The following is a 61,676-nucleotide window of genomic DNA, read 5'->3' as shown; positions in this document are numbered from 1 at the left end:
ATCTTTTAGGACCTACTCTTTCCATGATAAGGTCAATCTTTTAGGACCTACTCTATCCATGCTAAAGTCAATCTTTTAGGACCTACTCTATCCATGATAAGGTCAATCTTTTAGGACCTACTCTATCCATGATAAGGTCAATCTTTTAGGACCTACTCCATATACAGCTAAGGTCAATAACTGTAACTTGAGATAAGTTATCATCTGTGAGTTCCCTGTAGTGAATGAGTGAAGGCTGGTTTACCCCCCCTCCCCCCCCCCCCCCCCTGCCTACGCAACTAACCCCTGATACTGTAGACTGCCGTCTTCCAATATGTCATCATAGATTTATGTTGCACCAACAAATCCAGCTAAATCTTACATCGCTATGTTTGACTAAGCACAGCACACATTTCACATGCTAGTTGTGTTCTTATGTGAAGTATTACATTCAAACTTTATAATCTGTATGGATTAAATTTGTGTTGAAATAAAATTGTCCAGAGATATTGGTGCTTTAAGTAGCCGCTCCATGTAGCAGTAAGCTAGGCAGCACGGATAGGGTCTGGTTACATTCATTAGGGTCTGGTCTCTACTGTCGCTAATTACAATCAGCCAATACAGGTGGCTGGTAGTCGACTCAAACAAGACACAATTAATTACTCATAACATGTCTTCATTCTTAACTTGATTCTAACATTCAATCATTTAGCACCCCTCCCCCCCCCCCCCACACACACAAGCTGGACCCCCCCCCCCCCCTCCCCACAAGCTGGACCCCCACCGTGGCACGAGGCTGTGTTTACCAGCAGAGCCGGGGCTTGGCGTCTGCTCACTGTGGCCAGCCATTCGCTGAGGGGCGGGTGTGGAAGACGGAGCAAGGCCTGGCTCCTCCCCCACGGGCGCTATGGGAATGTATGAAATACCAATCAGTGTCGACCGTGGCTCGTGTCGTCTGCTGTCAGTTGGAGTTAATTTGCGGGCAGTCGTTCGTGACTTTCTCACACCCATCTTACCACACGGATACGTGCTCCGGCCGGCCCGCTCCAACTTTTTATACACTTTTGGAGCTCTTTAAAAACTTGACGCGTTTGTACACGGCACAAAAAATGTTTGATAAAACGAATGATAGAATCAAAAGGTGAGTACACAATATTCCGGTATTTTAAGACACATTATGATTACAGCCAGTAGCTTATGGTTAGATAAATGTTGGTACATCATGAAGGTGAGTAGCTAACCCAATGGCTTAAGCTTTTAATCTGCTATGTGCAACGGATTAGTGATTAACTTGTTTACAGCATAAGCCTATCTTATCTAGACTTACAAGATTTAGACATGAAAGCTTTCAAAACACATTTGACTGAAGTTTACAGCAATAGATATTATTATCTAATCAAGTTATATGATCTAACTATTTAACGAAAATAACGGGAAAAAAGCAAGTTAAAAAACAATTTAAAAAATCTTAAAGTAGCTGTCGGTAGAATAGTTTGATTTTCTGAACTATAAAAGTTTCAAATAGTTTTCTGGAAAAGGAATTTTCAAATGTCTGTAGCATGGTCTGCCTCCCTCCCCCCCCTTTAATCATCGGTCTCTGGTGACTTTAATAAGAGCTTGTTGCGTTTGGCCATTCTAGGTGTTTTAATTTGACTAAAAAACAAAACAAACACCAAATCTCATTTTCCTTATTATTAGACCAACGTTTATTCTATTTCTGAGACATTTACATAAGTGTAATGTAAGGCATTCAAATTAAATGTAAATCTATTTTTTATGTGGCAATTTTTTTGGTACACCTAAATCTAGGACTATATGTAAAATACAGGATTTAAACATGTTAGGCCTATATCTAGTTAATATAATATGGCAGACATATTTCATGGTGCACTTAAAATAAAGGATACAAAATGGACACAACAAAGAATACCTAGCAAAACGACTAACATTTCACTGAATGTTCCTGTACTATCTTAAAATACCAAATATTATTTGTTCACATGACATGACAGTGACAAGTGTATCATGGACGTGTACTAAAATGTGTTAGCTAGACATGTCTACTAAAATGTGTTAGCTAGACATGTCTACTAAAATGTATCAGCTAGACATGTCTACTAAAATGTGTTAGCTGGACATGTCTACTAAAATGTGTTAGCTAGACATGTCTACTAAAATGTGTTAGCTAGACATGTCTACTAAAATGTGTTAGCTAAACATGTCTACTAAAATGTATCAGCTAGACATGTCTACTAAAATGTGTTAGCTAGACATGTCTACTAAAATGTATCAGCTAGACATGTCTACTAAAATGTGTTAGCTAGACATGTCTACTAAAATGTGTTAGCTAGACATGTCTACTAAAATGTGTTAGCTAGACATGTCTACTAAAATGTGTTAGCTAGACATGTCTACTAAAATGTGTTAGCTAGACATGTCTACTAAAATGTGTTAGCTAAACATGTCTACTAAAATGTATCAGCTAGACATGTCTACTAAAATGTGTTAGCTAGACATGTCTACTAAAATGTGTTAGCTAGACATGTCTACTAAAATGTGTTAGCTAGACATGTCTACTAAAATGTGTTAGCTAGACATGTCTACTAAAATGTGTTAGCTAGACATGTCTACTAAAATGTGTTAGCTAAACATGTCTACTAAAATGTATCAGCTAGACATGTCTACTAAAATGTGTTAGCTAGACATGTCTACTAAAATGTGTTAGCTAGACATGTCTACTAAAATGTGTTAGCTAAACATGTCTACTAAAATGTATCAGCTAAACATGTCTACTAAAATGTATCAGCTAGACATGTCTACTAAAATGTGTTAGCTAGACATGTCTACTAAAATGTGTTAGCTAGACATGTCTACTAAAATGTGTTAGCTAGACATGTCTACTAAAATGTGTTAGCTAGACATGTCTACTAAAATGTGTTAGCTAAACATGTCTACTAAAATGTATCAGCTAGACATGTCTACTAAAATGTGTTAGCTAGACATGTCTACTAAAATGTGTTAGCTAGACATGTCTACTAAAATGTGTTAGCTAGACATGTCTACTAAAATGTGTTAGCTAGACATGTCTACTAAAATGTTTTAGCTAAACATGTCTACTAAAATGTATCAGCTAGACATGTCTACTAAAATGTGTTAGCTAGACATGTCTACTAAAATGTGTTAGCTAGACATGTCTACTAAAATGTGTTAGCTAGACATGTCTACTAAAATGTGTTAGCTAGACATGTCTACTAAAATGTGTTAGCTAGACATGTCTACTAAAATGTGTTAGCTAAACATGTCTACTAAAATGTATCAGCTAGACATGTCTACTAAAATGTGTTAGCTAGACATGTCTACTAAAATGTGTTAGCTAGACATGTCTACTAAAATGTGTTAGCTAGACATGTCTACTAAAATGTGTTAGCTAGACATGTCTACTAAAATGTGTTAGCTAGACATGTCTACTAAAATGTGTTAGCTGGACCATAATCGGGTGATGCTGTCATTGTCTGCTTGTCCAGAACATATTTCTGGTTTAAGTTGCTGACCTGGGGTAGGTTTAAACCAAAATTCTAGTTCTGTTCACATGAGAGCCAGTAATAAACGAATCTTCGTTCATAGTGGGTTGACTCTAACGAGGTTTGTGTGGGTATTTGGTGGGAGACGTGCTTAATTGTTCAATTTTGAACTTGAATGTTCAACTTGAACACTCAATTCTGATATCTATGTTTAAAGTTTTGAAGATGGGTGGTAAATACATTTCTTATAGCCGTTAAAATCATTGGTGGTCAGTTCCATATTGAGAGATGCCTGAAAGAAACACTAATGGCTGCTCCTAGCTTGTAGTGAGTTCTTCTCAAAAGGCTCCAGAGATAGAATTTAATTCGTTGGCGAAAACATCGGTACGAATATGTATAGTTTTATCTTAGAATGTCAAATGTTAATACTTATTTTCAATGACTCAATATCTAAATAATATATTAATATACATTTTCAACTGTTCATTTTTTTTCGCTGATAAAACAGTTTAAACTACGTTTATTGATACAAATTTATGACTGACTGTAATTGATATTTGATTAAAACACGAAAATAAAATATGGTGCATAATTGCCCGATTCGTACAATACGAAATAATTATTTTCAACGCTTTATTTCCACGAACAAAGTCGATTTTTGTACGTTGATTACTAGATAAGTTTGCAACGATTTTTAGTAGTTACTATATCAGTTGAGATTTTCTTCATCAGTGGACATTTTCTTTATCAGTGGACATTCTCTTTGTTAGTTGACATTTTTTGTGAATCAAGTCTACATTCCTCTTGCGAGTTTATACATTCTCTGGAGGCAGGTATCTGTAAGATATTGTGTAGCCTGTTGCAGACCCCTTTTGTTATTCGGAAACTTCCAGTTACGTACAATTAAAACTGTTCTACATGAGATTTAAAAAAAATATTGTTCCTTCGCATTAGTTTCGTTTAGAAATCCATGTTTTTAAGCGAGGTAAAACCTCCTCGTCTTGTCTGCTCAAGAGTTCCCGTCCTTGCCTACAATACTTAGTGCATATATAGTACTTTTAGTAGGCTTTTCTACTTCTTCCAGTGTCTCCTTCCTCTGTTGTTTTTGTATTTGTGTGGATGGCAGGTATTCATTCAACTGTAAATCTCAGATTTGATTTCCTACACTATCGCAAACTTGTTTCCTGCGCGAAGTGAACTGATATTAGTTTGTAGACGTCACACCTGAGGACAAGGACATGAGAGGACAAGAGGACCAGGTCCCCTCGGTACGAACACGCAAGGTACGGGTCACAGGAGGACCCGGGCAGACGTGAACAAGCTGGGACAAATTTTTGGGGACACGTGACCTGCTCACACGGGGGATGGGGAAGTTTTATGAATTATGGGTAGAGGTTCACATCAATTAGATTCACATTATGGGTAGAGGTTCACATCAATTAGATTCACATTATGGGTAGAGGTTCACATCAATTAGATACACACGACGGCTATACATCTTTGTTTAGGTGGTACTGAGTTTATGGCAGTAGGTTTATTTGTTACCTCACTAATTGGCTCAACTTTATTTGTTATCTTTGTTAGATGGACTAAGTTGATAGTTTGAAGTTTAATTGTTACGAAACTAATTTAATTTAGCTTTATTTGTTTGTTTTTTTAGGTGGTAGCATACTAAGTCTGTCGATGACAATAGGATTACTTGGCACGAAAGTAGATCTAATTGTCTTTAGCTTAATTTGGTAGTTGTTCGAGGTGGGACGAAGACACCAAGTTTACGACTGTAGGCTTGTTTGCTACAAAATTAATCGTTTTTATTTCTGTTTGGTAAAAACAATAAGTTAATGTAGTATATCTCTGTGTGAAGGTGGTGTATATATACCGTATGTTCATTACGGAGCATTACAGGTATATATAGAATACAACTTTCTACAACTCCACCCTCACACTCGGGTATGTTTGAAACAAATAGTCTTTGATGTGTAGTTAGAACATAGAGAAATACATGCATTGAATCTAGTTTGTATATATTCGATTTGTACAAAAATATAATCCTGAGTCAAGTTTGTACAAAAATATAATCCTGAGTCAAGTTTGTACAAAAATATAGCAATAAGTCAAGTTTGTACAAAAATATAGTCCTGAGTCAAGTTTGTACAAAAATATAGCAATAAGTCAAGTTTGTACAAAAATATAGTCCTGAGTCAAGTTTGTACAAAAATATAGTCCTGAATTAAGATTGCAGATACCATTACTGTAGCTGTGAAACTTGTTGTGAATGTATGTTAAATACACGTTAAATTAGCGTTCAGATTCTCTCGGTATTTTGTATCCATGATGTTCAAGAATGCGTTCAAGTAGGTTGAGGGGGAACATAGAGAAAAATAAAATGGAGTTCCGTTTATATTCGTAACATGGTGTGTTAAAACTCGGACCTTTAAAAAACAGATATTTGTTACATAGACTTGTCTTACAAGGATCTGTGTAACAATGCCATGTAACATTGACCTTTGTAACAGTGATATTTGTAACAATGTCAGGTGTAACATTGAACTTTGTAACAGTGATATTTATAACAAAGTCAGGTGTAACATTGAACTTTGTAACATAGACCTTAGTAACATTTATATTTGTAACACTGACTTTTTTAACAATTTTAACATTAAAATTTATGTTAAATGTAACATACGAAACACTGATCTTGTAACAACGATAATTTTAATTTGACATTTGTAAAAATAATTTTTTAACACATATGTTAAAAAACAATGATTCCTTATCATTGATTTATGTAGCAACGACAAAAATGACAAAGTAACATTAACACCTATTCTAAGGATTTAGGTAACATGAAGCCCTACAATGTAGAAACATTTGATAATAATTTGTACATAAAATAGCATTTCAGCAACAGCTTAAAACAGCATTTCTGTAACTGCTTGAGACAGCACTTAGCGACAGCTCGATGTCGATAGTGCAAGCAACGACCAGCGCACGCTCACGACAGCAGTTCTGATAACAGTCGAACAGCAGACGACACATGGTCAAGTTCACGACGCCGTGTTATACACTGACGTCACTTCCGAGTAGATCTTGTCACGTGTAAATGCGCAATTTAGTTTTTGATCATGTCATTAAAAACATTGTTGCAACATATTCTCATAGACCTTGCCACTGTGGACCTAAGTGACCTAACTGACCTAAGTGACCTAACTGACCTTCGACACGTAGCTGTCTGCTCTCTCTGAAATTGTTGGTCCGTAGCCCAGAAGTTAGTGTCGTCATTTGCTTAAAACAATACAAGGTCGAACTACCAATCGCGAGTTAATTAATTAGTGTAAATTCTAACATAGTTCATGTTGCACGTTAAATACAATAATAATTTATGTTAATCCAATATTTTTGAAGCTATTCCAAGATAAAACCAATAATTTATGTTAATCCAATATTTTTAAACTAATCCAAGATATAACCTGCCTTGTATTTGTTACAGAACCCCCGTTTATCGACAACCTGGTCAGGCTACAATGGCAAACTTCTGACTTGCTCTGTGACAACGTACCCGGTTCGAATCACGACAAGGACAGGCCAAGCAGAGAGGAACAGTTTCACACAGAGTCGAGATGTTTATATGGTGCTGAGTGTCTCAATGGTGGGGAGCTGCTAAGCTGCTCTGGCTAATGCCAAGTTCCAAGTCGTATCAATCTTTATTTGATAAACCCCTGAACCCGGTGCTCGACGTGACACTGTGACGTCTGTGTTGACTGCATACAAGCAGCAGCTTGTTTAGTCAGACACAGATCCAAGTTTTACTTCAAGACAGGAATATCTGCTGGATAGTTCATCAAATACATATCGTAAGGACATTCCGTTGTAACATATACAGTCCAACATACACGCATTTAACGGACAGGCTACCAAACAAAGATTTAGCCGGACAGTCCGTCATAAAAGCCGACATCTGAGAGTCCGTCACACACATCCACACCGGAAGTCCATCGAGCCATCTGGTGAGGGTCCAAGATGAACGAGCACGCCTACTTCCACTGGGACCTCTTGAGGCAGCCCCTACAGACCCCACAGTTCGGCATGGGGGCCTCGTTCTTCGACGTCAACAGGTCAGCCATTTCCTTCATCTCATCTAATTCTATGCCCTTTGGTTGAACTGATCTCCTTCTATAATTATGTGCCCTTTGGTTTATCAAATTTCCTGCATCATTCTATGCCCTTTGAAGAATGCGTTGTGTGCTTTTTTGCGATGTTAATTATTTAGGACACCCCATCAGAATTTATCGTGATCTTCTTTCAGCGTATGTCTTTTTAAAATGTCCCATTTTATGTTCTCGCTTTACTCGATACTAGAAGCACATTTATTTGTTCGTACACATATGTCGTATTGGTTTCAGGTTGGCCTGGCTCTAACACATATCGCACAGACATCCCCATACTATATACACTGGTGTAAACACCACCCTTCCTTTTACACTGATGTAAACACCACCCTTCCTTTTACACTGATGTAAATACCACCCTTCCATTTACAGTGATGTAAACACCACCCTTCCTTTTACGCTGATTTAAACAACATCGCTGATGTAAATACACCCCAACACTAGAGAACGCCCCACCCCCCGCCTGAAATAACTCAAACCTATTCCATGTTTGCACAGCGGAGGTAGGCCGGCTTAGCGTTAGGATGTAGATGTTCGGGTACACCCCCCACCCCACCCCCTGCCTGTACCTGGCGCCCCTCCCTCCCCCCTCTAAAGGTTACAACGGTTGTCCGTTACTTTGATGTGGGCCCCAGACTGTGTTGACAGTCGCAGGATCAAATCCAGACCAGAAACTCCTGCTCCTTCATCTGAGATTAACCCCAGGACATGGCCGTCTAGACGGCTATAAAGGGGTGTTCACACGGCCTTCTGGACGGTTCTAAAAAAGTGTTCACATCAACCTGTATACCACCCTTCGTCTAATAAATCTTGAACAATGAAATTTTACAAACATTTACCAATTTTCTGATTTAATAATAAAAAAGAAACAGTTTTAGACATTCAAAGATATTTTGAAACCAACAATTTAAAACAAACGCGTTTGATGAGGAAAGAGGAATATGGGGGCACATTTTTTCTTTGGTTTTGTTTCCCCAACATATTTTCTATGTATTGGCAGTTGAGAATCTTATTTTTAATGATCGAATGACTCATTATTTCTAGCACTAGTGTCCGAGTGAGCTAATTAATTTCATGTAATTAATGCACCTAGACGATTTTTATGAGGAAATTATACACTTTGGCGTGATCGATAACAGTATAGACCCGGTTAAATCTCTCGTCTATGTGTGTGTGTGGGCATGTGTGTGTGTGTCAGTGTGTGTGGGTATTTGTGTGTGTGTCAGTGTGTGTGGGGGTATGTGTGGGGTGTTGGTATGTGGATGGTGTGGATTTGTGTGTGGGTTTGTGTGTGTGGGTATTTGTGTGTGTGTCAGTGTGTGTGTGGGTATGTGTGGGGTGTTGGTATGTGGATGGTGTGGATTTGTGTGTGGGTTTGTGTGTGAGTATGTGTGTGGGTGTGGGTGTGGGTGTGCCTGTAGTAGTGGTCATTACACTGGTCATCCGGCGGAATGTAGAAACCCTGAAGGTCAAGGTCAAGCAGGGAAAACAAAAGTCGTCATCAGCTGGATAACAACACGCGTCGTGATTCATGTGGACATGTTAAATTCCGCCATCCGGTGACGTCACTTCCACTATGATGTATGTGATGATCGCCCCACATACTCGGTGATATACGAGCGTATACTCTAGTAGCAATTAACAGACATTATGCTTGACTAGATTAGCCGACTTTAGTTGAGCCATATTTCAGCCGAACCAACTTTAGCTGAGTTCTTTATTACAATTGCCAGCATGAGCTAAATGCTTGACTTATTTATCATTCAGAACTTGCAAAATTATTTCTTGATTTTAAAAAAAGCGCCTTATACAACACCTATAGAAGTTAGTGTCCACGCCTGCTTGAAGATGTTGTCTGAAGACGATAACTACTCAGCCACTACTACAAGTTAGTGACGACGCCTGCCTAAAGATGTTGTCTAAAGATGCTAACTACTCAGTAATCGCCCCTTAAACATGGCCGACAAGTTAGCGCCGTCCTGTTGGCGAGCTCAGCAAACACGCCTCGGTTGGTTTTGACTTTGCTCAAGGATTGTCGTCTGCTACGAGATGTCGCCGCCTGCGTGTTTGAACTCCTCACCTGTGGATCGATCACGAGGAATCGAACCCGATCAATCCAGACCTGATACAGCCAGGCTAGAGAGTTCTTTGTTAAGGTGCGTCTTTTGATCATCAGTTCTACCACAAGATCTCCTCACGGCAAAGTATGGCTTTAGTTTCAGCATAACGAAATATGCTTTTGTTTGAGCATTCAAAATATGGCTTAAATTTTATCTAGCTTCACACAGGTTTACACCATACACACCTTGTCAATATATGGCTTACACATCTAGTAAATGTAGTATCTCCACTGTGTAAGTTATATAACACCATAAACACCTTGTCAATATATGGCTTACACATCTAGTAAATGTAGTATCTCCACTGTGTAAGTTATATAACACCACTAAAGTATAAATGGGAAGGCCCTCAAGTCATGTCAATTTTCGAATCAAATTTTTGATTAACCCATCACCGCTAACTATAAGCTGCTTTACAGTAGGCCGAATGTTCTAGAAAACTCATACATCTAACCCTAACCTGAAAGCTCTATACGAAAACATGAAAAAATCATCCGAGGAGTCTTCAGTGCAATAAGTAGTTCTTAGCTAGATGGACAAAACGCACGTCTTGTTGGCTGTTCTATAAATGTGTCTTGTCCTGTTTTATATGGATGTTTGTTAAGTGATGTGTGACATCTGGAGTAAGCGATGTGTGACATGTGAGGTAAGCGATGTGTGACATGTCAGGTAAGCGATGTGTGACATGTGAGGTATGTGATGTGTGACATCTGAGGTAAGCGATGTGTGACATTTGAGATATGTGATGTGTGACATCTGAGGTAAGCGATGTGTAACATCTAAGCGATGTGTGACATTTGAGGTATGTGATGTGTGACATCTGAGGTAAGCGATGTGGGACATCTGAGGTAAGCGATGTGTAACATCTAAGCGATGTGTGACATGTGAGGTAAGCGATGTGTGACATCTAAGCGATGTGTGACATGTGAGGTAAGCGATGTGTGACATCTGAGGTAAGCGATGTGTGACATGTGAGGTAAGCGATGTGTGACATCTGAGGTAAGCGATGTGTGACATGTGAGGTAAGCGATGTGTGACATCTAAGCGATGTGTGACATCTGAGGTAAGCGATGTGTGACATGTGAGGTAAGCGATGTGTGACATCTAAGCGATGTGTGACATTTGAGGTAAGCGATGTGTGACATTTGAGGTATGTGATGTGTGACATCTGAGGTAAGCGATGTGTGACATGTGAGGTAAGCGATGTGTGACATGTGAGGTAAGCGATGTGTGACATGTGAGGTAAGCGATGTGTGGCATCTAAGCGATGTGTGACATTTGAGGTAAGCGATGTGTGACATTTGAGGTATGTGATGTGTGACATCTGAGGTGAGCGATGTGTAACATCTAAGCGATGTGTGACATTTGAGGTAAGCGATGTGTGACATTTGAGGTAAGCGATGTATGACATTTGAGGTATGTGATGTGTGACTTCTGAGGTGAGCGATGTGTAACATCTAAGCGATGTGTGACATTTGAGGTAAGCGATGTGTGACATTTGAGGTATGTGATGTGTGACATCTGAGGTAAGCGATGTGTGACATCCCATTGCCACAAGTGAAGGGACGTAACTGGGACAGGCCACAAACAGGGAGATAACCCGCGCCATTCATGCGCCGGGGTCGTGACTGTTATCACATCTAGTGGACCAAGTAACGGGTTAGCCGTACCGCGGGACCAGGGTGACGCAGGCAAGTTTTCTGGGGACACCTTTCTATTTGCCGCCAGTCTGTTACATAACCTTCAGGGTCGACCTAATGTTTGGGCAGGGTCGGGCCATACTCCTATACCTCTATTCCTATACCAAGGGTCAGCCTCTACTCCTATACCCAGGGTCAGCCAGGGTCGGACTATATATCCAGTGATAGCCTCTACTCCTATACCCGAGGTCGGCCTATATGGCCGATGAGGGAAAATAATGAGAAAACTCATCATCGAACACATGATTTTATCTTAGGCCAATTTGTCAACTAAAACAAATTAGCAAACACTGCAAACTAATTATAATTAAGATTACGTTAAAAACAGAAGTCACGTATTGTAATCTTTTATTTGGGAAGAAGTCAGATGTTTTCTCAAATATCACAATCGAAAGTGAAATTTTCATCTTGCTTTCTACAAGACATACATCAACATAAGCCATGCAATGGTCATTGCTCCTTTAGCTAGCCCAGAATAAAGGATCGTTTATATGATTAAACACACCCAAACACAAAAAGCATTCGCACACACACACACACACACACACACACTAGTGTTTATATATATATATATATATATATATATATATATATATATGTTTGTGTGTGTAAGTATGTATGCCTGCTGAGAATGGTGTGGCTATGATGACCCCATGTTTTATTGTAATTACACTTTAAACTCGCGGATTAGAACCCCGGCGGTTTTTTATGCACTTGTTATGGCCGCGGTATGATGTCGGCCGGGCACCTGTCGGACTGAAATCTTGGACTCTTTATGGGCCACTACTGTCAACCTGGGCCTGGGAGGGGTGGGTTACGTGACGGGGCCCCCACTGACGTGTCGGCATCATCTGTTTGTCACAGTTATGATGGGTGGGGGGGGGGGGGGGACCCGGCCCCTGGACAAATAAATTCAACTTGACTTGAAAATCTTGCCGGGCTATTTCTGGCAGACATGTTTTACCATAATCTCTCTCTCACACACACATGCACACACACACACACACACACACACACACAAACCCACGCACACACACACGCACGCACACACACACACACACACACACGCACACACACCTTTTGCTTACCACCGCGGGGTGCTGGTTGTTGTTTTAGAGTTACGACCCTTGAGTTGCGTTTGTTGCTAAACTTTGGTCAACACGATGTCAGCCTGTGTCATGTCAGACAGCTTGTCAGTATTCTGCCATGTCACACGCCCAAGACGTGGCATTGCCCGCCATTTCGGCCCCCCCCCACCTCCAAAAAAAAACAACAACCCAACAAGTCTCGCCCCAAATACACTAAAATTAACTCGATCCCTAAAATTAACTCGACCCCTAATTAACCATCGCACCATCGCATTATTCGCAGGTAGAACAAAATGACGCAGAACCACGACATACACTTAGCGACAGCCGCAGGTGAATTGTTTGGTTAAAAACGTGTTGGTTTAGATTAAAGAGCCCCCCCCCCCCATCGCATGCCTGGCGTCTTAGTTTGAAGGAATTCTAGCAAGTCCATCTGTCTCAAGTGTCCAGCATATCTTGTCATATCCCCCCTTCCCACATCCCTTCCCACCCCTTCCCCACCCCCCACCTCCTCACCACCCACGGTCATTTCGCTGCCTCATCATGTACACCCAGAACAATCTAAAAGTATAATTCAGCCGTTTTTAAAACATTTTTGGAACAACAAAATATTTTTAGAGTGCGTTAATTATTAGTGCGGTGGTGTCGTGCATAGTTTTATTTCCACACGTAACGACACAGCCCCATCGACAGCTTGGGTTTCCTTAAGGTAGTCTAAGTCATGTTATCAGTTACCCAATTTGTCATTGATGGCGCCGTACTGGGCTGATGTGTTACCGTTATGAAGCAGGTATACGGCCGGTATATTCAACATGTCGTAATAATGTTGTTAAGTGCCGGCATTGAGGCGGTATAGAGCCGGTATGGTGCCGGTATATAGCCGGTATATAGCCATGTATAGAGCCGGTACAGAGCCGGTACAGAGCCAGTATAGAGCCGGTATAGAGCCGGTGTAGAGCCGGTATAGAGCCGGTATGGTGCCGGTATATAGCCATGTATAGAGCCAAATATAGGGCCGGTATATAGCCATGTATAGAGCCGATATATGGCCGGTATATAGCCATGTATAGAGCCGCTATAGAGCCGACATAGAGCCAGTATACAATGTCTGACAAAGACTGAACAACTCAGTCACAGAGAAATGGCACGTCTCTAGAATTGGTCACGCATGACCGCTGCCGTCGTTGTTTACATTCCGGTGAGAGGGGTAAATATTGCATCACGTGGTATGTCAGTCACGTGGCTCAAGCAGTGAAATTATTCTGGCAGCGTAGCAGATGTCATACTGACAGAATAGTGGACGTCAACCTTAAAATGGTGTTAAAAAACATGGTTGAACAGTAGGTCAGACCAGAAAGTAGGTCAGTCATGAAAGTAGGTTAGTCGAGAAAGTAGAGCAGTATCTTTTGCAGACGGCAGTATCTTTGCACTAAAGCCTACGGGAACTGAGGTGGTCCCACGTCAATGTTGGGGATGATCTAGACACCAACGCCTGTCACCATACCGCTGTACGGAGCATCAACACTTGCTGACATTCATATGGTCGTCAGCATAACCTGGTCTAAACAACAGATCTTACGGGTAGAATAGATACGTAGATCTATCGGCCAGATACTGCCATTTGTAGGGGGACAGATAAATAAATCTATCTGTCAGATAGTGCCATGTGTAGAGAAAGTTCCAGTCCTACTGGTGCCATATCCCACATGTGTGTCACTAGGTCCCCCACCTAGCGAGACCAACAGGGAAGTCACACTTCAGTACGTGCTCGCCAAAAGTGCACGCATGACTGGCTCGACGTGACATTGATATCAACGTTCTAGTGCCAAATCAACCCCCCCTCCACATACACCACCACCCCCCTACTTCCGCTCCGAGCGTCGACCCCACATTGAGACCCGGCCAAGGTGTCCGCTGATAGGTACAGTCGTGTGGTTTAATCACGTCAGACCTTCAGAGCATCGCGACACCTTTTGAAGGCGGACCTCCAAGAGAACTGTTGGTGTAGTGTGTGATGTGAGCCGCGAGATGCAGATATTCCTAAAGTGCTATCGGATAATTTCTTATCGTACACACGGCTCGGCCTTGAGAGCTGAAAAACAAAACCGAGTCGAATGTTTACTTTTGGTCCGAACTTGGCTTACTTAGCACTGTCTAGTGTGTTGCGTCGCTCTGCACTGTGGATTAACGACTTTCTTACTGCAGGATTAAGGAGTTCTAATACGGAAGGATTAACTGACCAGGGCTGAAGGTGGAGAATTTCTGGAAGTTTTGACATTCTGATTTAGGTCAAGGTTTCTGGTAGCTAGAAAAATATAATTGAACTGACCATCTTGTTGGCGGTACAAAAATTGAGTTCACGACTAAGTTGGTCGTTGACAAGATTTGAGCTCACGACTAAGTTGGTCGTTGAAAAGATTTGAGCTCACCAACTCGCGACCTGCTGACAAATGAGAGTGATGATCACCAAGAGGAAAATTCTTTCCATTTTAGAGGCTTTCCAGATCCTTGAGTCGGCCATGACACGCGACTGCAAGCCTGGGTGAGTGTGTGTGTGTGTGTTGGTCAGTGTGTATGTTGGTCTATGTGTGTGTTCTAGACAGTGTGTGTGTTTGTTGGTCAGTGTGTGTGTGTGTTAGTTGGTATGTGTGTGTGTTCTAGTCAGTGTGTGTGTTTGTTGGTCAGTGTGTGTGTGTGTGTGTTAGTTGGTATGTGTGTGTTGGTCTGTGTATGTGAGTGTGTTGGTCTGTGTGGGTGAGTATGTTTGTTCAGTGTGTGTGTGTGTGTTTGTTGGTCAGTGTGTGTATGTGCTGATCAGTGTGTGTGTATGTGCGCTGGTCAGTGTGTATGTGTGTTGGTCTGTGTGGGTGAGTGTATTGGCCTGTGTGGGTGAGTGGGTGGGTTAATTAGTGTCATGCCGTCATGGACATATGATCGATTGAGAATTTGATCAGAGAGTGTTTACATTTATTGACTTTGATCATGCGATCAACTGGTCAGCTAATATGTAGTTACATAGTAAAGGTATAAGCACATTGATGTGTAATCTCACAACTCTATAAATAGCTTCTGGTCATGTGGTCATGTGATCAGCTAGTCACTAGTAAGGCTCAAACTCCCATCATAAACTTCCCCACTTCTCCCTTATACTAAGTTATACAATTATTCTAATCTTTTGTCTCCAGTAAACTAATCCATTGTGTCAGGCTATCGTCATCAGGGGGGGAGGGGGGGGGGTGATGTTTACAAAAGGTAGGGGAATGTTTATCAATGCAGGTGTTAATGAGAGCTAATTTGATGACACGTTTCAAAAGTCCGGTCTTGTGCATCACATTGGCTTAGTGTTAATACATCACATGGCTTAGTGTTAATACATCACGTGGCAATACGTAGGATATGATGTCATTGTGTTGATGTTAAATCCTGACACGTTAGTATCATACACGTTAGTATCATACACATTAGTATCATACACATAAGTATCATACACATTAGTATCATACACGTTAGAATCATACACTTTAGTATCATACACGTTAGTATCATACACGTTAGTATCATACACATAAGTATCATACACATTAGTATCATACACGTTAGTAGCATACACATTAGTATCATACACATAAGTATCATACACATACATATCATACACATAAGTATCATACACATTAGTATCATACACGTTAGAATCATACACGTTAGTATCATACACTTTAGTATCATACACGTTAGTATCATACACGTTAGTATCATACACGTTAGTATCATACACATAAGTATCATACACATAAGTATCATACACGTTAGTATCATACACGTTAGTATCATACACGTTAGTATCATACACATTAGTATCATACACGTTAGTATCATACATGTTAGTATCATACACATTAGTATCATACACATAAGTATCATACACATAAGTATCATACACATAAGTATCATACACATAAGTATCATACACGTTAGTATACACGTTAGAATCATACACGTTAGTATCATACACATTAGTATCATACATGTTAGTATCTTACACTTTTGTTCTTTACACTTTTTTCTTACATAATATCTTAGATGGAGAATACATGTATTCCGTAGCATAGTTTGTCACATACTCCTTTTTCAAAAACCCAAAATCGATTCGTCAGACGAACAAAAAATACTAATCGATTTAATTATTTTATTGTTATGCGTCATTTAATTAAACTGAGTTAAGTATCTGATTACTAAACAAATGACAGAGGAACTGTGGGTCGGCCATTGACCTACTCAGGTTTTAAGGGCTGTTGTTTCCTGAAAGTTGAGACTCACGGACTGCAAATAGGCACCGACTGCCAATAGGCACCGACTGCTATTAGTCGCCGACTGCCGATAGTTATAGACTGCGAATAGTTATAGATTGCCGATAGGCACCGACTGCCGATAGTTATAGACTGCCGATAGTTATAGACTGCCGATAGTTATAGACTGCCGATAGTTATAGACTGCCAATAGTCATAGACTGCCGATAGTTATAGACTGCCGATAATTATAGACTGCCAATAGTTATAGACTGCCGATAGTTATAGACTGCCGATAGTTATAGACTGCCAATAGTTATAGACTGCCGATAGTTATAGACTGCCGATAGTTATAGACTGCCGATAGTGACAGACTGCCAATAGTCACAGACTGACTACTTGACAAGACCATCGGACACTACCCACGATAAAGTGATTTGAGATTTGGAAAAGTTCATTTTTCAAGGAGCTCTTCAGTCCCATCGTCACTGGAGTTTATCTTGTTTTCAAGGTCAGTTCATTTCCCTGGGATCTTAGCTCATGTAATGACGTATTCCCTGCTACAAGGTCATTACATTTCCCTGGGATCTTAGCTCATGTAATGACGTATTCCCTGCCACAAGGACAGTACATTTCCCTGGGATCTTAGCTCATGTAATGACGTATTCCCTGCCAATAGGACAGTACATTTCCCTGGGACCTTAGCTCATGTAATGACGTATTCCCTGCCACAAGGACAGTACGTGACATCGTTAGGTCATGACAGGACGTGTTCGCTACCACAAGGTCACGACGTGCTGCAGTAGGTCAGGGTATGTCTGTTACGTGAGGTCATATGACTTAAGTCACTTGTAATCTTCGGTTGACCTACATATAACCTGGGTATCAGCACACTGGATTGGCGTATGGTAAAGTTATAGTTACCTCTACACACCTACAATCATTCACCAATCATGACATAATGATAGTTTTCTTGACACCGCTACAATCATTCACCAATCTTAACATAGTAATCGTTTTCTTAACAACTCCTACAATCATTCACCAATCTCGACAGTGATAGTCTCCTCGACACCTACAATCATTCACCAATCTTAACATAGTGCTAGTTTTCTTGACACACCTACAATCAATCGCCAATCTCGACATCGTTTTCTTGACACAGTTACCAGCACAATCATTCAACTGTCATGACAGATTGCTTTCCTGGGCCAAACATTTGGTACCACAATTACTCACCAATCTTAATATTGACACATGTACTGGTACAATCATTCACCAATCTTGACACATGTACTGGTACAATAGTTCACGGATAGCCTTAAAGTTTCCGATGGACACGACCTCAGGTGACCCTTAACCCCTGACGTGTAAACGAGGTCAGTACCGGACAAACGAAATAAACACAGTTTAGAATCTGCTTGCTGTTCAATGTGTTTACTCTTAAAATGACAAGCACCAACATAATTCCCTTTCGTGTTAAGTTCGAGATCTTGATGGATGAAATTATTTTCTCTGGGAGATAAAAACAATTACAATATATGAAGAGGAACAATGTATTTATTATTTATAGTTTTTGTTATACTTAGTCCATTGTTCCGCGCCTAATGTGTATCAACGTCTGTTGCCGATCCAGTACCCCAACAAGGGCTAGATGATTAGATCCACACGAGCAGTAGATGAAGCCTGGCACCCGACTATGACATAGGCCGATGACATGAGACATCAAAGCGATGCTCAACTTCTCTAATTTCTCTGACATAGTTGCTGAAAGTGACTGAAATATCGGACTTTAATAAGGAGACAAACTTGATACGTTAAACCAGATGACTGAAATATCAACCGTTAAAATAGATGAATGAAACCAATTGACTGAAATATCAAATGTTAAACCAGATGACTGAAATATCAGCCGTTAAACCAGATGACTGAAATATCAGCCGTTAAACCAGATGACTGAAATATCAGCCGTTAAACCAAATGACTAAAACATCGGACTTTAATAAGGAGACAAACTTGATACGTTAAACCAGATGACTGAAACCTCAGCCGTTAAACCCCCACATCTAGACGAGGTGTCTCAATATAGCGCTTGTCGTGATGATACTGGTTGGAGGGGGTGGGGGCGCATGGTGGAGAAGGGGGGGGGTGTGACCCGCCGGTCCAAGAAGTAGGCTGAAATTACGTAACGCCTCATTAGTGCACATCGCTGACTATCACGTTCGCCGTACGTGTCTCGCTGAGGGCAGGGGTGGGTATGGAGGACGTCTGATAACACGGTCACGTGGTCAGGTTGTCACGTGGTCTGACGGTTTATCAACTTTAGAGGTGTTTGGTGGGCTCGTTGAGGTTACCTTCTTAAAGTGGGGGGGGGGGGGGGGGGGTGGAGGTGGGTGAAGGTTTTTTTTCTCTGTCACGTATTTTTAAAGGTCGTAAGGTCATAACATGTAAACATTACATAAAGCCAACTTGATTGGCTGGTACAATATTTTTTTTACTTCAATGCTAAAAGCTGGTGAGGTCATCTATGTTAATTTAAATTATTTGTTTATTTGATTAATTAAAGATTTAAACTACACTTTCATGCCTTCTTTAAAAAAAGTGATTTAACTTAAGTAATTCATTATGATATCGTAAAAAACGTGCCGTCACATGGTATGGCCACGTACTTGGTCACCTACGTTTGGGGGTTCAGTTACGTAGGGGAATCTATGTGTGGTGGGCTAGCTACGTGTGAGGGCGCCAGCTAGGTGTGGGGGAGCCAGCTAGGTGTGGGGCGCCAGCTAGGTGTGGGGCGCCAGTTAGGTGTGGGGCGCCAGCTAGGTGTGGGGCGCCAGCTAGGTGTGGGGCGCCAGCTAGGTGTGGGGCGCCAGCTAGGTGTGGGGCGCCAGCTAGGTGTGGGGCGCCAGCTAGGTGTGGGGGAGCCAGCTAGGTGTGGGGCGCCAGCTAGGTGTGGGGCGCCAGCTAGGTGTGGGGCGCCAGCTAGGTGTGGGGCGCCAGCTAGGTGTGGGGCGCCAGCTACCTGTTACCACAGGGAGATCTTCCACCAGCCCTTGTCCCTGTATAGTGTGACCCCCCCCCCCCCCCCCCAGTATCATGACCGTGGTAAGTAGCAGACGACAACTTATTTTCTTGACCCAGTTGCCAGATAAAGTTTTCCTTGAGTGCAAAACGGTTATCTACTAAAGTACAGGTCAAAGCTGAGAAAGTTAACACACGGTAGCACATGTGATGAGGGGATGGTACTGATGGTAGCACATGTGATGAGGGGATGGTACTGATGGTAGCACATGTGATGAGGGGATGGTACTGATGGTAGCACATGTGGAGAGGGGATGGTATTGATGGTAGCACATGTGATGAGGGGATGGTACTGATGGTAGCACATGTGGAGAGGGGATGGTACTGATGGTAGCACATGTGGGAGGGGATGGTATTGATGGTAGCACATGTGATGAGGGGATGGTACTGATGGTAGCACATGTGGAGAGGGGATGTTACTGATGGTAGCACATGTGGGGAGGGGTGGTACTGATGGTAGCACATGTGGAGAGGGGTGGTACTGATGGTAGCACATGTGGAGAGGGGTGGTACTGATGGTAGCACATGCGCTGAAGGGTGGTACTGATGGTAGCACATGTGGAGAGGGGTGGTACTGATGGTAGCACATGCGCTGAAGGGTGGTACTGATGGTACCACATGTGGAGAGGGGTGGTACTGATGGTAGCACATGCGCTGAAGGGTGGTACTGATGGTACCACATGTGGAGAGGGGTGGTACTGATGGTAGCACATGTGCTGAGGGATGGTACTGATGGTAGGAGTTGTTTAGGGTAAGTAATGATGGTAGCACGCGTGCTTAGGAGTGTTAATGAGGTAGCAGATTTATTGAAATTAGAAATTTTCTACGGGTATACCTAGCTCTCTTTTGCATTGGTAAATTTATCCCCACTTATCTTGTACATTTGTCGCCAATAATCTAAAACATTTGTCAAAAAAATAAAAAATAAAATGGAACATAGGTCGCAAATGAACGAAACAATCCTCTAAATCTGCCTATCATTACGACAAGATGGCGGAGTCCATTAATGAAACCATTCGCCCTGAGTGACACAGTGGGAAAACCAAGAGTGGCAGAAGGTACACCAATCAGCTACGTCATGAGTTGGTTCCCTTATCTGGCATGAGAAGGAACTGGTGTGGCTCATCTGACCATGCACGAACCGTAATCAGGGACAATATCGTGTCATACAGCGGTTGTCTTCCCTTGTCTTCTCGAGTTTCTTGTCGCCATGAATTGGTTCGTCAATAGTTCCGTTATCAATGAACGGTGCTTTTGTCTTAAGTTAGCGGTGATGGGAGTTTGTTTGGTGCTGAGGTGGCCGTACATGTTACGAGATGATGTGGCCACTTAAGTTATGTGCTGAAGTGGCCCAATGTTGTACGTGCAAATACGGCCACATAAGTTATGTGCTGATGTGGCCACATAAGTTATGTGCTTATGTGGCTCAATGTTTTAGGTGCAAATACGGCCACATAAGTTATGTGCTTATGTGGCCACATAAGTTATGTGCTTATGTGGCCCAATGTTGTACGTGCACATTAGGCCAAATTAGCAACGTGATGATGAAGTCATGTTTGTTGCGCCCCCCTCCCCCTCCCCAACTAAGATATTAGAGAAGTCACATAATACATCTAAACAAATGAATGCTACACACGTTAAATTAGTAAGCGTGCATGATAGTTGTCACATGTGGATGGCACTCAAGGTATATTTATAACCATGTGTTGGTGGGGGTATTGTAGCTTTCTGGGAACACATTTTCAGACTGCCTGAAAAAAAATTCATAGCTCATTGTCATAAGTCTTATCCCAACTTTTTGTGAAAGAGACTTAACCTAACTCATTATCCCCTCAATCTTCCAAAATTACATTGGAAAATTTTTCTCCCCACTCATTCAAAAGAATCTTATCCCTGTTCGTTAAAATTTTGTTCTAGTTTGAAAATCCCTTGGTCTTTCAGTATTTATATCCGTCAAAGATTCTTGGATCAATATTCCCTCTTTAGTCTTACATTCATTACTTGCTCTCAATGAATTACAATATTCCCTCGTCAGTCTTACATTCATTACTTGCTCTCAATAAATTACAATATTCCCTCGTCAGTCTTACATTCATTACTTGCTCTCAATAAATTACAATATTCCCTCGTCAGTCTTACATTCACTACTTGCTCTCAATGAGTTACAATATTCCCTCGTCAGTCTTACATTCATTACTTGCTCTCAATGAATTACAATATTCCCTCGTCAGTCTTACATTCACTACTTGCTCTCAATGAATGACAATATTCCCTCGTCAGTCTTACATTCATTACTTGCTCTCAATGAATGACAATATTCCCTCGTCAGTCTTACATTCATTACTTGCTCTCAATGAATTACAGATACTATCGTTACACAATCCATTTCGACGTGGTAGGTTATGACGTAACAAAGCACCAGATTCAAGAACATTTTCTTATCAATGGAAAATTTTTGGTTTTTAAAAAAACTTGAATGACATGAGATCCCAAACTAGTCACGATTGTCAAAATGTCGGCCAGCTGCTAGAAGAATCTGGAACTTCAGTCAACCGTTGCTTGACTTAACAAAACTCAGGCAGTGACTCGCGTTACTGAATGGCGGACGATTGAATATTCTTGTGGCAAAGCGACCCATGCTACACACTTGTATGCTGGGAGATAGTGCACAAGACACAAGGCAGTACTCGTCTTGGTGCAATTATTATAAACAAACACTTGCTGTACTTATTATAAACAAACACTTGCTGTACTTATTATAAACAAACACTTGCTGTACTTATTATAAACAAACACTTGCTGTACTTATTATAAACAAACACTTGCTGTACTTATTATAAACGAACACTTGCTGTACTTATTATAAACAAACACTTGCTGTACTTATTATAAACAAACACTTGCTGTACTTATTATAAACAAACACTTGCTGTACTTATTATAAACAAACACTTGCTGTACTTATTATAAACGAACACTTGCTGTACTTATTATAAACAAACACTTGCTGTACTTATTATAAACAAACACTTGCTGTACTTATTATAAACAAACACTTGCTGTACTTCTGCTCAAGCCAGAAAACTGTCCACCCTTGTCACGTGACACAGGTTTGTTTAAATGCATAATTAAAGTCCATTTAAATACATAATTAATGTCCAACTGGAATGTGAGTGGGTCGTAGCACACGTATATATGTCGTCTGTCTGTCTACTGTCTGTCTGTCTGTCTGTCTGTCTGTCTGTCTGTCTGTCTGTCTGTCTGTCTGTCTGTCTGTCTGTCTGTCTGTCTGTCTGTCTGTCTGTCTGTCTGTCTGTCTGTCTGTCTGTCTGTCTGTCTGTCTGTCTGTCTGTCTGTCTGTCTGTCTGTCTGTCTGTCTGTCTGTCTGTCTGTCTGTCTGTCTGTCTGTCTGTCTGTCTGTCTGTCTGTCTGTCTGTCTGTCTGTCTGTCTGTCTGTCTGTCTGTCTGTCTGTCTGTCTGTCTGTCTGTCTGTCTGTCTGTCTGTCTGTCTGTCTGTCTGTCTGTCTGTCTGTCTGTCTGTCTGTCTGTCTGTCTGTCTGTCTGTCTGTCTGTCTGTCTGTCTGTCTGTCTGTCTGTCTGTCTGTCTGTCTGTCTGTCTGTCTGTCTGTCTGTCTGTCTGTCTGTCTGTCTGTCTGTCTGTCTGTCTGTCTGTCTGTCTGTCTGTCTGTCTGTCTGTCTGTCTGTCTGTCTGTCTGTCTGTCCTTCTCAAGATCTGGCAGTCAAACCTTACTGCCTCCAAGACCTAGCACACAAGCCATACTGCTGCTACTGCTGATGAGTCCCCCCCCCCCTCCCCCCAACACACACTTAACAACAAGAATTTGCCACCATTTTTCGCCTAGTGTCTGAAAAATGTAATTTATAATATTAAAATTATTATTATGATAATTTTCCTGCTAAATGGGCACAAGGCGGAAAAAGTGCGGCTTAAAACCCAGTTTACATAGCCCGCAAATGATGGCCGGCTTTAACGAACAAATTATTACCCCCCCCCCCCCCTCTCCCCCACTCCCGACACACCTAGATCTACATTCTGCCTCAGGTTTTATTTCAAATGTTCTAGAAACAATTTTTCAGTGACAACTGGTAAATCGTCGGCTCTTTTCCCGCCAACTTACGAATACATTAGCTGGTCGTCTGCTGAGGGGGGGGGGGGGGGGGGGGGGCAGGGGCGATGATGCTGGGGAAATGGCCGGTAAGGGGGAATAATCTTGTTGATGATGAATGGGACGGGTTGGGCTTGTTAGCGTCATACACCTGGCCAGAGAGGGCAACACTGTTGTATGTATGTATGTATGTATGCTGGGGGTGGGGGGGGGGGTGTATGATGACAGACTGACAAGTTCGTACGATTGATACAGTCAGTTTTAGTAGGGTGGGGTAGTTGAGACTGAGAAAATACCACCTAAGGCGTTGTCTTATTTTGGTCAAACTTTTGTCGTATTTTGGTCAAACTTTTGTCGTATTTTGGTCAAACTTTTGTCGTATTTTGGTTAAACTTTTGTCTTATTTTGGTTAAACTTTTGTCGTATTTGCGACAAATTTTTGTCTTCTTTTTGACAAACTTTTGTCTTATTTTTGACAAACTTTTGTCTTATATTAGTCAAACTTTTGCCAGTTTCTGCCGTGGTTTTTTTTTAACATTCCTGCCAAAGTTATTGTGTTTTGGTGAAATAGATGTAGGTTTCCGCCAATCTTTAATTAGTTTTGGCCTAAATTTTGGTTAACTCAGATTGTCGTCAGTCTATGTCACCTTTTCTCTGCCAGCTAAATAAGTTTTGTTTCGGTTTGGTCAGCCGAGCTTAAGGGTATTTTCTTTGTGTTGGCGATAAATTGTAAACTTTAAATTGTTAAAAATGTAACTTTTTTCAGAATAACTTTTTCGCTGTCAGAATAACTTTTTCGCTGTGAGAATAACTTTTTCGCTGTCGGAATAACTTTTTATTCAATTTGAATCAATGAAATTAATGTCACACACATTTTTTTTAACGTTCTTTTGTTCTCCCACTATATGAAAACTCAGAATTGTACACTCCAGCAGAAATGTATCATAGTTACATTCTAGCTATACATAACATTTAAATTATATATATATATATATATATATATATATATATATATATATATATATATATATATATATATATATATAACTATGTGTATATATTTATGTATATAACGTTTTTAGTATCAACTCTAGTTTTAAAAGTTGACCACACAATAGAAAAATATACAATTTACGTTACTGAAAAGAACAGGTTTAACATCTGACTGAAATGACCTGGTTAAACGTCTGCCCCAAAAGACCTGGTTTAACGTCTGACCTAAAAGACCTGGTTTAACAACTGACCAAAAGACCTGGTTTAACAACTGACTAAAAAGACCTGGTGTACCGTCGGGCACTGAGTATCTAGCAAACAGCAGACGGTAAATCTGTCACGGCGGTCGTCAGGGGCGTGGCTTGCTGCCCGTAGATTTACAACTCGAGTTAGAAGCTCGCTCATTTTGACGCGTGGATTAGCGCGGTATGATAAATCTCAGAGCCGTATTTGCATTAATTAGAGAAATGTATCACAGCGACTGGGGGAGGGGAGCCGTAGGCTTAGTTTCACATATTGTTTAATCATGGCCAGGACAGCTAACTACATGGCCAGGACAGCTAACTACATGACCAGGCCAGGACAGCCAACTACATGGCAAGGACAGGACAGCTAACTACATGGCCAGGACAGCTAACTACATGGCCAGGCCAGAACAGCTAACTACATGGCCAGGACAGCTAACTACATGGCCAGGACAACCAACTACATGGCCAGGACAGCTAACTACATGGCCAGGACAGCTAACTACATGGCCAGGACAGCTAACTACATGGCCAGGACAGCTAACTACATGGCCAGGACAGCTTACTACATGGCCAGGACAGCTAACTACATGGCCAGGACAGCTAACTACATGGCCAGTACAGCCAACTACATGGCCAGGACAGGACAGTCAACTACATGGCCAGGACAACCAACTACATGGCCAGGACAGCTAACTACATGGCCAGGACAGCTAACTACATGGCCAGGACAGCTAACTACATGGCCAGGACAGCTAACTACATGGCCAGTACAGCCAACTACATGGCCAGGACAGCCAACTACATGGCCAGGACAGCTAACTACATGGCCAGGACAGCTAACTACATGGCCAGGACAGCTAACTACATGGCCAGGACAGCTAACTACATGGCCAGTACAGCCAACTACATGGCCAGGACAGCCAACTACATGGCCAGGACAGCCAACTAAATGGCCAGGACAGGACAGTCAACTACATGGCCAGGACAACCAACTACATGGCCAGGACAGCTAACTACATAGCCAGGACAGGACAGTCAACTACATGGCCAGGCCAGGACAGTCAACTACATGGCCAGGACAGCTAACTACATGGCCAGGACAGCCAACTACATGGCCAGGACAGGACAGTCAACTACATGGCCAGGCCAGCTAACTACATGGCCAGGACAGCTAACTACATGGCCAGGACAGCTAACTACATGGCCAGGACAGGACAGCCAACTATATGGCAAGGACAGGACAGCTAACTACATGGCCAGGACAGCTAACTACATGGCCAGGACAGCCAACTACATGGCCAGGACAGTCAACTACATGGCCAGGACAGCCAACTACATGGCCAGGACAGGACAGTCAACTACATGGCCAGGACAGCCAACTACATGGCCAGGACAGCCAACTACATGGACAGGACAGCTAACTACATGGCCAGGACAAACACAGGTTCCCCTCCCCAAATTTGGCCAACAAACCAAAAACAGGTTCCCCTCCCCAAATTTGGCCAACAAACCAAACACAGGTTCCCCTCCCCAAATTTGGCCAACAAACCAAACACAGGTTCCCCTCCCCAAATTTGGCCAACAAACCAAACACAGGTTCCCCTCCCCCAAATTTGGCCAACAAACCAAACACAGGTTCACCTCCCCAAATTTGGCCAACAAACCAAACACAGTTTCCCCTCCCCAAATTTGGCCAACAAACCAAACACAGGTTCCCCTCCCCAAATTTGGCCAACAAACCAAACACAGGTTCCCCTCCCCAAATTTGGCCAACAAACCAAACAGTTTTCCCCCTCTGCGGGTTTGGCTTCAATTTTTTTAATTTTTGTGTAATAAACAGGGAGGGGAAATAAACTTTCGAGGGTTAATGAAGCAAGGGCGCTAACTCTAAATCCGTGACTTTGATGTAAATGTAACGTCCCTTTGCCGGATGAGTTAGCCGGAAAGAGGCGGTGATACGGATAAAAATGTTAGCAATTCAATTACAAACGGTCCATCAAGGCAACAAAACGGTCGTTTAACCAAACTGAAAAGGGCGTCTCTCCCTCTAAAGATAGTTATCGTTTGATAACGTACGGTTCTTTAAACTTGAGCAGCTAGTTTAGAGTTATGCCCCCTGGTTTATGGAGTGTTGTGGAACTGTTTAGCATTATGATAGAATTGTTCAAGTATAAAGTTAAAAAAAAATGCTTGAAACAGAAAAGTACTACGATCAATTAACAGGGAGATTTTAACCCTATATTTCGGATCTTAGTTAATCATACAAAATACAGACTTAACGGTATACCATAAAAAAACATTTGGAAAAACCAGAATAATATGACTTAACGGTATATCATACAAAACATTTTAAGTAAGGAAGTGTCCTAACTATATTAACAGCTCTAACGCCGAACTATGGCCATGTAGATTACAATTGACCAATCGGTACGCCATACAAAAACATCAGAGACAACAAAACATGGTCTAGCAGAATGTAGATTACAATTGACCAATCGGTACGCCATACAAAAACATCAGAGACAACAGAACATGGTCTAGCAGAAGCCGAACATGTCTGCTGAGATGAAGCAGTCAGATGGAGTGGCGCTTGAGGTGCCGGCCTCTGGGTCCACCAGAGTTCAGCGGGCTGAGACCACCGGCCCACACGCGGGCTCCGCTGGGAGGAAAATGAAATTAAGTCTAGTTGGCACACTTTGGCTGGCGTAATTACCCTCGCCCTTCACTAACTAGTGGTCCTGGTGAGTTCATTGAATACACTGGCCGGGGGCAAACTCACACACAGATACACACACAGACACACACACTTACACACACTCACTCACACACATACACATAGACACACACTCTGTCAAACAGATACACACAGATAGACACACAGACACACTCTCTCTCACCATACACACACACTCCCACACACTCACTCACACACAAACTCACACAAACTCCCGCAATCACAAATACATAAGTTAACCGTATATCCGGGAACAACCCTTCTGCGGGTGACATTATCAGCTAACCAGATATACGACCGTGGGACGGAGTGGTCTAGCGGTAACCCGCAAGTCTCGAGTTCGAATCCGTCCCTGAGTCCTATAGACCGTGAGGTTTGAAAAGAGAACTTTACTTTATATACGACCATGTAAGTCTGTATTCACCGACAACCACTTATATGGCAACGTAAGGTTATAACGTTTTTTGAACCACCGTCTATAGAATACCTGCTCTAGCATCAGCTCTAGCAGTGGCCCGACAATTAGAAAACCCGAATTTTAATAAAACACATCAACTTCAACTAATTGTATGTAGTTTAAGCTACATAAATATGCCCTGTTTTTATAAATTTGTAGGTGGCCTATAGCTGATGTTTAAAATATACATTTTAATTTTAGTAATTATTTCTAAGAAATTAATTACATAATTTAGGCAACTAGCCAAGCGAACAAATCGGAAACTTTTGTACACTTAACCCCGTTAGAAATAGCTTTGAGCAATGGACAAACACGCTTAGCTTCCGGTGATTAGGACATCACACATCCCTTTTGGCCAATGGGATGTCCGACACATCTTTTAGTCAATGGTCAATGTGGTAATACCTTCTGGTCAATAGGCAATCGGACACCTTGCCTACATGTAGCCTATGTAGTAACCATACCAACTTTAGACCAGTCCCCCATCTTGTGAGTACCATCCCAACTTTAGACCAGTCCCCCATCTTGTGAGTACCATCCCAACTTTAGACCATCCCCTCCCCCCCATCTTGTGAGTACCATCCCAACTATAGGCCAGCCCCCATCTTGTGAGTACCATCCCAACTTTAGACCAGCCCCCCATCTTGTGAGTACCATCCCAACTTTAGACCAGCCCCCCATCTTGTGAGTACCATCCCAACTTTAGACCAGCCCCCCCCCCCCATCTTGTGAGTACCGTCCCAACTTTAGACCAGACCCCCCCCCCATCTTGTGAGTATCATCCCAACTTTAGACCAGTCCCCCATCTTGTGAGTACCATCCCAACTCTAGACCATCCCCTCCCCCCCATCTTGTGAGTACCATCCCAACTTTAGACCAACCCCCCATCTTGTGAGTACCATCCCAACTTTAGACCACCCCCCCCCCATCTTGTGAGTACCATCCCAGAACCAGTCCGACTATTGTGCCTGGAATTGGTTTAACGCTGTCAAACTGGCCTGGCAATGAAATTAGCCAATCACCGAAACGGAGTGGAAATGAATTAAGTCCCTTATTAAAGACATGAATAATGTGTGGGGGACGCGGCTAAGACTGGGCGACCCAGACTTGATTAAAGAAATCTTTACGTTTAGACAAGATGCTCCAAGAACAGCAAGGGAAGTAATCTCTTCAAGTTAGTTTCCCGAGAGTTCTCTCCGCTTGTTATTCTATTTACATAAATAAATTAATTAGCAGTTGTTCGAACTAGTGCTTATTAAGTGTTAAAAATATTTTTGTTTCTGTCAAATTTATTTATACTAGAAAGTGTTAAGTTTATTGTAAATGTTTTATAACTAGTTGTAAAACAATAGTTGGGATTGGAAAAATATCAAGACAACAATTGATAAAATAATTCAATTATGAATTGATACATCTGAAGTCAGTCAATTGAGTTGTGTTGGAACTTTCTAGATTGTTCTTCTCTTGAAACTTTGACGTAGAAAAAAAAGCCATAAAAATCCGAACAAAACCAAAATCAATTTGAAGCACCCCCACTCGCCGTTTGATGGACAAGTTCTCCAAGAAACTTCATCGAGGGCGGAAGTTCCAGGTCGCTGTGTGTCGCGGGAAGCTAGCCCGGCCCTCGCTGGCAAAGCTACCTATGAATAAATTTGCCATTTGGGCGCCCGGCCCGCGCGGAGGCTGGAACATTCTAGAATCTGAGTGATGAAAGTTATATTCAGCGGATTTGTGTTGTAATCAATTTGACGACAATCTCCAATCCCCGGGAAAATGAATGGGGCTGGGGATATCCATGTGTCTTGATGGGAGGGAGGGGGGGGTTGTCGTGGGGGGGGGGGGGGAGGGGTTGGTGGGCTTTACGGAAACAAGGGGTGTAAGTCGGTGTGCCAACAAATAGGTCACGGTTGGACGATGTCATGCTTGGTTAGAGATGTGGTACAGGATCAGATGTCATCTGCTGTATGACAGACATAGCCAGATGTCATCTGTTGTATGACAGACATAGCCATATGTCATCTGCTGTATGACAGACATAGCCAGATGTCATCTGTTGTATGACAGATGTGGTCAGATGTCATTTGTTGTATCACAGACATGGCTAAATGTCATGTGCTGTCCTCGTGTGTTGGATCCAGTAAACTAAGTTTAATATGAATTAAAATCATGTATGAAAACCGTATCACCACTTATACTAAGCACTACTCTCACATTGTGTCACCACTACATATCTCCCACCCACACCGTGTCACCACTTCATGTCTCACCCCTACGTCGTGTCACCACAGCTTGTCTCACCCACCCACCGTGCCACCCACCCAGACTCGAACCATCATCTGCAGTACCCAGATCCACCTTATATAAACCCCCGCTCCCCCTCTGTATAGTGTGTCGTCTCCCATTTCCATGTAACTTCCCCTTGTGACACCTCCACTTCCTCTCCTACCCATGCCCTACAATACACCCTTACATTTACAGCCACTGACCCTAACACACCTCACATCATCACAAAACAAACAGCCCACACCCACTACCCCAAACCCTCTCCCCCACACAGCCCACACCCTCTCCCCACACAATCCACACCCTCTCCCCCACACAACCCACACCCTCTCCCCACACAATCCACACCCTCCCCCCACACAGCCCACACCCTCTCCCCACACAATCCACACCCTCTCCCCCACACAGCCAACACTCTCTCCCCACACAATCCACACCCTCTCCCCCACACAACCCACACCCTCTCCCCACACAATCCACACCCTCTCCCCCACACAACCCACACAACCCATACCCCTTCCCCACACAATCTATCCCATCTCCGTAAGCTTAACCAAATTTTTCTGACATGCAAAAGAAGAGCAAATCAATTTTTCTCATTTAAATCACAGATATGTTAATTGTGTCAGTTCTTCGATTTTAAATCAATTATCTGGTACATCGATCCCGCAATAATCGATCTACCGTGTGAACATATCGATATTTAATTATCATAATCATAAAGCACCACGGCCTTAAGAAGTTGCTAACTCAGTGTATTGTAAAATCTTACAGGAGTGATTCACTTTCGATAGTTCATGAATTGTTGGGTGAAATGACATATAAAAATACCGTATCAAAAAGGATGATGAAACAAATATAGAAACATTTAAAATAAACTTTAAAAAACGCAATAAGATAAAACGGTAGATAATGATTTCTTCCTTTAGTCAAAGAGTGTGTCAGAGTTTTCATGAGGGACCAACGCTTGTAAAGGAGAAATATCGTTTTAAATTCTCTTACTTTAAGTGGGATTAAAAGCTTATTATTATAACGGTTTTTTAGCTGTTTTTTCTCTCTAGTTTTTAGTAATTAAGAATTTAAATATTTAATTAAATTGATGCCTGTCTTTAACAACCTTCCATTGACCATTGCACATCCTAATGAGTGCCTACCTTTAATTATTACAACATCCTAATGAGTGCCTACCTTTAATTATTACAACATCCTAATGAGTGCCTACCTTTAATTATTACAACATCCTAATGAGTGCCTACCTTTAATTATTACAACATCCTAATGAGTGCCTACCTTTAATTATTACAACATCCTAATGAGTGCCTACCTTTAATTATTACAACATCCTAATGAGTGCCTACCTTTAATTATTACAACATCCTAATGAGTGCCTACCTTTAATTATTCCAACATCCTAATGAGTGCCTACCTTTAATTATTCCAACATCCTAATGAGTGCCTACCTTTAATTATTACAACATCCTAATGAGTGCCTACCTTTAATTATTCCAACATCCTAATGAGTGCCTACCTTTAATTATTCCAACATCCTAATGAGTGCCTACCTTCCACTATTCCAACATCCTAATGAGTGCCTACCCTTAATTATTACAACATCCTAATGAGTGCCTACCTTTAATTATTCCAAGATCCTAATGAGTGCCTACCTTTAATTATTACAACATCCTAATAAGTGCCTACCTTTAATTAATCTCTTCCATTACCTTCCACTATTCCAGCATCTTGGAGCTCCGTAAAGAGAAGTCACGTGACGCGGCACGCTCTAGACGAGGGAAAGAGAACTACGAGTTCTACGAGCTGGCCAAGTTGCTTCCCCTGCCAGCCGCCATCACCAGTCAGCTGGACAAGGCCTCCATCATCCGGCTGACCATCAGCTACCTCAAGCTTCGAGATTTTTCTAGTCAAGGTGACCCACAGTGGACTCAAGATGGCGGGCCTGTCCACAGCAAGATCAATAAAGGTAGGGGAGGGGTGGGGACATTTGAAATATGGGGACATTTGAGAAGATGGAAACATTTGGAAAGATGGGGACATTAGGAAAATATGGGGACATTTGGAAAGATGGGGACATTTGGAAAGATGGGGACATTTGGGAAGATGGGGACATTTGAATGATGGAAACATTTGGAAAGAGGGGGACATTTGGAAAGAGGGGGACATTTGGAAAGATGGGGACATTTGGAAAGATTGGGACATTTGGAAAGATGGAGACATTTGGAAAGAGGGGGGCATTTGGAAAGAGGGGGACATTTGGAAATATGGGGACATTTGGAATTATGGGGACATTTGAAACGATATGGACATTGCTACATAGCGGAGACACTATGAAAATCAGACACCCCTCGGTAGTTCATTAATTCACTCTCTCCTACATTACTAGTTTTGGCCGAATTTACGACGCTAAACTAAGATTTTACCCACCCCTCTTTAAAATAACGCGTCAGTGTGAAATTAAGTTGATAGACATTGATTAAAACTTATAAAAACCTGATCATTTTAGTTTCTGTCTATGTCCTTGAACCTTTCGTGAGTCTACATGACGTCATCGCTTTTGTTTCAGCTCATTCCTCCCGTCTGGATATTGCTGACCCGTTTGAGTCGCGCCAAGGGACCCACATATTACAGGTGAGTACAGTCTACGTGTCGCTAGTGTATGAGCGGGGTCCGTCTATTTGCCTCAAATCAGAACCGTGTGTTCCGCTGTTATCAAACGAAAGGGGGGGGGGGGAGGGGGGTCAATTAGCTTGTAATGACGTCAGGAGTGAGTTACCGGCACGAGCTGATGGTTAATCTGGGCACGTGCGTCTGGTCACGTGGGGGGATGTATCCGACAATGGGAGACAAACTCAGACGTCCCCGACTCGCATCATCAAACAGTTTTTTTTGTTTGTTGGGGGGGGGGGGGTCAGTTCCAGGTGGTGCCATCAACATTCAGCTCGTGTACCTGTCAGCTGTCATATCAGTGTCCACGTCATAGGTCAGCGTCATAGGTCTACGTCATAGGTCAGCGTCATAGGTCAGCGTCATAGGTCAGCGTCATAGATCTACGTCATAGGTCAGCGTCATAGATCTACGTCGTAGGTCAGTGTCATAGGTCAGCGTCATAGATCTACGTCATAGGTCAGCGTCATAGATCTACGTCGTAGGTCAGCGTCATAGGTCAGCGTCATAGGTCAGCGTCATAGATCTACGTCATAGGTCAGCGTCATAGGTCAGTGTCATAGATCTATGTGAGAGGTCCACGTCATATATCCACGTTATGAACTTAATTCCCATGAACAATAAACCCTACATCACATATAAAATCTACACGATAAACAATTTAAGCTGCTCTCATTATCGACACACAAAACCCATTTTCCCCACCTTACACAATTTAACGAATATCTAAACTATAATCCTAATTTGTTATTTCAATAGCTTGTCTACATTTGAAAAGTTATTCGCGTTTTTTCTTGTCGAAATTATTTTTACCGTCCTCTGAAAAAAAATAAAAAATTGAGAGACGTACACTCATTCATTAGACAGACTATTTATTCCAATAAATCCGGTCTTAAAGTTCACCGAGACTGGAAATATAAAGTTTATTCTACATAGAATATAGGACATTAAATGCAGTGACAATCTAGAATGTAAGAATAGTCTTGGTGCCTTGGTTAGCGTGTTTGTAGTAATCTAACGAGGAGATAATCCCAATTCGATTTGAATGTGTTTGTATGTCTCCGTGTCCGCAAAGCGTGGAGATAATCCCAGTTTGTTGTCCGGGGATTATGGTCAAGTGCGTGTGCAGAGATCCCATCCACGAGACGAGCTTGTTATGAGTGGCTCAACTCGGCACGTGTCTTCTTGGTGCCACCTCCACAAAGGTCGCAGAAAAAAGCTGACCCTAAGCTGACCCGGGTGACCCGAGAGACCCCATGTCCCCGGGCCGGGTCATTAGAGCGTCTCACGTTGTCTTATTACACGCAACTCGCGCCCACGTTGTCTTATTACACGCAACTCGCGCCCACGTTGTCTTATTACACGCAACTCGCGCCTTCCTTAGTTGCCGAGGATTTGGTCGAGTGGCCAAATGTTTTGTCTTCAGCCAACCCGGACACAACCCAGACAAAACCAAGACAAAACCCAGACAAAACCCAGACAATTAGACAGACGGACGGTGGGCGGGTGGACCAAGTCGGAGATTAGCCAGGGGATACCCAAGGTGAAGGGCAGCTGATCTTTCCACTCTGGCAGGTAGTTGAAGCAGAGTTCTGTAACTCGACTCGCCAGTTTTGTCACCTCCCAGCGCCATCATCAAACAGTTCGTCACGGCCACACCGCGCACACAATCAAAACACAATCACACGCGGACGTCTTAGAGAGTTCATTTTTCAACGACCCCGCCTGACAATGGAAGGGGCTGGCGCAAACAACGGTCACCCACGCCAGGAGAATACCCCAGCACAAAGTGGGTTGGGTAATAGCCTTAAGAAACGCCGCCGCAAACACATTACGAAAAGCCGGAGAATGATCATTGCCGGCTAACGTGTCACCTCCTCGACCGGTGCGAGCAAAGGTTAGCCGGCGTGTGACCGGAAACAAGAAATGTCAGACCAGCCCTCGACCTGAAGGCGTGAGAGAGCACGGGGGAGACAATGTATTGTCCGGGAAACTCCTTGTTTCGAGTTCTCTTTTCCTTGTCCGGTTTAGAAAGTAAAGAGTTGCCCCGCGGCCATTGTCTGAGACGACGACCTCATTGTCCGGCATCGACTCTAAGAACTCTGCCGGCCAGGAGTCCGGCATTAGCCGGCCAGGTCACGACTGTTACTAGCAGGTGGACTAGAAAAAGGTCAACCCCGCCATTGGACCAAATGACGCCGGATTACGTGGGACCAAATCTGGGGCAGGGGACAATACCCCGGGTCACGAAACAATAGGAGTGATCTCCCCGTGTTAGCAAATGATTGGGGAAGTTTGAGCAGAGAATGATCCTCAGGGTGAGACTAAAAGCCCATCTTTCTCCACTCTAACAATGACGCCAGCTACCATGACAATGACGCGAGTAACCATGACAATGACGCCGGTAACCGCCGAAACAGGTTGACCCGAGTTAAACCACAGGCCGCCCCAACAAGCTCCACTCCCGACAAACACAAATTTACATTTTAATTCGTTTTAATTTTTTAATAATCATTAACCAGCCGAGGCGAGGCAGTTGGCGACAGTATGGAATAGCCATATTTTCTCGCGCGTTGCTTGCTGATATCGCGTTTTAATCACGGTCTTCCGGGTTGGCCAGATTTACGAGGCTACGGGGGCCAAACTCAATATTACAGGCTGAACTAGTGGGCTGACAATATGACACGGTGTTGACGGCTCATACAGTCAATAGAAAGTTGACAGAAAGGTCGTTATAGACTTTAATCAAGGTTGTTTCACGTCTATTTTTTTTTAAATTTTTAAATAAAATATAAATCTTATAAATTTCATCATCGGCTGTGTGTTTTGCATACTAGTGTCTTATAATACCACAATATCGGATTGTTCTTTAAACCCCAGTGGTATGTAACGGCTAGTAAACTAGAAACATATGCATTCATAATTTTATCGTTAACAATATACTTAACACATACTCTAACCCAAGACTAACATAACCGTAGCGCTAAATCTATAGTAATGACTACAGACACGCCGTTTTTTTTTGGGAGAGTCCATTTTCGAACACTGGTTGTAGAAATACTCCCAACATGTAAATAACGAACTGTTAAAGAGAATTGAATAAAGATTTCTGGTTGGTGGTTCTGGTCACGTGTTATGACGTCGTTTTATATTAGCTGTGTGATGGGAGGGGGTTGTTACACTGCAAATTATGTGTGCTTTAAACGCCTGACGTCATCAAATCATACCACGTGATGTGGAGAAGTTGCTTACAAACACCATACACAAATTTGGACATTTGTAAGCCACAAAAACACCATACAACCAATGTTCCCTCTAAGGACAAAGAGTGTGTGTGCAAAAATTATGTTGTGTGCGCGGTGCTAAAAATGACTTGGGCAAGTTAATATGTATTTTTAGTCTTGCAATTAAGCATAATAATGAAGGCATGCATTTTGATAAATTAATAGTATAATGTGTGTGACTTATGAAACGTATGCAATTAAATGGAGATGCGAATACCATCAAAATAAATAAAAAACTAATAAAAACTTTCAGTTATACTTAGGCAACAAGTTATATGGTCGACTTACTATGTTAAAGTAAGACAGTCATATGGTAATAATGCTAATACCATAACGGTAATACAAACGCAATAGTTTAACATATGCAACATTTAATAAAGCTGACTTAAAAACAAATATTAGCTAACCTTTCAGGGGCATTTATTGCAATTTCTCGCGTCTAGCCTTGCATTGCTTCCACACCTTATATGCTTTGTTTAAATCCACATCCTCTCCAGCATTTAGATATAATTTAGTTTGCATCAGATTCTCCAAATGTGTGGCTTCAAGTCTATTTCGTGCTTGCACTTTTATTATGTTAATAAGGCTAAAACCTTGTTCGTAATCAGCACTGCATGCTTGGAAGGTACAGTAATGTCACTTAACTTTGCCAGTGAGCTAAATTTTGTTATTTGTTTTGACAAATCTTGCATATTCAGACATATAATTTACAGAAACAGATTTGAGTTTTTCACTTTATCGAAATTTGAAGTCATTGTATTGGATGGTAATTAACTGATCATTTGTTGTACGTAACCCGTCTTTGTACTTTACGCACAGTTCTTTGATATCTTTGACGCCAAACACTCAAATGCATATTTTCTAAAACCTGTAGCATAAAAAAAGATGACAAAAACTGCAGTTCATCTCCTGGAAACCTAAAATTTAAATGTTCGCAGACTGATTGTATGTACTGTGTGGTTTGCCTTGTGTCGATTCTTTCGTTTAACTCACACTTTTCTTGGCTTTAATGTTCAGTGTAGTGCTGTTACGCCTGTCTCCAGAGCTAAGGCATCACTTACAGTAAGCTGAGTTATTCCACTAAAAACGGTTTTGTAGAATACAGAATTGACTGGACAAAATTTAAAATAAAGGATTAGCATTTTATGTACTGTTATGCCATCAACTATAAGCGTGTGGAATGATGCTGCTCGAAGTTCTGTCAGTATGTTCTTTACAACAACTTCGTTAATTACTTGAACAAACTCAAAGGCGTATTTCTTACTTCGCCAACTGTCTGGTATTGAAACATACTTCCCCATGTGGTTATGAATCAGTTGTACCGACCGCTTCGAGGCGTTCATCTTAATGATAAGAAGAACATTATCCGTTAGGATTCGAACTTTTTTATCGCTGGCGCTCGTTTTGCTCAATTAGTTTTCCTCGCTCAATGTAAGTTTCAACCAGCAGACGTTTAAGGTCAGTTCCATGTGAGCTGTTGTACGAAATCGCAACATTTCCTACGTAAACGAGAGACAATAGTTAACGTTTACAGTAGTCAAGCGCCCATGATTCCCAGAGCTTTCCTGTGACCAATTCGTTGTTTATGTTGGTTTTGTTACAAGTAGTAGCAGCACAGAACTTACACTTCAGTCCAATCTCATCTGAATATTCGTAGATGCTTTCTAATTCAACCGAAACATTATATGATATGGCGTATCGGTTGTTACAATAACTTTGAGCCATTCCAGTTTAAACGAATCTATCGCTTTTTTTTTTGTGCCACATTGTTGTACTGCTTGTTACACACATTTTTCTTTTCAACATTTTCAAATAGCACACAGTAGTGGACATTTATTCCTGATTTACCTAACCAGTCTGTGAATACTGAAACAGTTCGATCCAGGTGCACGTAATAATCCCAAGAATTGGATATATAGTATATAAATCCTTAAACCAAACAGAAAAAAAGACATCCACCTTTAGTAAAGTAGATTTTACATCTGACTTGGGTAAACCGTCTTAGTATCAGGAGGTGGGTGGTGGTTGGGAGATGGGGGAGGGCAGTGACAATAGAAAATAAAACCTTGCATGGTCAGCTAGTAGCCACAATCCCTTTCCGGTATTAGGTGTCAGTAAACCATTAAATCAAGCAGAGGGAGGGTCACCCAGACATCACATCGGTACCCGCCCCGCTCAGTTTAGAGTGAAGTCATTAACTGGACCTGTGGTATGACAACCAAGGCCACCCCCCCCCCCCCCAAGTCAATGATACCCCTTGGTTTCTGTTTATGCATCAAAACACAAAGACTGTTCGTTTAACAAAACAGGCAATAAAAATGTCGCTTAATTCAAACCACTGGCCACATTTTTTCTTATGAATCAGGCTTGCCCGACGTTTTGATAATCTGTGCGCGGGGTCAGAAAATGTCTGCGCGGCACATTTGAAAGTACTGCGCGGCCGCGCAGCCGCGCAGCTTAGAGGGAACACTGCATACAACTTCTAACATTTGTAAGCGACAAATCACCATACACAACTTCTGACATTTGTAAGCTACAAAAACACCAAATACAAATTCTGACTTTTCTAAGTCACAAAAACACTAAACACAAATTTTGACACTTCTAGTTTAAGTTTAATGACTTATTTCAATTTCACGCAATCAATGAACGGTCGGTTTTTAAAAACATTCACTCCCACTCGAACTCCAGTTTAACAAAACAACGCATCTATCTACGTCACAATTCTGTACGTATGTAGGTCGCTTGCCCGTGGACTTAGCAATCCTAGACATTAAAATATAGACATGGACAGACAAGGGCCGTAACTAGGTTTACACCTTTGTGGCCGCGGTAAGTGATTCCTCAAACACAGGGGCGGATAATCCCAGTTCCAACAAGGGCAGCAACCCACCATCCTGTATACACGACTTACGGGCTGACGAGCTGGGGTCACGTGGTCCCTGTCCACATGCCGGGGGTTCGCCCAATATTGACTCACCACTGGCGTTAAACGGGCGCTAATCTCTGGACAAACCGACACCAAACATCCGCCAAACGCCCGGACAAACATGCTCTAGGGCGGACCGGTGATTCTAATTATAGTAGCAGTGGCACCCCGACACCCCCGTCCGACAATGGTATCGTCCAGTTTGATGATCAGCACTGGACCACTGATTCTAATTATAGAAGCAGTGGCACCCTGCCACCCCCGTCCGTCAATGGTATCGTCCAGTGTGATGATCGGCAAGCATGACATAGCTGGAATCCTTGCGACGGGGAAATGTTTGTCTCGCACATTCTAGAATGGTCGGTGAATTCCTCCCGGAAATTTTTGCGCGGTAATCTTGTGGAGTGAAGGAGTGTAATGGGGGTGTCGGTACGATTTTTCTACTGCCTATGGCAAACAACAGATCGATCGTAGGAGTACTTGGTTACTCAACTTAAACAAAATTTACGGGGACTAAACAAAAACATATAGATCGCACAGCGGTGGCTAACTCATCTATAAAAATTTGATTTGTAAAACATGTTAACTCAGTAGAATGAAGGGAAACAACTTAAACAAGTCATTGAAAGTGTAAAAACACAAATTTGGTGAAATATAGGAAACAATTAAAACAATTAAAACAACAACAAACAAGCAAAAATAATTTTAAAAAAAAGAAACATGAAACATCCAAGTGCTGAAACTTTCGAATTTGTCAAAAAATGAACAAAATAATTTTGAGAAAAGTACTCAATACCAACAGGTGAAACTTGGCACCGATGTCAAGTGGATTGAAACAACAAGAAAATTATGTCAAAATTTCTCAACGACATCCATCATAAAGTAACCACTTGATAAGAAATATCGCACACCACCCCCCCCCCCCCCCAACCCCGGGTCCTCTGGCTGGTAGCGGCCACTAGATGGCGCGTGCCGAGACCCTGACCGTTTGCATGCGCCTCACGTGCGACCCTCTCGGGACTGGGAGAAAATTGCTTCTCCTCAATTTGGTCAATTCAATAGAAGAATGGGAATAGTATGGAAGGCAGCTGGGGGGGGGGGGAGGGGCTGAATCTTCATCCCCGGAATTTAAAACAAAATCATTGGCGCTACTAAATATGTACATTTATATGCAAGTTTATACAGGAGTGTATATTTTTAGATCGAATAATTATACGATATATGGGCCTATTTTTTCTCTAAGGAATCACCCCCCCCCCCCTTCGTACGTTTTCGTCTCCCCCCTCCCCCCGCCCCAATCCTAACATAAGCCCTCCACTAGCTAGAAATAAAAAAGTGTGTTCAGACAAGGAATTAGCGGGGATCTACACCTGGGCTCTGAGCTAGCCATCCCTGGTCACCCCTGTCTTGGTCAGCTCAGGTCAGGCCATACGTCATACAGTGGAGGGACGGGGAGGGGGGGGGGGGAGGGCGCCCCAGCGTACTGCTTGTCGTCGGGATAAAGACTGATAGGGGCCGTAACTCGCGAGATGAATGTGTAAGTTGATGAGTCGCCTCCCTGCCTGTACTGGCCACAGACTTGACGTACCGCCTTTGTTAACAGGGGTCAGGGCGGGGGGTGGGGGGGAGAGGGGAGGGAGGGGAGGGAGAGGGGGTTAGAATTTCTCTTTTTGCTCCTTGTTAGTTCACTTATCTGCCATCCATCAATCCATTCCATCCACCTGTCCACCCAATCCATCTGTCCATCCACCCACTTATCCACTCACCCACTAACTTTAAACAATAGCAATGGTTCCCAATAGAACTTGACTATCAATGTTTGAGACATGTTTAAACCCAGGCCACAGAGTTTCAAATACTAAACTTTGGACGGCTCAATTTAATTTAGTCATTGCATTGGACGGCTGTTTTTTTTTTAATGTTTCAACTTATTGAACTTTGATTGCATATTTTCAGTCTTTGGACGGCTGTTTTTAATGTTGCAACGTATTGAACTTTGATTACATATTTTCAGTCTTTGGACGGCTGTTTTTAATGTTTCAACGTATTGAACTTTGATTACATATTTTCAGTCTTTGGGCGGCTGTATTTAATGTTTCAACGTATTGAACTTTGATTACATATTTTCAGTCTTTGGACGGCTTCGCTTTTATCCTGGCCAACGATGGACGGTTCCTGTACATCTCAGAGACGGTCTCCATCTACCTGGGCCTTTCACAGGTAAGTTTTACACCTGAGGGTTTACACCTGAGGGTTTACACCTGAGGTTTTACACCTGAGGGTTTACACCTGAGGTTTTACACCTGAGGGTTTACACCTGAGGTTTTACACCTGAGGGTTTACACCTGAGGGTTTACACCTGAGGTTTTACACCTGAGGGTTTACACCTGAGGGTTTACACCTGAGGTTTTACACCTGAGGTTTTACACCTGAGGGTTTACACCTGAGGTTTTACACCTGAGGTTTTACACTTTAGGTTTTACACCTGAGGGTTTACACCTGAGGTTATGCGCCTTATTTTTTGTCGTTCTGTTTAACCTGCCTCGCTAACACCTGAAGTTTTCAACATCTGATGTTTTTAACGCCTCAAGTTTTCAACATCTGATGTTTTTAACGCCTCAAGTTTTCAACATCTGATGTTTTTAACGCCTCAAGTTTTCAACATCTGATGTTTTTAACGCCTCAAGTTTTCAACATCTGATGTTTTTAACGCCTCGAGTTTTCAACATCTGATGTTTTTAACGCCTCAAGTTTTCAACATCTGATGTTTTTAAAGCCTCGAGTTTTCAACATCTGATGTTTTTAACGCCTCAAGTTTTCAACATCTGATGTTTTTAAAGCCTCGAGTTTTCAACATCTGATGTTTTTAAAGCCTCGAGTTTACAACATCTGATGTTTTTAACGCCTCAAGTTTTCAACATCTGATGTTTTTAAAGCCTCGAGTTTTCAACATCTGATGTTTTTAACGCCTCAAGTTTTCAACATCTGATGTTTTTAACGCCTCAAGTTTTCACACTCTACACTTGAGATTTTACCGGTCCTTCTCTCTCTGACGTGATCTTAAACTTTTGCACAAACGCCCCCCCCCACCCCCTCTCTAAATGGACACCCACACCATGCCTGGATTACATGAGAGGGGTCAGAGAAGTCAGCCACTGACTGAAAACAATTTAAATTTTATTTATAGAAATAACGGAAATATAAATCAGCAACGATGATCGTTAACATCTTTTTTTTATTCATAGTGTTTGTGATAATAAATGTTTAAAAGTGCCAGATATCGTTATAAATTTTTTTAGCGCAATTTCCATACTGACAATTGCGATTATTAATTCGTTATTTCTGGATGGATGGATGGATGGATGGATGGATGTAGGGATGGATGTGTGTCCGCAGCTTTAAGTCGTATCTCCTCCTCAACGAAGCAATATGGAGGACTAGTTCCAAAGCAAATATGTTAAGCAAGTTCCGAAGATGATTGTGGGCCAAAAAAATTCCCGGAATTCCTTCCTGGATTTCCCGGAAAAGCCAAAAAACCTCGAAAAAAATGCAGTTTTTGGCCCATATCTCGGCAACCAGACCACTTAGCGACTTGAAACATTTACCAATCGATTCCTACCATAATTTAGAACAATATCGCCGAAGAAAGTTTTCAAAAATATCCTTTCGTTCGGTCACAAAAAATTAAGGAAATTGCGCTTAAATTGTCACTAGACTTTTTATTAACTTGTTTTCAATTCCTATTGTTTGTTGATAAAAACTCGCTGCATCTATTTGCTTTATATAAAACCTAAATATATTAACAAACATCTAAGCATATCTTTGTACAATTGCACATATCTTGGTACACACACAGTGACATAAACCAACAGAGAAAACAAACAAATGGACACCTGATCAATTGAGCCAATCAAATTGCGAGTCTATTTATGCAAATATCTCCGCTACTGTCCGGGCGAGAAAATTGCAAATAGTGAAATAGACGGGGAGGTGGTCTTTACTTAATATCACAGGGAGGCTGACAAGTCCCCCCCCCCCCTAAATATGGAGCATGACAAGTTCAACCCCCCCCCCCCCCCCCAAACAGGGAGGCTGACAATTCCCCCCCCCCCAAACAGGGAGGCTAAGTCGTCCCCCCCCCCAAACAGGGAGGCTGACAAGTCCCCCCCCCCTAAATATGGAGCATGACAAGTTCAACCCCCCCCCCTAAACACGGAGGATGTCAAGTTTCCCAAACATGGAGATTGTCAAGTTTCCCAAATATGGAGATTGTCAAGTTCCCCAAACATGGAGGTTGTCAAGTTTCCCAAACATGGAGATTGTCAAGTTTCCCAAATATGGAGATTGTCAAGTTCCCCAAACATGGAGGTTGTCAAGTTCCCCAAACATGGAGGCTGTCAAGTTCCCCAAACATGGAAGATGTCAAGTTTCCCAAACATGGAGATTGTCAAGTTTCCCAAACATGGAGATAGTCAAGTTTCCCAAACATGGAGGTTGTCAAGTTCCCTAAATATGGAGATTGTCAAGTTCCCCAAACATGGAGATTGTTAAGTTTCCCAAACATGGAGATTGTCAAGTTTCCCAAACATGGAGATTGTCAAGTTCCCCAAACATGGAGGCTGTCAAGTTCCCCAAACATGGAGGCTGTCAAGTCCCCCCCCCCTTAAACATGGAGGCTGTCAAGTTCCCCAAACATGGAGGCTGTCAAGTTCCCCAAACATGGAGGCTGTCAAGTTCCCCAAACATGGAGGCTGTCAAGTTCCCCAAACATGGAGGCTGTCAAGTTCCCCAAACATGGAGGCTGTCAAGTTCCCCAAACATGGAGGCTGTCAAGTTCCCCAAACATGGAGATTGTTAAGTTTCCCAAACATGGAGATTGTCAAGTTTCCCAAACATGGAGATTGTCAAGTTCCCCAAACATGGAGGCTGTCAAGTTCCCCAAACATGGAGGCTGTCAAGTCCCCCCCCCCCCCCCCCTTAAACATGGAGATTTTCAAGTTCCCCAAACATGGCGGCTGTCAAGTTCCCCAAACATGGAGGATGTGAAGTTCCCCAAACATTTGCACATCCCCCAAGCCAACAACAACAGCCCTCGACACCGAACAGTTGTATGACGTCACGGGTGGGCCACCAGCAATGCTGGGGCCGACTATCTGCAGGCGGAGCTCGCCGCTAGGTGGCGAAAATTGACGCCATCAAAACGATCAATCAACAGCGGCTAAGTGGATTTCTTCAGGCGGGGTCATTTAAATACGGCTTAATCAAATTTTGCTGCAGATAATTTCGGCACCCCCTCGCGCGAGCTCTGTCTCTGCCAAATCGAGCGGCGGGAAATCCCCGTGGACGGGGGGGAGGACGAGGGGAGGACGATCCGGTAACAAGCTCTCTTGCAGCCGGAGACCGGAAGACGTGAACGGATGGGATGTTTTGCCGGCTCCGTTGGTTTTCCTTTTTAATTTACCCAAAGACAAATAAAATCCTTGTTAAACCCCCGCTGACACGAGTAGGACTTTTTTAAAGGAAAAAATAAAGAGGGTTGTTGTAATTGTTTGGGGGAGTTTTTAAATCATATGATTTGCATGTATCAAGAATTAATTACAGCCGGAAGTCGGTCAAATGACGATGCTAAAGCCATGTTGATGTGTTGATAATGTTGTCACACTGGGCATGTGTCTTGACGTGTTGATTAGACTTGTATTAATGTGTTGATTAGACTTGTCTTAATGTGTTGATTAGACTTGTCTTAATGTGTTGATTAGACTTGTCTTAATGTGTTGATTAGACTTGTCTTAATGTGTTGATTAGACTTGTCTTAATGTGTTGATTAGACTTGTCTTAATGTGTTGATTAGACTTGTCTTAATGTGTTGATTAGACTTGTCTTAATGTGTTGATTAGACTTGTCTTAATGTGTTGATTAGACTTGTCTTAATGTGTTGATTAGACTGGTCTTAAAGTGTTGATTAGACATGTCTTGATGTGTTGATAAGTGAAAGTTGATCAGAGATGGTCCCTTCTGACAATGTTGAATGTCAGAACCTAGTGTTCAATTAGCTATATGAAACACGTAGAAGACACACACAACATCTGTCGACTGCCGCCCCCTAGACGCCCCGGGTTAGTTAGACGTTGTACCAAGAACAATCAGGGGCGACAATTCTGTTCCGTCCCTTCGTTAGGACGGTCCTGTGGGAGTGGACACAGTTTGGCCGCTAGGTCTCGTCCTGTTTGGGACCAGTTTCAAAATAGTTTCTGCTACTTTATTTACCCGGATATTTATGGCGTTGGGAGAATAGTAAACTTTGGTGTGATCTAAGTCACATGACTTGCCAATGGTAACCTTTGGTGTGATCTAAGTCACATGACTTGACAATGGTAACCTTTGGTGTAATCTAAGTCACATGACTTGACCAAGTACTCATCAAATGGAGGAGGTAGTGGTGAAGTTTTTTTAAGGAAACAGATTAGTAGCTGTTAAATTAGGTTTTGCCCAACCTAAACAACAGACTACACAATGTTTTTAGTACTATTTCTCCTCACTATACACACTTCCCTGCTAGCTCTCTAACTCCAAGCCTCACTAAAAATAAATAGTTGACACCACTTGTATATCTACATTCAACCTTAGGGGAAATAATACAACACATTACTAACTCACAACATGGTGTCAGGACAACATGGTATCAGGACAACATGGTATTAGGATAACGTTTTGTCAGGACAACATTTTCTCAAGACAGCATTTTGTCAGGACAGCATGGTGTCAGGACAACTTGTAAGGACAAGATGGTGTCAGGACAACATGGTGTCATGGTGTCAGGACAACATGGTGTCATGGTGTTAGGACAAGATGGTGTCAGGACAATATGGTGTCAGGACAACATGGTGTCAGGACAACATGGTGTCATGACAACATGGTGTCAGGACAACATGGTGTCAGGACAACATGGTGTCAGGACAACATGGTGTCAGGACAAGATGGTGTCAGGACAACATGGTGTCAGGACAACATGGTGTCAGGACAACATGGTGTCAGGACAACATGGTGTCAGGACAACATGGTGTCAGGACAACATGGTGTCAGGACAACATGGTGTCAGGACAACATGGTGTCAGGACAACATGGTGTCAGGACAACATGGTGTCAGGACAACATGGTGTCAGGACAACATGGTGTCAGGACAACATGGTGTCAGGACAAGATGGTGTCAGGACAAGATGGTGTCAGGACAATATGGTGTCAGGACAACATGGTGTCAGAAGCGCCACTTGTGGCTGGTGTCTGGAACAGTGGCGCCCTCTATAGGCGGCCATCACGTGACCGTCTTGTAGAGACGGCCACCACGTGACCTTATTGTCTGTCTTGAGTTGCCCGGGTCCCTAGGGCCCACTTGGTGACAAAGTGAAATGAATAGTCCCGTGGGTGAGTTGATCAGCTTAACGCTCCCTCCACGGCGGCGACAGCCCCGGGGCAGAGAAGGTGCTGCCCTTGACAGGGCACTAATTGAGAAGCCTCTGCCCCCCACGACAAACGCACTGCACTAGTCTGCATCTTCCAGATTGACTTCGATTTTTTAACGAGAAATTATCGATTGATTTGTCGCCGAGTCATTAATTCTACTATCCCGAGTTGTAGTTAGAGTTTTGGGTGGGGTCGATTAGGGTTTAGTTCGGGTTTTGGGTGGGGTAGATTAGGGTTTAGAGTTTTGGGTGGGGTAGATTAGGGTTTAGTTCAGGGTTTGGGTGGGGTAGATTAGGGTTTAGAGTTTTGGGTGGGGTAGATTAGGGTTTAGTGAGAGTTGTGGATGGGGTAGATTAGGATTTAGTTCAGGGTTTGGGTGGGGTAGATTAGGGTTTAGAGTTTTGGGTGGGGTAGATTAGGGTTTAGTGAGAGTTGTGGATGGGGTAGATTAGGGTTTAGTTCGGGTTTTGGGTGGGGTAGATTAGGGTTTAGTGAGAGTTTTGGGTGGGGGTTGATTAGGGTTTAGTTCGGGTTTTGGTGGGGTAGATTAGGGTTTAGTTCGGGTTTTGGATGGGGTAGATTAGGGTTTCTATAAACACAAGTGTGGCCAGATTTGAACTTTTGAGCTTTAGCTGAACCTAGAACCCCAAACAGCTAAACGACAACCCTTATATTATTAAATAAATCAAGAGCAAGAACGCTTAAATTTTTTAAGTAGTTCGCAACATCAAGTGATCAAATTGATACAGTTTGATGAGTTTATGCAATATTTTTTAGGTTTTTCGTTGGCCAATTTTATGTAGACTGATCAAGTTGGATGCAATATCTGTTAGGTTTTTATTTGAATGTAACTTAAGATGCTGTGCTCCCTCTTAAACTACATAACTAAAGTGCAAAGGTCGAACACACACATCTCACACATAATCTTGTGGGTAGTCTTTCTCTCACGTTTGTCCCCCCCACCCCCCACCCCACGAATCTCACGTGTATCCTCCACCCACAGGTCGAGATGGCCGGGTCCAGCATATTCGAATACGTCCACCCACAGGACCACACTGAGCTGGCTGAGCACTTGGGCATGTGTGTTGTCTCAGGTAAGACTGGAATCAAATGACCAGTGGCGTAGGCAAATGGGATTAGGGGGGGGGGGGGTTATAACCCCTCCCATGGACCCCGACCCCTATATGTATATATTTATAGTCGTATATATATATAGTCGTATATATATATATATATATATATACATATATATATATATATATATATATATATATATATATATATATATATATATATATATATATATATATATACATATATATATATATATATATATATATATATATATATATATATATATATATATATATATATATATAGACTACCGGTATATAGGATTTTATATACGTATGTAAACATTTTTGAACCCCTCCCATGACCGATTTCTGGCTACGCCACTGCAAATAAACTTGAAATGTACTGACCTGGTCGTTTAGTCATTGATTACCTGTATCGATTCCCTCTACTGATTGCTCTAATTTGTGTGTCCTCCCTCTTTCAATGTCCTCTACTGATTGCTATCATGTGTGTGTCCTCCCTCTATCAATGTCCTCTACTGATAGCTATAATGTGTGTGTCCTCCCTCTATCAATGTCCTCTACTGATAGCTATAATGTGTGTGTCCTCCCTCTATCAATGTCCTCTACTGATAGCTATAATGTGTGTGTCCTCCCTCTATCAATGTCCTCTACTGATAGCTATAATGTGTGTGTCCTCCCTCTATCAATGTCCTCTACTGATAGCTATAATGTGTGTGTCCTCCCTCTATCAATGTCCTCTACTGATTGCTATAATGTGTGTGTCCTCCCCAGTGGGTCCATCAGGCAGCCCCGCTGGGTCAGGTTCTGAGGACGGGTCATCACCCACTACAGCAAGACCCAGCTCACCCTCTGAGAAAGGTAGGGTCAGGCACGTTCATTCAGCAATGCCAAGGTCACTGACCTTTTACAGACTACTCAATACATAATTTGCAATATAAAAACACAAACACTAAATTATGTGAACTACCTTCTCTTGGAAATATAAAAAAAAAAAACCGACATTTTCTTACACCATATTGATTCGTTTCGATTAAATTCTGGAATCCCACGGAAATTTAATTTTTATACTATAAATATTACGTGTTAAAAATGACGTGTCCATTCCCTTTTAGTAAACATTTGTTGTCGATTCCATTGAATTTCATTGGATAACCCAACACCACGTAGACATACTAAAACTAAAAGACATGATTTCTAAGCTACATCACAAGTGGGTCTAGCTTGCACATGAAACACTAGCTTACACCCTGGTATTAGAACCAATGTAGTTAGTTTTACGTTAAGTCGTAGCCCACCGTCTAACCCCCCCCCCCGTCCTGTCCTGCAGGCTACATGATGGTACCAGGCTCAGACAAGAACATCCACAAGTCCTTCTCCCTCAGGATGAAGTCAACCCTGACCAAACGAGGCGTCCATGTCAAGACTTCCGGCTACAGGGTAAGTCGTCATAGGCTTCACGTCATTAGGGTGACGTCATATGGGTGACGTCATAAGGTCTACGTCATATGGGTAACATGATGATGTAGTATCTAAGGGTTTATACCACGGGTTCATGTCGTAGGGTTGACGTCAGAGTTTTACATTTACGTCATAAAAATGACGTCACAATATTCAGAGCGTCGGGTTTTGAAATTTATAACATGAGCACCATTTTGGACAGTAATGTTTAAGTCACCTGACTTTGTTTACAAGTTGAGTTTGTCACCTCCAGGTTGTTCACATTCTGGGCACTGTGCGGCCCCAGACAGCTTACGGCCAGTCCAGGGCCGGGGCCCCCAACCCACTCAACAAAACCAGCACGGACCCCCCTCTCCTGGGGCTGGTGGGGATGGCCATCGCCCTGCCCCCTCCCACCATCACGGAGCTGCGGCTAGAGCTGGACACGTTCATCACACGACTCAGTCCGGACTTCAAGGTCATCTACTGCGAGCCCATGTAAGATTTCGTTAGTAATGCAAGGGAAATAATCGAGGAAATTATTTTAACTATTGGTTTAACATAGTAGCCTCCCTTGAAATGTATCTAATTTTAAAATGCTAACGCACAGTTTTCTTTGCTTTCTTATTACATAGTATCTATTTTTTTTAATTAACTAAGCTGAGATGGAGCAAATTTTTATCTTTCAGAATATCTGACCTGATGGATCTATCAGTTGATGACGTCACAGACCGGCTGCTATATGACTTGTGTCACGCCGCTGACCTGAAGAGCCTAAAAAGGTCACACGAAGATAGTAAGTACTATCATAGGGCACACATTTATCTGGCAACATTTTCAACACGGATCACATTTATCTGGCAACATTTTCAATTTTTTTTGTAACGGCCCATAGTTTTATCAGCCACTTGTTTACACGAAATCTTTGGAATCTTTGGTGCCCTGTTGTCTCCTAATTCCATATATTTCAGAGCTCCCTTTTTAGGCATAGATGAGTATTATATCATATATATATATATATATATATATATATATATATATATATATATATATATATATATATATATATATATATATATATATATATATATATATATATATATATATATATATATATATATATATATATATATATACGCCATCATGAGGGTATATAAAGTGTGTGTGTCTAGATTTTGTGGTGCCAATATGATAATTTGGCTGAAACTTTGTCGCCTGCCCCCTAACATCCACGTATTCCTGTCCGCCAGTTCTAAACAAGGGCCAGGCACTCACTGACTACTACCGTCTGATCAACAAACATGGCGGCTTCGTGTGGGTGCAGACGTGTGCCACTACCCTGCTTAACAACAAGAACTCAGACGACCAGAGTATACTGGCCATCAATTACGTCGTTAGGTCAGTTCACTTTTTTATCCTCACGTCTTTAGGGCAGTTAAAGTTAAAGTTAAAGTTTTAAGCTTTTTGAGCAAGTTGTGGCCCTTTATTTGGTCAGGTAACAATTCTAAGATTACAACATGCATGCAACATGCCTAACCTTTAACCTTTGTTGTCCCGCCATCAGTGGGGTTGAAAGCAAAAGCTCGGCAGTTGACCTGTGGCAGGTGACCGGTGACGTCAACTCAGCTCAGAGCAGCTGTTCCAACAGCCGGAGCAGGGAGGAGAAACTCAAAGGTAAAGGGGGGGGGGATTATTTAGCTGTAATGGTGGTAGGGGAATCGTATTTAATTGGGATGGAGGCGGGGATTGTATTTAACTTTAAGAGAGTTAGGACATTGTATTAAACTGTAACAGAGTGGAAGGGGGAAGGTAATATGTAACAGCGGAAAGGCGTACATTTTACTTTAAAAGATATTTAATGATAACGAGGTTTCGTATCTAACGACAAAAGCCAGATGAACAGAACGTGTAATCTAACCATCTCTTTCTCCCCCCACCCCCCAGAGCTCAAGTTGAACCCAACCTTGCCGTCTGACGCCGGCGGGAAGTTAAAGCGAAATCTCTCACCCAGTGCGGCGCCCCACAGCCCCACCACCGCCCCCAAAGCTGACCGCACCAACGTCATCAGAACGGCCGCACTGAGGTCCAGCACCACGGAGACCAAACCAGCAGACGTGGCTTCTGACGACGTCGATGACGTCATCAGCGAGAAGAGCACGTCCGTGCTAGACAGTAAAAACAAGCGCCGCAAGATGGACAACCCCCGGAAACGGAAGCGCAGCAACAGCGACTGCGCAGAGCCGAGCGACAAGGCGCTGAACCTGACGAGAACTGGGGGCGTTAAACCAGCCATTACAGACACGTCATCAAACGTGATGACGTCAGGTCAACTCACGGACGGCTCGCTGACAGAGCGCAGAGGGCCGGGGGTCTCGACGTTTTCTTTACACCCTGATCACGTGACCTCCTCCTCCCCCGAGGACTTGTCCATGAAACGCACGAGCTCCGATAGGAACATCATCCAGCATTCGTCCAGTCTGTTCCCGGGGGTCGCCTCCCCCACCAGTCTATTCCCCGGGCCCACCTCCCCCAACAGCTTGAAGAAACCCATGCTCGATAAAGACCCCACCTCCATCGCCGGTAGCTCAGTACAAGAACTTGAAGCTGCCATGAACCGGCATTTGCCGGCTTTGACTACCGTAGCGGACACCTCTCTTCCGGCCGACGGTCACAGTTTGACCAACCCACTGACCACATCGTCAGCCAAATCTTTTGCCGGCTCTGGAATCTCATCCAGCGTGGCGCCCACGCCCTCCTGGGGCCAGAAGCCCCCCGGGGCGGACATGCTGACGGCGTCCAACTTCCTGCGGAGCCTGTACGCCAACAGAGAGTCGGTCATCAAGACCAGCTCCAGGGCCCAGACCCAGTTCCTCAACCCAGACCCACCCACCAGTCTCCTGACCCCGCCGGAACCAGACCCTAGCACCTACAAAGACTCCACGAACACTTACCCTTATGCTAAATCCGACCCCTTTAACTACGACAAAAGCTCAGGGTTCGAATCCAGGGAACAGCTGTACAGAGACCAAGTCCACAAAGAGCAGTTTTCGTTTCTCCCGTACAAAGACCACATCCAGTCGGCGTACATCGACCACATCTCCTCCACCTACAAAGAGCACCTGAGCTCCCCCTACCGGGACATCATCCCCACCTTCAACATCCCCAGCTTGATGAGCCCCTCGGGCCGCATGCACCAAGCCTACTCGACCCTGCCCCACCACTTCCCAGTGCCCATCACCACGGCAACCATGGACGCGTGCAGCATGACGCCGCCATCTTCAAACTCCCCGGATGTTAGCAAGCAACAACCCGCCTACGACACCAGCGGGTACTCACACGACACGACACACACGTGCAGCCTCACACAGAAACAAATGAGCTCACAGCCCGCCAGCCACTACCATAGTTCAAGGTCATCCAAAGACCAGCTCTACCACGCCGTCAACGGCGCTGACCTTGGGAGGGGCGGCTACTACGGCATGACGACCCCAGGGGTCTCCTCCATGTACATGGATTTGAACCAGACGACGCCAGTGACAGGGCAGTACGAGTCGTGTACCCGACCTGTTCTACCCTGGTACTAGACACACAAAGATAACTATAGACCGACACCCATAGACACACACATAGACATCCACATACAGACACCCACATACAGACACCCACACACACACATAGACACACACATAGACACACACATAGACACACACAGACATCCACACACAGACACCCACACACAGACACCCACACACACACATAGACACACACATAGACACACACACACACCTACCCACAGACACACACACACACACAGACACCCACCCACACCCACACCAACAGGCACCCACTGCACCAACAGCAGCACCAATATATCGTCTGCTTGTAAAAACTGTCCTCTGGAAATCTAAATTTCCCGCCACAGAAATATCCCACAATCTCTATAGTAGCACCCCGTACAAAGTTGACACAAACAATCCATTGATAAAATAAACTTCACGGAAGTAAAACATTTAATTGTGTGAAAGCAAGGGTGTATTGCTAGACAAAGGTAGATAACCGAGAAATATCCGACAAGTCTGTGTTCAACTCGGGGTTATGTCTCTTATCTGTGCCATAAAAACAATAAAAAATGACGTGAAATGACACAGCTTATATTTTAACGTGTGAGAATTCATACATTTCATGGACGTCTGCACATTTTTACTGACTTTTCTGTCCCTTAGTGTGTACGCACTTTATAAACTCAGGACCAGCAGGCAGGAACAGACAATTTGTTCGTTATTTATTCTGATTGTTTCCCTTAGTTGTGTACCATAACTCTTTCTACCCTGACCGGGAGGTGATAGCTGAGTTACTGTTCGTGATGACGGCACAGCGGCATACGTGACACACTAGTGACGACGTGTGACGCTGTCAATCACACTGTCACAAAAGTGACACGGTGACACATACATGTACAGTTGTTGTAATTGAAACCATGTACAATTTATTTATTGTAATAAATGAAACTTGAACATATTCAACGCGTGTTGCTGTTGCATGTTTTAAGAGAGTTGTGTGATCCATCAGTTATCCCATAATTAGGGGGGGGGGGGTGTGTCATTATGGCAAGGGCCCGTGGACAATAAAATACTGGATAAAATATCCTCATGACAAAAACAGACGCAGGTTTTCGCGATAGTAGGAGCGGCATACATCGCAAGCAGGGGAATTAAGCGACACTTTTTAATGCACTTTTGTAATAATATTTAATTGCGATTTTTTCAATTCTGTTTTGATTAAAATTTTTTTTTACATCTATTATGTTTATAAAATATCTGTTTTCTATTTATTCTGCAACATTTTTGTTTTAAAACGGAAATATATTTTAGGGTATAAGCTATAAATTTAAACCATAACGTAAGTTTTCAGAAACTAAATCAATATGCGCACTATGAGATTATACTCCATTTTCTTGATTTTGTTTCAGGAGAATATTGAAAATCATTTCCTATTTATATCTAAATTAATATACCAGGTAGAAACATACACAACCACACGCACTTAATCAGAGACATCATACATTATAGCACGCAGAAAGACACACAACTAGCGATTCTTAGCATCGACCAACAGAAAGCGTTCGACAGAGTAGATCATACATGGTTAATAAAAACAATAGATGCTTACAACCTAGGACACTATTTTAAAACATGGATAAAAATAATATATAACAATGCACATAGTCATTTATTAATAAACAACAGTGTTACAAGCGCTTTTCACATACAGAAATCAGTTAGACAAGGTTGTCCTTTATCTCCCCTACTATACATCCTAAGCTTAGAACCCCTACTAGAAAACATTAGACAGGACAACTCGATTAAAGGACTGTACATTCCAAACACGGTAGGCAAGAAAATACTTGCATACGCAGACGACACTACTTTCTTAGTACAAACAGAAAAAGCAATACAGACTGTAATAGAAAAATTCAACAACTTTGGGAAAGGGAGCGGGGGAAAAATAAACGCAGAAAAATCAAAAGTAATGGGTATAGGTAAATGGAAAGGCAAAGAATAAGGATAGAACCACATTATCATCCATTAGCACAATACTACATTGGGTTAAACATAAAGAGCATTTTAAAATTAAACATCATAACACCACACTATGGGGGAAATGACATAGGCAGCTTTTATAAAGAAACGCTAGCAACATTCCAAGGAAACAAAAGCATTATTGGGGAAGACACAAAAAAAATATACGACATCCTAATCAAACAACAAGCGACACCCTTATACACGAGAATTAGTTGGGCCAGGGAACACAATATAATAGACATTAAAGATACATTTAGAAACCTACATAATAAACGCATTACACCAAAAGAAAGGGAAATAGCATACAGACTGATTTTTAACACAACTCCAGTTTCACGAAATACAAAGTCAAATCAAAATGTTAAAATAACATGTCAAACGTGTAAACAAAATATACAAGAAACTGAGAAACACATTTATTTAGATTGTATATTAGTACAGAAAACAAAGCAAACACTTGCGAAAATATTAAACACCACCAATCAAACAGCCACAACAAATAAAGCAATCACACTTAATTTAATTAACACGACTAGACAAAGAACGGAAGACGAAAACAGACTAGTAGCAATGGCTATTTATAGATCGACTATATGGCAAATTAGGAATAAAGTCAGATATTTTTTCACAAAATACACGGACATCGATTTAAAAGAAATATTTCAAGCAAAGCTAAGACATAGACTAGGAACTCTCACTTAACTGAGAAAAAAAAAGAAATATACAGGAAAGAAATAAATAAAGTATTAATTTTAATTTAGACAGTCTCAAGCCAAACATCATTCGATCAGCCCCCAAGTAAATTAACATTAGAACAGTCTTCTGTTTCCCGGGTTTTAAAATGCACAACCTGAATGGTAGAAAGAGATACCAACCTCAACCCCCCCCCCCCCCAACACACACACACTTCCCCCCCCCCCCCCCCCCACTCAACCGGACTGGCGGATATTTCAAGGTAGCGTGCCCTCATTGCCAAGGGTCAATTTTATGTCATGGAAAGTTTTGGAATGATAGATCAGTACGTGATTACAGAGACACTTCTCCCACGGTCGTTTCTATTTCTGTCCATGGGTGGCTACAGTGTGAACTTTTGACTCCGCAGCACACTAAACTAAGCAGTGAAGAGAAACCTAGTTTGCACACCTTATTTTAATCTAGTTCTTATGCCATTTTATTTTTTCCCTTTGATTATTATATATGCAATTGATGTTCATTGTTCATGTCTTTGATGCTATGTAAAATCTATCAAATATATTATTATTACTGATTTAAATGTTTAAAACAATTGAATTAATAAAAATTAAAAAAATCTACCCCCTCCTCTCTCCCCCTCTATCCACTTTACCCCCAGACATGATAACCCCACAATCCCTTTAACTGTTCCAACGACCCCACCACCCACCGCAACATCAATATCCAGAACTTATTTAAAGTTCTAAATCTTGTCTCTTTCCCCTCATCTTTCACACTGCAACCTTTTGAAAACTCAATGCGACCACTACAACACCCTTTCCACTAGTCAACTTAAGTTGTTTCCCTACATAGAAAATGCTTCACTGTCCCATTGACCCTCACTGAAAAATTTCCTTTCCTCTCCCCACCCAGACTTCTGACACTTTCATTTGACCTTCACCCCTTTTACTGTCATCCTTTGCAATTTTTTTTAATAATCAAATACATGACATCATGTAAATATTCATTATGTACATTTGCAAAACCTTTCGTTTTCATTTGGTGTTCAAAATTATGTTAAAAAATTGGATGTTGATGTACTTGTTTTAATTGCAAATAAAAGTATTAAAAAATTTTTTTTCCTATTTGTGTGTTGCCAGGCCACGGATGGGCCTCACGCACAACTATGTCGGAAAAAATACATGAAACGACTATTCTTGCCTAACTTTGACTTGGCAGGACATACGCCAAAAACTCTAGAGATTTTAATTGAAGAGGTTTTTGTTTGGCTACCCTCACTGTGACGAACTAAAAATGACGAACTATGTATGTTATGTAGCCTTTCACCAACTGAATTTAAAGGTCTCTATAACTACGGGACACTGCGCAAATGGTATGTCACCATTAGATCAAAAGAACTATATGAGAAAATGCACCTAAAGGAGTTTCATATCAGTAACTCACGCCGATAAATCTGGGCAAAGGGTCACGCTGAAATGCCTACAGTCTAAGACAAACGATTATGATAAAACGGCTTCCAGCTAGTAGATGGACAGTACAGGGCAATTGAGCCTTGGTATGCAAATGATAAAGAAGAAGTTAGGGAGAATCTAAGTAACAAAAGAAGTTTCTTAAAGCATTGGGACAACTATGATATTGACGGAGAAAGACAAAATTAAATGCTTAGAGAAGCAAGGCGTAGAGAGGTAGAAGGTGACTTTAGAGTAGATGACCAAAATGAAACACATCATACTACTGCAGCATCACAGCAAGTTAACGAGAGCGTAACAGAGGCCAACGCAGAGGCCGAAGCCATGGAGACAATAGGGACAAGAAGTTCCATAGTAACAGGGGCTCAAAAAGACCACCACAATCCAGCCCTCCAGAAACAGATGTTCGAAAGAAAACCTCAAACAATTCATGCTAACTCTGGCAACATTGAACATTCGGGGAGAGGGGGGGGGGAGACAAAACACATTACATAATTAACATAATAAATAAACAAAATATTGACATCTTACTGTTACAGGAGACTAATATTGGAACAACAGAAGAAGCAGATAACTAGATGCATATACCGGTATCAACAACTCACTGCACAGTACTCGTTTTAACTGCAGAGGAACCAGTATACTTTGTACATCAGACAAACACAAAATCTAAAGTACATACACGGATAAACAGGGCAGGATAGCTTACAATATTGACAAAACAGAAATAACAATCATCAATATGACAAACAACACAAAGACGAGAACAAAAAATAGCACACACTGTCAGTTAGCTGTGTCAGTAATTAGCACGCACTGTCAGTTAGCTCTGTCAGTAATTAGCACACACTGTCAGGTAACTCTCACAATACTAGAACCGTGTCCTGTTTCCCTGTTTCACGTGCATTACGAACCTGACTTTCAGATGCCTCAACCAACATGGTAGAGTAGATCACAATAACATCATTAGAATGGTTGAGTAACATATTTTCCCATCTAGCCATTCTTCATTATGATCTCAGTTATGTAAACACAATAAATAAAATTAAAACATGGGATCAATTAGCTATACAGGTGTAATAGTGTACAAGTTATCTTGAATACATCGTATGTTAACACATATGTTTACATTACATACACTCGATAGACCGTACAACTAAAACATATGAGCCATTAAAGCATGCTTACTGATAGAATTACTGAATAGATCATAAACCTAAACGAGTTAGTTCCGTATACAATTTACGTAGTACGCTAACAAAAACTCCTAAAGGAACAATGGTTGAAACTCACGGAATATCATCCATGTATGGAGGTCCATTGAGCAGACAGAGTAGAGTTTTTCTGTTTATCGTACGGCGTCAAAACGGCCAATGACAAAAGGACCCCGACAAATCGGCCCCGACATAAGAGCCCCATCAAATCGACCCCGTCAAAAGGGCCAACGACATATGGACCCCGTCGTATACGCTCCGGACAAATAGGCTCCCATCATTTTGGCTCAAAACAAATAGGCTCCTGTCAATTCGGCTCCCGACACAAGGACCACTGAAAATACTGTTTCTGTAGAGACTAAGTCTCCCGACCAAACGGTCTCATTGAATACAACACCTGCCAGTGGGACCCCTTCATCATTATTCTTTATAGTTAACTTATCCAACACTCTTAAGTAATACAACGCATGTATCTTTTGCTCGGCAGGCCTTATTTATTTTACTAATAGTTTATCTATTATAAGAAATAGTATGTTTTTATTTAAGGGTCATCTATCTATGACTTCCATAATTGAGTCGGTTATAGGCTGTTCCAACTCAGTGTCTGGGGAGAAGGGTCCACGCTGTACATTCCTACCTCCAGTATGCTGTAGGTTATCAAAACAAAATGTCGTTATCCTGTAAACATCATTTATATCATACATTTACACGTCTGTGTTCGCTTTTATGCAACAGATCTTTTCTGTTGTAAATTAAACATTATCACAATTTTAGAATTGGTGGAATTTAGCTGTTAAGGGCTTGATTTGCTTATGAATTCATTTGATGTTGGTTCATGAAAAAATAACAAAAAAACACTCATTCAGGCATTTAAAAGAGGTTATAGTGGTAGTGGAGGTAGGGCGAAATGGTTACTTTCATGCCAATAGTGGTCATACGATACATTTGTCTGGAGCCAATATGTCGGGAGCCGCTTTGTCTGTAGTCAATTTGTCCTGAGCCTGTTTGTCGGGAGCCAAAATGTCGGGAGTTCATTTGCCGGGAGCCTATAAGTTGTGAATCAATATGACGGGAGCCCACTTGAAGAGAGCCAATAAGTCGGGGTCCTTTTGACGGGGCTACTTAGACAGGGTCATTTTAACGGGGTCGATTTATCCCCGGCCATTTTGACAGTGCACCCTTTAATTTAATACAGATCATGAAAAACAAAACAAAAGAGTGAAATATTATTTTACTCGATTAGGTAATAATAATGTTCAAAACAATTCAAGCATCGATATATATTATGTTTCTCAAAAATTGCATGATATATGGGAGAAAACAGGGGGGGGGGTTGGTGGTTGGTTGTGGAAAAATGAATACATTTAGAAGAGGTTATTCGGAAAGATGTACGTACTGGTTTCTAAAATTTAGTGAGTGTTGTTAGTTACATAGACATTGTGGACGTCAAAACGAATAAGAATAACAAGGTCTGAAACATGATCTGCTGTCTGACACACCTTGTTGAATATCGATGAGGTACTGCTGGTCTAAATATAGTCTTAACAGTTGTCGGGATTAGGATTTCAATCTTCCCTTCATACATTATCACTATTAATAGCATCAGTCCATTAAACTACTGAAAGAGCCATTAAGCTTTTATTAATATTTTTGATTGCCGATAGGTAATTTAAAAAAAAGTAATTAAAAATACCCGTGACTGCAAAATGAGTGAAAACAAAGATAATTTAAAATGTTTAAAATCAGATGGCAACATTAGCTGATCACAAATAACCAGGTGGTAAAATTCTAGACCTGCTGTTACATAATCTTGACACGCAGGTAATTTCAATGGTGATCGTTACGAAGCTATAGACATAGTTTGTTTACTACCGAGTGATCTAACGTTTTAACCACCGCGGCGATTAGACACGCAGGTAAAAGTGACGTGTCACGATGCGGTCCAGTGAACTTGATCCAACAGTTTTTTTAATCTCCGCATTTTGGCACTCAGGTGGACATTGAGTCCAACCTTTTGATGTAGCCGCACTGTTCTAATGGCACTGATTTATTTACTTTTACTTTTACGGCAGGTGACCACGTGATGAACGTTTGATGACGTAATAATTTTCTCAGTGTATGACACGATAGTTTTGTTGATTTGCGGCCTTCTATGACACTATTAAAATATATTTTGTTTGAAAAGACAAGCTTATCGTTAAATGTATATCAGACTAAGATTTTAATGCTTTTGAAGCATGCATTAAATACTTTATTACTTGAAAATGTATTCAACAATTAGGAAGTGTTATTAACATTATGTTCTCATGCTGGAAGTATTGACAAAGAATAATTAAGATAATTTTTCTGAATTTAGATTTTTGTATTCGATTACATTTAAAAAGCGAAATAAGCACCTGACAAGAATTATAAGTATAACAAAATGTTAATTAATTCATAAAAAATTAATTAGGCATCCAATAAAGTCACATTTAATGGCACAATACATTGTCTTCATGTCTTGACCCACGTACCAAATACGAACCGTATCTGTCAGGTAGATGTGCCTGCTATTTCGCTCGGCCGTTTCGATCTAGACAGACAGACTGACGACAGACTGACGAGGAAATGAATTAAATAAAACTTGTAAAAAGCGTTTACATTCCAGGATCTCTACAAGTTACAATCTTTAGAAATAACCGTTTATAATTTAGATCTAATTCTTCGGGGTTGGGGGTGGGAGGAGAGTGGGGGTGGGAGGAGCGGCTTCGAACATTTGTGAAAATGTGTGATGGAGGTAGGGGAGGTTTTGAATGTGTGGTGTCACATTTTTAGTTATTTAAAAGTACTGCAACAAACTTAACTTTTAGACTTAATTTGAATGTTTAGTAATTTAATTTGTACCAAACATTGATCAATAAACTAAATGTTGTCCAAGCTCAGAACATATATTTAAAAGAAATCACACGTTTAAAAACAATAAATTTAAATGATAAAGCTGTACTAAACTGAGGTGTAAAGTCATGTTATGGGGTAGGTGGGTTGTGTCGCATTTTATGACGA

General features: G+C 42.0%; 1 protein-coding gene across 2 annotated transcripts; it reads left to right on the top strand.

Annotated features, from left to right (window-relative positions):
* Nucleotides 1-957: 957 nt before the first annotated feature.
* Nucleotides 958-54,199, top strand: LOC131944505 (neuronal PAS domain-containing protein 3-like). 2 transcript variants are annotated; one of them, XM_059305173.1, is made up of 13 exons: nucleotides 958-1,120; nucleotides 6,991-7,615; nucleotides 32,523-32,764; nucleotides 33,365-33,429; nucleotides 41,809-41,898; nucleotides 48,143-48,233; nucleotides 49,011-49,097; nucleotides 49,567-49,676; nucleotides 49,951-50,174; nucleotides 50,366-50,472; nucleotides 50,927-51,074; nucleotides 51,241-51,350; nucleotides 51,621-54,199. In XM_059305173.1, the coding sequence occupies exons 2-13, from the start codon at nucleotides 7,521-7,523 to the stop codon at nucleotides 53,258-53,260; spliced, it is 3,009 nt and encodes a 1,002-aa protein (XP_059161156.1). In that variant the 5' UTR covers nucleotides 958-1,120; nucleotides 6,991-7,520; the 3' UTR covers nucleotides 53,261-54,199. The 2 variants fall into 2 exon arrangements, with proteins under 2 accessions (XP_059161156.1, XP_059161157.1); XM_059305174.1 differs by lacking the exons at nucleotides 958-1,120; nucleotides 6,991-7,615 and adding an exon at nucleotides 14,913-15,119.
* The last annotated feature ends 7,477 nt before the right edge of the window (nucleotides 54,200-61,676 follow it).

This window comes from Physella acuta, unplaced genomic scaffold (assembly GCF_028476545.2).
Source record: "Physella acuta isolate Inbredline_101_S28 unplaced genomic scaffold, ASM2847654v3 ptg000494l, whole genome shotgun sequence".
Classification (NCBI taxonomy): domain Eukaryota; kingdom Metazoa; phylum Mollusca; class Gastropoda; family Physidae; genus Physella; species Physella acuta.
The sequence above is the reverse complement of the archived record's forward strand: the minus strand, read 5'-3'. Positions and strand labels throughout refer to the sequence as shown.

Excerpts from the sequence above, each read along its gene's own strand:
- LOC131944505 (XM_059305173.1), top strand. The coding sequence starts at position 7,521 with ATGAACGAGCACGCCTACTTCCACTGGGACCTCTTGAGGCAGCCCCTA. Across the intron at positions 7,616-32,522 it reads TCGTTCTTCGACGTCAACAG|CATCTTGGAGCTCCGTAAAG; the intron begins GTCAGCCATTTC and ends CCACTATTCCAG. Across the intron at positions 48,234-49,010 it reads GGGCATGTGTGTTGTCTCAG|TGGGTCCATCAGGCAGCCCC; the intron begins GTAAGACTGGAA and ends TGTCCTCCCCAG.